This window comes from Pistacia vera, unplaced genomic scaffold (genome assembly GCF_008641045.1).
Source record: "Pistacia vera cultivar Batoury unplaced genomic scaffold, PisVer_v2 Contig69, whole genome shotgun sequence".
Lineage (NCBI taxonomy): Eukaryota > Viridiplantae > Streptophyta > Magnoliopsida > Sapindales > Anacardiaceae > Pistacia > Pistacia vera.
In genome coordinates this window covers 510959-583047 of record NW_022196545.1, presented here as the reverse complement: position 1 = coordinate 583047, position 72089 = coordinate 510959, and the positions used below count along the sequence as shown (strand labels likewise).

Sequence of the window (72089 nt, the reverse complement as noted above, 5' to 3'; positions counted from 1 at the left end):
AAAACAGTAGTGTTAAACTCTTTTAACAGATCATATTATAAAGAAAAGGGAGTACTACAAATTGTCATCATTTTCTCCATTAAACTGATAAACAATATTTAGTCTGATTCATCTATTATGCTCAGCTGTCAAACATATAAAGAAGGAAAACCTAATGATAGTTTTAAGTTAATTAAATTAAATTGGTGGGGTTTCTGCAATTATGCAAACAGTCTACTAACAGTTATGAACTACACAAGGCTAATGCCAATGCAGGATAATAAAAAACAAAGTGTCTGCAAAACTCAACTAAACCTCGACGGTACGATGAAAATTTATTATTCGATTCGAGCCGTATAATGCAGAGTTGAATAAATGAGAATAAGTTACCTGTATTTGATCTCCAGCAGTGATGAGAATGGCATCTTTATCAGGGCAAAACGAGACCCAACCTTTCTTGGAGTAAACATGAAACTCTGAAGCTCCATCACAAATATGCAGACACAAGGCATGTGAATAATCAACTCCTCTTATCAGCATTCTGATCACATCATATCTCAGGGAGCTAAAATCAGCCAGAATGTTATGGCTATGTTTGTGAATATGACAAACTGACCCAACATTTTCATGTTCCTCCAGTATTTCATCCCCATGCATTGATTTTCTCACACAATTTTCCCTCAAACTCACCAGAATTTTCTCACCCAACTTCTCTATATCCCCCAAAAGGGTCTCCATTTTCTCACTGCACATTTCAAGAAAATTCATTTTTATAGAATTATCTGTTTGTTAATCCAGAAATCCTCGAACTTGTATTATGAAGCACAAGAAAATATTAAACTACAAGAAAACATATATGTTCAAGAATGGTTGTTAATTACCTGAATTTTGAATATCCAAGAGGCCAAATTCCCTCCATTTCAAGCTTCAAATTTTCATCTCTACACCATACAAATTCTTCACTCATTTCACTCTCTTCTTCCCCATGAACTTCCTCAAACCCATATGGCTTCTCCGGGGACCTCGTGACTGTTGCTCGCTTTTCCGGCGACACCCGGAAGACTCCGGCGGCAATGGCCAAAGCAGATTTGATTAATTCACTTGGAATTCCATAATTCACAAGCTGAAAACAACCAATTGTGGTTATAGAATCCACAATCTTGGAAACAGAATCACAACTCTCTTCAGAATTCAATGTCTGAAAATCAATTCTTGGAGGGTTTTCAATAAACTTTTGCCTAGGAAACACTTTATCAGGCAAAATCAAATCCGGGACACGCAGTGAATGCTCAAGATATTCAGTGAGGACATCATCATTGGTGACCGATGACCGGCGGCTGCTGGCGATGGGCGACGGCGGTGGAGCACGGAAATCGAGGGGCTTTTCGGGCACGGATTGGGGTGAAACTGCAGCCATTGAAAAGATCAGAGAATTAAGCTCAGTAGAATTAAGTATAACTTGTTATTAATATGATAAAGACTGTTGAGTGTCTTGTAGCATATGAATTCTCCATTTCCTTTTCTTATTTAACTTTCTTTTTTGATGAGTGATAAAGAAAAAGTGATTGGAGAAACAATGATGCACTACCATTAACAATGTCTACATTTACAGAATCATCACAACATTTTTTTGCTTTTTTCGTCATCATCTCTTTTAAAGCAATTGAATTGGCCTGCTGGCTGACACAAAGGCTCATTTCAACATCAGGGGTCACATTGCTCACTCGAACCAATTGTTGCGAACATATAATCTCCTTATTTTCAACTTTTCACAATCTCAAAATTTGAGTTGCCACCTATTATATATATATATATATTGGGTTTAAATGAGAATAACTTTTTTTTCTTTTTGGATGATCAAGGCTGTTCGAGCCAGCTTACTCGCATCTTAACTAATCTCTTAAGATCTTGAAACTATCAACTGGATAAAAGTTTTAATGACCATCCCTATTAGCAATTAAGGAGGAATTCGAACTCAGGATCTCTTGAATAATATACCCAAGAATCCTATCGAAAATATGTTATAGTTTGAACTTTAAAGTTTAAAGCTTTTATGCTGTAAAATTGAAAAGAAAGCATGGACGAGAGAGAGAGAGAGATCTCATGATAATACAATATGCAGGCTTACTTCAGACTTGCAGGGCCCATGTTGTCTCAATTTCATAAAGTTAAGCTACTAAAGATTATTCTTTACCCCACCACCAAACATAAACTATCCCAACCTTTTGGTGAAGTAATTATACCACCGATGCTCAAAATGAACAAAATTTGGGTCTAGAATATATTTAAAAAAAAAAAAAATGAATGGGCTGGGCCACAGTCCAATCGTTTGGGCTTGGCCCAAAGATTAATAGGCAGAAAACTAAACTCGGCCTAGTTTTGAATTAACCCGTTTCTCTAATTCATAAGAGCCCTTAGAGTATGGGCCGATTGAAAATTTTTAGGCCCAATCAATGAAACATGAATTGGGCCGTAGATATGTTGAAGGGCCCAAACTGAAGCTAATCTGGCTGCTAGGACCTAGAATTTAATTGAGTCAACTCCATTTTGGTTAATTCATTTTAAAATCTATATTTTTTTTTCATATTTTATAGTGATCGCTTTTATGTTTGTAGATATAAAAACGGCTTTCAAGAAAACACAAATTCAACACATTTTCTTGTTTTGTTTTATTCAATTTTTCAATACTTTTGAAAACAAAAAAGTATACATGAGAAAATTAAAAAAATAAAGAAAAGTCTAAATTTGGTGATTAAGTGCCGGTCTTCACTAATCAAATAATAAAACAAAGTTTGAACTTTGGTTTTTATGGTATGGTCAAGTATAAATCTATTTGAATATCAATGTATGAACACATGGGTACCAATGTTGCATATTTTCTATAATTGAACAAGTAAACTTAGAAAATTTTATAGTAGAAACAGAATATTTGTGCCATAAAATGGTCTAGGACCTAATTGTTTAAGAATATACATTTGACTATTGTAAATTCATTTTATTGTAAGTTGAATGACGAATATGTGACTTAAAACCAACTCCCTTGTGACGAAATAAAGTGTTTTGAGTTAACTTTTCAAAAATTAAATATATCTTTGTATTTAAATATTTCAAATTTAATATGAGTACGTTTTCATACTGTAACATTTATTCATTTAATTCCTTTCGATTCATGCATTTAATGTAAGAGTTTTGTTATTTATCTAATGTATATAAAATAAAATCCTAAATTAACTTCCATCACCTCAATTGTTTTATTTTATCACCTTAAATTGATCATATTTTCTCAATTTATTGTCTTCCCTGATTTAATAGAAAAGTTATGCACTAACAATACCATGGTGGATCTGATCAAAAAAAGTCATATCGGTGCACGACTAGTCAGATCTAATTAGTCGTGCGTCATTCCTACGATTGCTGATTGTAGTCCGACGATGGTGGTCAGCGATCGACTATCCTCTTGGATGGTTGGGGTGTTTTAATTAATTTTTAAACTTTTATTGTGGGTATATTTAGCTAAATTAACAAATATAGGGAGTTAAAAAATAATTTAAACAGTTTAAAAAAAATGTACCAAACACATTTTCAAAATCTAACCCAATTGGATTTAATCCAACTCAAATCAAGTTAAATCACTTTTTAAGAACTTGTCTATGACTTTTATTGAGATGAACAAAACTTTCCACAACCTGAACATATATACATAAAACCTTGGCTTAATAGATAAGAAAATGCTGGACAATATAAGGACTACATGTTATATAAAAAATTTCTCATTTTTCACGAGTTTCGGGCCTTAAAGTGAAGAAGTATTTAAAAATGTAATACCTCGTATTTTATGGGATTTTATTTAAGTTTATTTTGTTGATTTTCGAGGGGATGGATTTTTAAATTTTTATTGGTGGTGAAAACGAAAGAAATGAGAGCTACTAGGGATGGGCATGTTCCCGCCCCGGCCCAAATGGGGCGAAGATTCTCCAAAATTTTCGGGGACGGCCCAGGCCAAGGCACAAAATCAATCCCCGAATTCAGGGACAAGGTTAATCTCACCCCGACCCGTATATATATATACCACTTTCATAATTAATTGTTTCACATTTTTAATTGATCAAATTTAAATGTAATTATAATAATATAATTGTAGGAACATTGAGTGAAACCATATACATATAGTAATAAATAATAGATAAATTATTTATATTAAATATAATAAACTATGCGCATATATAAATTAAATATAGTAAATTATTATGAATATTTTTAATACATAATAAATATGTTATATATGTATATGTATCATTTGATATACATAATATATATGTTATATATGTATAATGTATCATATGTATTATACATAATATGCTATGAAACAAAAATTATACATTATATATTATACATTATATACTATATATAATATGTTATTATCTGTAATCATATGTTAATACAAAATATATATGTTATATATGTATAATGCATCATTTGATATTTTGATTAATTATAATAAATCAATAAATCATTATAAATATTTTTTTTCCCTTCATTGAATCATTGTTTCAATTTTATTACCAAATTGCCCTTGTTATATTATGGTAGTTATTTATTTATAATTTATTATAATATATATGGTGGTTATTTATTTATAATTTATTATAATGTATCATTTGATATTTTGATTCATTATAATAAATTAATAAATCATTATAAATGTTTTTAATACATAATAAACATATGTATAATGTACCATTTGATATACATAATATATATGTTATATATTAATAATTTATAATGTATCATATGTATTATACATTATACATAATATGCTATTATCCATAATCATATGTTAATACATAATATATATATTATATATGTATAAAGTATCATTTGATATTTTGATTTATTATAAAAAATCAATAAATTGCTATAAATATTTTTTGTTATTCATTGAATTATTATTTCAATTCCATTACCTAATTGTCCTTGTTATATTTTTATAATAAAATATATATAATTGTTTCACATTATTAATTGATCAAATTCAAATGTGATTATAATAATATAATTGTGGGAACATTGAGTGAAACCATATACAAATGAATAATACTAGAGAAATTGTCTATATTAAATATAATAAGCTAAATATGCATATATAAATTACTTGATATATATCTAAATGACTAAATTTTAATACTATAATGTTATATTATTGATAGTAATAACATAATTTTTATTCAAATAACTTGTAAATGTTAATAACATAAATATATAATATATATAGTACAGTCATTTAAATTAATAATAATAAATTATGGTAATAACATTCGAATAAAATGTAGTTATTTATTTAAAATTTATCTTAAATATATTAAAAATTGATAAGAGACTTAAAAAAAAAATGGATAAAAGTCTCTAACAATATAATAAAGTACAAATATAATATTATAATAGTGTTAATATGTATCATTTGATTCATTATAATTTATTCTTTTTTTTTTTTTTTTTTTTTTGGGTTGGGGAGGGGGGGGATTCCGAAATTCCGTGGACTGGATTTGGGGATTCCTTGAAATTTGGATTCAGGATAGGTTGGATCGAGGAATCCCCTTGGGCTTTCAAGTTGGGCCGCAGGCAAAGATCCCCAGCTTCGACCTGGCCCATGCCCATCCTTAAGAGATGTTTGTTTGCATGTAACAAAGGGAAGAAAATGGGGCTCTTTTGTAAGAAAAGTTGATGTGGCGAGGTCTGGTAAGAAAATAGAATTTTAGGGTAGCTTCGTAATTTCAAAAATTGCTTCATATAAAAATGGATTGTTCACCAAATGTAAAGATGGTTGTTTGAGCCGCTCACGCGAGGACAGGCAGGGAGGACGAGTTTGGTTGCACCTGCCCCGCCTCGACCCGTCTAATAATATTATATCATAGAAAAAAACATAATATCTTTTCATTTTTAAAATTAATATAAAATCTTTTCTATGTAATTTTATCAATATTCTAAATCTTATTAATCTTATAAAAATTAATCAATTAAGTAAACTAAACAAATTAATTACAAGAAGGAAGATGAACTTTACAAAGAACAAATTAAAAATAATTGTAAATTAAATTTACCAATTAATTAGAAGAAGGAAGGGAAATTTATGTGTATATAATGATGGAGTCTTGGGGAGACCCGATAATTTGTATCACATAAGTCTAATATCTAATTTAAGTTGGGCCCGCAGGCAAAGATCCCCAGCTTCGACTGGCCCATGCCCACCTTAAGAGATGTTGGGTTTGCATGTAACAAAGGGAAGAAAATGGGGCTCTTTTGTAAGAAAAGCTGATGTGGCGAGGTCATGGTAAGAAATGATTTTAGGGTAGCTTCGTAATTTCAAAAATTGTTCATATAAAAATGGATTGTTCACCCAAAGTGTAAAATGGTTGTTTGAGCCGCTCACGCGAGGACAGGCCAGGGACAGAGGTTGGTTGCACCCTGCCCGCCTCGACCCGTCTAATATAATATATATAGAAAAAAACATAATATCTTTTCATTTAAAAATTTAATATAAATCTTTTCTATGTAATTTTATCAATATTCTCTAACTATTAATCTTATAAAAATTAATCAATTAAGAAAATAAACAAATTAATTACAAGAAGGAAGATGAACTTTACACAAGACAAATTAAAAATAATTGTAAATTAAATTTACCAATTAATTAGAAGAAGGAAGAGGAACTTTATGTGTATTATAATGATGGAGTCTTGGGGAGACACGATAATTTGTATACATAAATCTAATATCTAATTTTTAGTTGGGCCCGCAGGCAAAGATCCCCAGCTTCGACCTGGCCCATGCCCATCCTTAAGAGATGTTGGGTTTGCATGTAACAAAGGGAAGAAAATGGGGCTCTTTTGTAAGAAAAGCTGATGTGGCGAGGTCATGGTAAGAAAATAGAATTTTAGGGTTGCTTCGTAATTTCAAAAAATTGCTTCATATAAATGGATTGTTCACCAAATGTAAAGAGGTTGTTTGAGCCGCTCACGCGAGGACAGGCCAGGGACAGAGTTTGGTTGAACCCTGCCCCATATATATCATAGAAAAAAACATAAATCTTTTCATTTAAAAATTTAATATAAATCTTTTCTATGTAATTTTATCAATATTCTCTAAATCTTATAATTTATAAAAATTAATCAATTAAGCAAACAAACAAATTAATTACAAGAAGGAAGATGAACTTTACACAGAACAAATTAAAAATAATTGTAAATTAAATTTACCAATTAATATAGAGAAGGAAGAGGAACTTTATGTGTATTATAATGATGGAGTCTTGGGGAGACACGATAATTTGTATCACAAAGTCTAATATCAATTTAAGTTGGGCCCGCAGGCAAAGATCCCCAGCTTCGACCTGGCCCATGCCATCCTTAAGAGATGTTGGGTTTGCATGTAACAAAGGGAAGAAATGGGGCTCTTTTTGTAAGAAAAGCTGATGTGGCGAGGTCATGGTAAGAAAATAGAATTTTAGGGTAGCTTCGTAATTTCAAAAATTGCTTCAATAAAAATGGATTGTTCACCCAAATGTAAAGATAGTTGTTTGAGCTGCTCACGCGGGGACAGCCAGGGATAGAGTTGGTTGCACCCTGCCCCGCCTCGACCCGTCTAATATAATATATATATATCATAGAAAAAAACATAATATCTTTTCATTTAAAAATTTAATATAAATCTTTTCTATGTAATTTTATCAATATTCTCTAAATCTTATTAATCTTATAAAAATTAATCAATTAAGCAAACTAAACAAATTAATTACAAGAAGGAAGATGAACTTTACACAAGAACAAATTAAAAATAATTGTAAATTAAATTTACCAATTAATTAGAAGAAGGAAGAAGAACTTTATGTGTATTATAATGATGGAGTCTTGGGGAGACACCATAATTTGTATCATCTAAGTCTAATATATAATTTAAGATAATAATATCTTCTAAATTGTAATATCTAATTTTATAAACATAAGTCCTACTACATATCTAACAAGTTACAATGTTATATTATAATTGATCATAGATTATATCTAACTAGTCTTACTATATACTATAATCAATTTGTGACATTTCATTTAAATAATAATTTTTAATTAATTTGTCCAGTTATAACAAGTTTTCTTTTGCTACTAAAATTGACTTCTCGATCTTTATCAATATAACAGATTCTCTTCTAATTAGATCGTATTAGAGGATATTAATTACCTTTTGTAATGAATTTCTAATAAAGAAATTACAAGTATATTTGAAAAGGTATTTCAATGATAGGTAAGTGAAAAAGATAATCATTCATCTTTAAATGATTAGAGTAATTGATTATTTTTAATATTTGGTTAATGTGGAGATAATTATTATGTCACTAGAGTAATTGATTTGAATTTAACATTCTTGAGAATGTTAATTATTATTACTCATGAAACCCCATTAAAGATGATAATCATGGAAATTAATGATACTTTATGGGAAATCTAGAAGAACCGTGTTAAATAAGGGAAAAAAAAAAAAAAAATTCCAAAAAATTCTTCCTAAAATTATTATGTAGAAACAAGTTTAATATATATATAATGTAATAGTTTGAACTTTAAAGCTTTAACGTTGTAAAATTGAAAAGAAATAAAGCATGGACCAGGGAGAGAGAGACTCAGGATAATACCACCAATGCTCAAAATGAACAAAATATGGGTCTAGAATATATCAAAATTTGAATGGGCTGGGCCACAGTCCAATGGTTCGGCTTGGCCCAAAGTTTAGAAGCAGAAAACTAAACTAGGCCTAGTTTTGAATTAACCCCTTTCCCTAATTCATAAGGGCTCTTGAGCATGGGCCGATTGAAAAAATTTAGGCTCAATCAATGAAACATGAATTGGGCCATAAATATGTTGAATGGCCCAAACTGAAGATCACAGAAAGATGAGGGACCTAGAATTTAATTGAGTCAATGTAAGTCAACTCCATTTTATAGTGATCGCTTAAATGTGTATATATACAAACGGTCTTCAAGAAAACACTAATTCAAGACATTTTCTTGTTTTGTTTTATTTAATTTTTCAATACTTTTGAAAACAGATAGTATACATGAGAAAATTAAAAAAATAAAGCAAAGTCTAAATTTGGCGATTAAGTGCCGGTCTTCACTAATCAAATATTAAAACTTTGGTATGGTAAAGTATAAATCTATTTGAATACGAAGATCTTGGTAGGTCTTGAATTGAAAATTAAATAGTAATTATAATTTACATAAAATATTTAATGTTTATAGAAAATTTTCAATGTTTCCACATGTAAAAATGAGAAGATATTAATGTATGAACACATGGGTACCAATGTTGCATATTTTCTATAACTGAACAACTAAACTTAGAAAATTTTATAGTAGAAACATAATATTTGTGCCATAAAATGGTCTTGGACCTAATTGTTTAAGAATTTGTAAATAGTTTCGGGGAAAAGTAGGTGAATGTACATTTGACTATTGTAAATTCATTTTATTGTAAGTGGAATGACGAATATGTGACTTAAAACCAACTCCCTATGGTAGACCATTGGGTTTGGCTTGTCAGGAGACTTAGAGATCTCATGTTCGATTCACTTAGGGAATGACCACCTATCATAATTGTGACTTATCCAATCTATTCGGTTTGTAGGGTATTCAATGGGTCCTAAAGACTAGGTGGAATTGGCGTGTCCAGGGTTCGGTTTGAAGTAGACTTTGAGGAAAGTCGGGGCGCCTAGAAACCTCGGTAATTAAAAAAAAAAAAAAAATGTGACTTGAAGAACATTTCTTAGTTTTTCTTAATTACCTAATTAGTATTTTGTTCTAAAACATCTTGTAAACGTGCTTTCTTATAGTACTAGATGGAAAGACTTTTGACACTGTTGAATTAAGAAAATATAACATTAAATATGTAAAATTGGCAATGTAAAATAATTTTTCATAATAATTTTATTAAAATCAATATCAATACAATAATTAGAGAAATTCTTTCATTCAAATTAATGATGTGAAACAACAAAATTCCATGTCATTTTCTTAGGAGAGAAAAAGGAAGGAAAAATTATCTTCTCTTTTGAATATATGCAACCTAAAAATCACTTTTTTTGTGGAAAAGAAAAGAGGAAGAAGTAGAAAACACTTCAATTCTGATCATACTACCTATAAATATAATCTAATTAATAAAATAATATAGTTTAAAATATAATTTTATTATATATTACCCTCGACTAATCTTTAAGGCTATGACCGTTCAAATAAATCATGGACAAATGTACTACTTTTGTGATTAGTAGAGAATCGAATCTGGGACTGTGAGTTCTACCAATTTGCAACCCCCTTGGTTTGCACGGACCATTGGGCTACCTATGGGTGGGTAAATAATGCTTTTTGATAATGATATAATAACCAGAAAATTTTCGAATGTATTTATTAATTCATTTGGAAACTCATATGGGCATGCAACGAAAGTGAAGGTAGTCAAAAGGGTAAGTAACTTTAAGGTTTGTTAGGTGGTTTAAGTCTATAGGTATGAATAATTAATCTGAAATTCAATGACATAATTATCTAATTTCTTTGACCACCTACCTTTTGCCGCCGACGGTGGCTGGACAGGACTCTCACCAACCGTGGCTATTTCTTTTTCATATTTTATGCTTTTTATTCTTTAAATTATACCTTCAAAAGTATAATTATTTAATTATTATTTTTATATATAAAAAATCCCAACTTATCAACATAACCCTTCATTCTAAAATGTTTTACTTAAAGCAAGTGAAAGTCATTTTTGAAGGTTAAAGAAGCATTAAAATGTTAATTGTAACGTAGAATGAAAATTTTTAAACATAACTGCCACTGGATGGTCAAGTGAGACGATAGAGACTCTTGGGCATATTATTCAAGAGGTCTTGAATTTGATTCATCTCGGTTGGTAATAGGGATGACTACTGGAGGTTATACTCGGTCGTTGACTTCAAAACCTCAGGGATCAGTCAAAATGCGCGTAAGTTGGCCCGAACACTCCCTTTTATCCAAAAAAAAAAAAAAATTAAACATTTTTATGAGTTTATTATTTATAACCAATGTTTCTTAAAAATAAAAATTAATTCATCATAGATAAACAAGGAGCCCAAAAAGCTCACTTGACTTTGATCTATATTTAAAATGATTAAATAATAATTATGTTGAATTCATCACATGGGTAAAAACTGGTGTACATAAATTAAAATTTAATTTTATATTAAAAATTCTAAAACTTTTTCCTCTTTTTCTACAAAAATATCCCTTTAAAGGCACTCAAAATTATAAAGTGAATCTGATGTATGTGAATGTGACAAAGTGGGTTCAATTATTTGGGCCCAAAAATTTGACCACAATAACCCAAATTTCAATTACAAAAGACTTGCATCTCCAAGATACATGTTTAATATGTCTACTTGTTAATGTGAACATTTGAACAAGTCCAAGATGCAATATTTTAATCATGTCACAAATACGAGGATTGATCCCTTAATATTTTGGGTAAAAAAAGTCAAGAAATCCCAACAACTTGATTTTACAAGACAATTTTTTAAAATAAAAAATATCGCAACCTTCATATGGATTATCAGTGATTACTTTTTGTAATAAGATCGTTCAAAATCTAATCCAATTCAAGTTTACTAATTATGGTTGGTTTTTGAGGATTAATTTTTTAATTAAATCAATATATAAGGACTATATTGTTTGATCTTTTCATAAAAGACAAAACGGAAAACATCATATGTGAGATGTTTATTTTATTAATTGAAAAATTTAAACCTAATAATTAGAGTTTTAAATTAGTAAACTTTACCAAACAATTAATATTGTATAAAAGAAATAAATTAATTAAATCTGTCAATCTTTAGTCCATGCCAACAAGAAAAAATCAGTAGGAGGCCGATAAGACACCGATAATCTCTTAAAACTTAATTAAACTTGTAATTAGCAAGGGAAAATGACACTGAATTTATAATAATTGTCTTATTTATTATCTACATTTATCCATGAAATAATTAACTAGCCGGACCGTCCGGTGATTATAATCTTATTAATTATGTCTCTAATACAAGATTAATTAGGGTTTAAAATATTGTAACTTCTCTTTCTCTGTGGCATATTAAAGAGCATAATAATGTTGTTTTCACATTAATTATTATTATGTAATTGTTTTGACTCTTTTCTATAAACTGATGGACACAATAATTACTAATAAGTTCCCAATATTCTCAGTTAGTCAGTCGCTTATCTGGGAATCTTATGGCCGTGATTCAAACGAGGCAGGAGAACTTTCAAACCTGCATTTATAAATATTGAATATTTGTATTATTCATTAATTAGTTTATGATGAATCTTGAATTGTTACGAAGAATTGGATAGTGACTTAAGAATTGTGGATCACCAGACAAATTCTAAGGACAAAGAGATAAAAAGAAGATAAACAAGTGAATTGAAAGTTCTCTATGTTACCATAGAATCCCTTGGATCATCTGTCGACCGCTCAATCAATTACTTCTTTGGCATTACGAGAAAAATGTCTTTTTTCGATGACATTTTTACTGACTTAGAAAAAATGTCGGAATATGAAGCTTATTTCGATACAAATAGTGTCGCAATCTCTATGGCTCTTTTATGATTTTATATGATGTGGGTATACAATAAACCAGCAACATCACTAGTAGAGTTGCAGTACTCATCAGAACGTCCATCTTGTTGAATCCGAAAGACAAACACGTTATAAGTAAAGTATAAAATAAAATATAGAACACACGATTTATCGTAGTTCTTTCAATTAAAGAACTACGTCCATCATTCAAATAGAGAATTTTATTGAGTATCAGAATTCTGCAACAATTACAATGACAACTCATTCTTACTCTCTATTCTTTCAAACATTAGGTTTCGCACTATTATAGAAGACATATAATAGAAAACCTGACTATTTTTAGACTTATTCGAATCTAACCCCATTTGGGACCTCTAAATAAATCGTTATAGACAGATAATCCATTAAAGCTAAGAGTAGTATACACCATATCCAGCACAACTCATCGTTACCATATCCAGCACAACTCACCACTGACGCAACACAGATCTGTTTTTTAGAGCATATACGTAATCAATATTTTATGTGGACATCTTGAATTCCTATTATTTTAAATTCAAACATTAACTTTGATTAACAAGAGTTAACTCATACTTGTAAGATTATAGGTGTCATAGTTCCTGACCACGTCAGAATATGACACCTATAAATAATGTCAAAGTAGGGTTTAAGTCATGATAAAATTTATGTGAACATATTTCAGATGAAGTTGGCAATTAGTAAACAATGTCCAGATGATCTGATGCTTTGAAATTTTTCTTGACTTATTGCTCTGCCTGTCGGCTGGTATTAATATATGATACAGTTTTTATCACCAGATAGACATGAAAACACTGTAACATCTAAACTAATATTGTTTAATAAGAAAAGTTTATCGTTTAGTTACAAACCATTTCTTTTTCTATCTTTTTTGTTACTCATTTCTTTTTTTTTTTTTCTTTTTTATTCTCTTTTTTTAATTATATATATATACACACACACGTCAATCTCTTGTGAAGATGTAACAAAGTTTTTAAAAATCAATTAAATTTATATATTGTTTGTGTTTTAGTACATAGATAGTCGATTTCGGATGCTGATGTCATAATTTTTGTTTAAATTGAAATATTTAAGCTAATTGACGTACAACTCGACTAATCTTCAAGAGGAGTTATCTCACAACAATTTACCGTTATGATCCTCTAGGTAAATTATGAGCAAATACACTACCTTTGTGTCTAACGGAGAATCAAACTTGAAATAGTAGGTTCTACCCATTTGTAATCCTCTTGGTTCTCTTTTACCATTGGACTACCTATGGTTATAGGTTGACATCATAAAATTTTTAATGTCACAACAAAAGATTAGTTTTATTTACATATGATTTTTTTTTTAGTGATTTAAGTAAGTTTTCGTATTAAAAGTTTGGAAGTTTTATATAATAAGTCTTTATAATTTCAGAAACAAATCTTCCAATAATACTATTCAAACTATTTTTTCTTTCTTCTTTCTCTAGAACTTTAGTTCTTTCAATCATCATAATTAGTTTCTTCTACGCATCTCAATCAGCCTGTGATATAACGGTTTGATTTTTTTGTTATATTGATGACGGAATTAAATCTTTTCATGACGAAAAGCTGATGAAAGAATGAAACAAACATATAGTCTAGAAGTCTTGAACTAGATCTATTTTAAAAGGGACTTGAAAACACCACATCAATTGGGCAATAATCAAATGTGTGGGGACTTAAAATTAACTAAACTATACTATATTTAATAATAAAAATACTCTACCCGACCATCTAGGTCTTCCAGTCGTGACCAAGTATAATTTATGTATTAAAAGTTTACACTAGATTTCAACGAAGAAGACCCCGTGTAGCCTAACCAAATTTTTAATTTAAATGAAATTGTTCTGTTCCAGTATATACATATATCCATTCACCTACCACGAAGAAAAAGTCTTGCAAGATGAAAGGGATATTAATTTAATTTTCATCCATTCAAAACCAATCCAATAGAGTTAATTGATTTTATTATCCCATTTGGTTTAATAAAAACAGAAAGAAACTAGCAAAGATGAAATAGTGTTATAATTAATTTGGCAATGTAAAAAATTATTATAATTATCTTATTTTAATAAGAATCTTTCAACTTTAGAAGGATAATTGCCAAGAAAATTTGATTTAAGAGCTATAATCTTCAACATTAACATTGATTTTTGACATAAAATTACCTTATTTTTAGTAGTAGATTGAGACTTTTTGCCAAATTAGAAAAATACTTCTAGAAAATATGTACTCATATTTTCTAGAAGTATTTTAACTTTCTGTTTCTTTCATATAATTTTTAATGTTCTTAAGGTGAGAATTTTGATATCAAACATAGACATAGACATCCTTAATCTTGAATAATATATTCTTCTTAATTCATTGAAAAATAATATTATTCAATAATCAGTTCTCATCATAATCCCCCCATGGACCTCTCACCCATTAATAAGAAGAAGTTCCCACGTTTATACATAGCTTTTACATGGTTAAAAGTGCTTCTTTTTCAGGAAAAATTGAAATAAAATTGTGTTCACATAATAATATTGGCAAATGAAACCATCCCATCTCAAAAGTCATATTTTAAAGTGAATAAATATATTTTCAGGAAAATTGAGAAAGAATTAACATAATTTTTCTATACCAACAATAATAATAATGATAAGACTAATAACACGCATTGACTAATTCCTTAGAGCTTTAAAATTAACGATCGAATAAATCCTTTAGTGTCCACCCTTATTAGCAATTGAGAAGAATCGAACTCAAGACCTTTTGAATAATACACTCAAGAGTCTCTATTGTCTCACCTGGTCACCTATGGGTGGTTCATGAAAAAAAATTACGGTGTGAATGAAACACATTTTATGAATGTTACATATATATTTTTCCCATCGTTTTCTTCAACCCCTTTTGACTTTACTGATTGATGAGTTTTGAAGTAAGTTAAGAAAGATTGACAAAAAATGTCATTAATTAACAATTACAAATGTCAATCTTAATTTAGATTTCAAACCTTCGAAAACCACTTCTTGTTTAACTAATTAATTATATCTAATTATGTGGCCAAGTGCCCTTGATCACCTATTCAATCACATGAATTAATTGAATTGAACCAATTTTTTTACTCATCTAACTTTGAAATTAACCTACGAAAGAAATTTCCATGTTCGGTGATGCCAGCCATTTATTTTGGATGCACAAATTCTTGGTTCATATTAATTTAGAATCCAATCTTGTTGCTAATTAAATTAATTGAACAAATGTCAAGAGTAGTAAATTATATACAAATTTAAATAATATTTGGGGGGTTTAATAAACTATATATTTTTATTAATTTATTAGGATTATTAAAGTACTTAAACTGTTTAAAAATACTTGATTATTCATTTAATAACATTTGAAAAATAAATTAACATGCTTTTTTAAAATTAGATATCATTCTCTCTTATCCAGATATTTGCTTTTTCATAAAATAAAGATTCAAGTTCAATACCTTTATTTAAAAAATAATAATAAATAAATAAACTAATTCAATGAACAAAATATAAACTCTATACATAAAGAGTTAGGTAAACTTTCAGTCTATTAATAAATTATTTACATGTGTATATAGAATTTTGGTTTGAATTTTACGGAAAAATTCTTGATGTGTGAACCTAAAATACACATTTATGACTTAATTCTTGTTAGTGAAAATTAAGTTTCAGATTTTAAACAATCTTGATGTTTACAAGAGAAACTAACTGATGCAGGGACCCCACAGGATGAATAGTATCGATAGTGTTAGAATACTATGATTTTTGGTGGGGTACTCCGAAATGGCCAAACAAGTTAGGATCGTGATAACACGAGTTTTATCATTTTTTAGCCTTTTGGATGTTTTTATTATTTTTAGGGTGTTTTTGCAAGTTTATGGACTTTTTCAAATTTCTCCCATAATTGTTTAATTTTTCTTTTTTCTTTGATTTTTTTGGATTAGGTGTTTTTTAGGAGAAGTATTTAAAGGTTGGTTCAAGTAACAGGAGGTGGTTTTTTATTATTATATTGAATGAAATATTTAGAACCTTGTGTGGTTTTTTTTTTATCCAATCCAATATCTGAATCTTGTTACAATTCAGTGATGTTTTTTCGTATCACTTGTTGATTTTCGGGTTTTAGTCACCTCTGTTATTGTTTTGGCATCACTAACTAAAATTTTACTTAGATATATACATATTGAAAGAGACAACTAGTAAGTAATTTTTAGAAAACGTTTTTAGGTATTTTTGCAAAAAGAAAATGGTATGAACAAATTCATATTGTATGAAAATACTTTCGACGTACATATATATTTAACTATATTACTTTTCATCATATCCTATAACATTTATATTCTTAATTTAGTTCTTACAATCACGATATAATAGCTTAAAATTTTGATCTAAATTATTAATATCTATCCAAGCATATTGGTTCGTTGCAATAACAAGGTAGTGACGCAATCAAATCCCCATATAATCTCTAAAAATACCAAGACACAGAAAGCGTGGCGAGGCCAAAAAGCACTTTTGAATAATTGAGGTGATGGAGAGTCAAACTTTCTTAACAAAAAAACAAAGATGATCTCTCAAAGGTTCAAAAAGAGAGAGAAACGTGAAGAATATAGAAATGACTTAATGCTATATTAGTTCTACATAATGGCACTAATTATATATGTCTAAGGTTGAAGATAAGTCTTCAAGATTATTATTAAAAAAATTATTGGAAAGGTGGACCAAAATCAACAACCCTTTTTCCCTCATTTCAACTACCAATTCACAAGTGTTCCATTCAACAACTCCCACTTAATCAAGTTTACTTTCTGATTTGGGTGGGTTGGGTAACCAATGAATTCACAATGCACCAATCCCATTTTATTATTTTATTTTATTTTTTGTGTATAATTTTATAAATTGTTTTAGGTGGGTGACACATCAAGTAACACTTCTATCTATTGGAGAAGTTCATGAATTAATTTTAAAATAATTCGAGGCACCCCTTGTCGATAGTTGTATATTTAATATTAAAACAAAAAATTATGCAAGAAATTTGGTTGAAATTGTCTTTCAGTACATAACTATTGCTAGGAATACAGTGGTTAGAGAATTTTTGTTTGAGAGGTAATACCGACATGTCAATAAAGTAGGTTAAAGGTTGTTTAATTAACACAGAATTTCCCAAAGTAAATTTTAGTTTATGTTGTGAGAAGTATGGCACGATAAAATAGTAGTAGGTATGGTATTATTTTAGTTCTAGCAATTCAATTTTAAGTATTGTATAGGTTTGGATGGGGTTGAGGTTGAGAGTTCTTTGACCATGCCGAAAACGCATATTGTTTTAAATATTGAAAAAAATAATTAAATCCTTTAGTAGCAATCGAAGTATTAATTGGATTAAATGCAACATCTTTGTCTTTTGTTGTCACATAAATTATCATTATTTCTTCTGAATTTAGCAAAAAAAACTACATATATAACAATTCCCATGAATTTTCAAAATAAAAAAATAATTATAAAACTTCTAAAATATTAATATATGAAAAAATATATATAAATTATAAATTAATAAACTAATATTCCTTACGAATTAGAATTATTTTTTATCTGAAATATTGAAAAAAATTAACAATTTAAGCCTAAAATAGAATTTGATTGGAATAAAAGTATATTACAATATGATAGTAAATTCAATTTGAGCATTCTTAGACTATTTCTTTGCTCTTCGGGGGTGTTTGGTTTGGGGTTATCCTCCGTTACTGAGGTGATATCATCTTATATTACTTAGATTACCACGTTTGATTATCAAGTAATATAAAATTTCGGTAATCTTCCAAAACCAATATTAATTACTGATGGTTATATCGGTGGTAATCTAATTACCCCAATTTTCTTAGGTATTTTAAGATTATTTGGTAATGTTAATTTTGTTACAATTTTACCCTTTATTAATAATTTTTTTAGAAAAAAAAGGCCCTTATTTTGAAATTAATTTACATGAATCTGTCATTGCAATTTTACCCTAATTAATTAAGTTTTTAGACAATAATGCCATTTTATTTAAAACAAATTGTAGGCCAACGAAGACCACCATTGCTCGCCAGCAACCACCGCTAGCAGCCATTGCCGGCTGACGTGGTTGGAACGACGCACTGTTGGTAGGATCTGGTCGGTCGTGTGTCGATCTAGTGGAAACAACCAAAGATCTAGCCATTGACGGTCACATTTAGGCCAAGATCTAGCTGTTAACAACAACCAGAATTTGGCAGTCAACTGCCAGATCTCTGGCTGTAGATCTGGCCATTTTCGGCTAGATCCATGATAGATCTAGTCGGAAACAGCCATCTTTGCCCAGTCGTGCGCCATTTTGGCGACTGTCATTTGGTGGTGGTGGCGGACGGCCGGTATCCTCTTGGGTGGTTGGAGTGTTTTAGTTAAATTTTAAACTTTTACTGTGGGAGTGTTTAGCTGAATTAACAAATATAGGGATTAAAAAAAAATCTAAAATAATAATAATATTAAAATAGAAGGGCAATTTAGTAATCTATATAACATATCTACTAATTTATTCCAACTTAACTAAACACATTTCCCTAAACATTCCCAGTAATCTTCAAAGTAATCTATATTTCCATTAATATAACATTCTTAATAATACAACATTCCCTAAACCAAACGCACACTTTCATAAATATTAATATCTTTTAAACCGTCCCTTCAACATAATTAATCTTATATTCTGTAATTAAAATTGAAATCACAAAGAAATTCCCTGTTAATTTCCTCTTGGATTTATCAACAACGCCAGCAGATTCCTTCCACAATTAGAGCCAATTAATTCCAATGTAAGCTTCAATTAATGGATGCTTCCTGCTTGATGACAGCTTTCCTTAGTTTGATTGACTTATTCAGTTCTTACAACAATTTATCTGTTAATTTAAACAAACAGTGCAGCAAGATTTTGTTTTTTATTTTTCAAAATGTTTTTAATGTCATGTTCTATATACACCAAAGAATGAGAATTTTCTATAATTAATCTAGGGTTCTGTATCTGAGAATACACTTTTATAGATTCAACAAGCCGTTAAATCTTTATGGAATTGACAAATTCAAAATTATTAAAGTATATGGTGTGGTCAATTAATATTTCTTCAACCGGCTTGCTTGTTCTTGCTATTAGAAACATATTCTTTTGGGATTATTGTGAATTCTTTGCAGTTGGCAACTTCGGATACATCCCTTTTGCTAGCTATTTTTTGTCCCCATTTTGATGTCATTTTTCTACTACATAATTGTAGAGAAAAATATTTTAAAATTGGTTAACCTAGATTATAACACTTGTTGGCAATTGTTAATCTTGTATGCAATATTTTTATCATTTAATAGTGAGAAAAAAAATTCTTGTATGCGAGACAGACTCATGTACATATGTTAACTTTTGCTAGCGAGAATTTAAGTTCAGATTTTAAGTACAGAGTTTAGATTTCACACCTGATAATTTTTTGTAATTTCACGTACTCATTTTTTAAATTATTTTATGTAACTTCATAATTTTTAACATCAGTTTGATAGATTAATACATTTTGAGAAATTCTAATACAATGTGAACTAAGAATTTTATTCGAATTTAATGAGAAAAAAAAGTGTGTGTCTATATATATATAAAGCAAACTAGATACTTGTTAATTCTCCATTATGTTGGTCAGTTGGTGCAATCATTCTGCCTAAATAATAATTGAACAGCCAGCTAGCTTGCTCTTATATTATACACAGACATTTGTCGCATATCTAGAATTGGATTTAACTTATTTCTATCTACATCTTGCACATTTTAATTAAATTATCCTAATTTTACTAGTAAACCACCATGATCCATATGCTACGTACTTACTAAATCAATTCATTTTTTTTATTTTATCTTCAATTGCTACCAACTTTGAAAATTTTAGATTATGTTTTGTGAATGCTATACATAGTTGATCAACCTCAATCCATCATACTAACACAATTGTATAAACTCATGTACTTGAAAAATATATTATTTAACAGTTTACTTACATATATAATTCACATCAAGGAAGACGAAGGAAGGAAGTATATAAACTACCTCTAAGTGGTTGAGTGGGTTGATAGGGACTCTTAAGTGTATTACTTAAGAGGTTATGAATTTGAGTCCCTCTTCAATTGTTAATAGGGGTATCTACCGAAGCTCTTATCCGGACGGTAGTTTTGGGGTCCTAAAAGATTAGTTAAGATGTCCATAAGCTGGCCTAGACAACCCCAATCATAAAAATAAAAAAAAACTAAAAAAAAATAAAGTAAATGACAACAATATATATATATATGTGGACACTAAAAAATTCATACTCTTTCAAATCTTATCCCATGTTTGGCTAGTTGACTTAACAGTGACCTATATGGCCACCATTTTAAGGATTTGGTATTATAAGAAAACATATCAAGCTTCTCAGAAAGAGGAAAATAGAAAATGAAAAAAATAAAAAGGACCAAAATATATTGGAGCCACTTGCACATGGTCTACTGGTCTTCAAAGGTGTTCTAATTAAAGAATATATATATATATAGTAGAACTCTCTATAGTTATAATGTTGGATCAATTAAATTTATTACTATAAGGAGGAGGTTATAATTTAATAGAGGTGTAGTTACAAGAATTATTGATTTGATTTCTTATTTTATAATTCATGTTTTAATAGTATTAGGATTTCAATTCATTGTTTTAGTAGCATTAGGATAATACAGAAATGAATATAAAAAAGTCACTGTAAAATTGAGTGATCAGAATCGACAACTTCACTACACTAATAAAATAGATATTAATGTTTTCTTCAATCATCAAAATGAGCACTAAGTTGTGTATGTTTTAACTGAAGAAGATATCATTACTAGAATTAGACAAGAAGAGGAAATAGATAATAATGAGGATGATAGTATAGAAATACAAAAAATTTCATGCCAAGAAGCTCTAAACATGCTTGAGAGCTAGAAATATTTTGGCTTCAACAAGAAGGTGTCCATGCTGGTGGCTTATTATATACCTGCAAGATAAAAGATGTGATAACAATTCTAAAGCGTAAATTATTGTCTTAAACAACTTTAGATAAATATTTTATTTCATCTTAAATCTTTAATGTAACATAACATATATTTTTTGCAATATACATATAAGTATTACTATGTAAAGACAAGTTCCTTAAGACGGGACCTAGAAAAATTATAACTTATTACAATGTGAAAATTATTCTTATTTATAATTGGTCAAAGTTGGGACCAAAATTTTTTATGACTACATAGAAGTTATTCCTATATAGAATATCACTATATAAATGTTTTACTATATTAATATATACATGCCTCAGCTCCATGCTCGTAATATTCTAATATTGCATAGTGTCCCAATGAAAAAATAAAATAATTGAGAAAAGAACTAGTGATAATATGTAAAAGAAATTTGTTGTAATAACACACTCACAAACCACAGATTATAACCAAATAAGACACATCCACAAAAGATTAAGAACACCACAATTTTTACCATGGTTCACCTTTCCAAGATTGGGAAGGCTACGTCCACGTTGAGCTCCGGAAACGTCGAAGCCCACTGCACTATTAGGAAAGCTATTTACAGATTACAGACACAAGATCGAAAGATTCAAACAAACCCGAAATCACCCTATCTGGTAACTAATAGCCCTGGAAACTATACAGTGAAAATCTCAGCCAACTGAGAGACAAACCCCCTCAAACAGAATGACAAATCAATCACTCAACCCATTATACAGAATCAAGATTTCAAAACAAAGGATGAACCCTAGCAGAGCAAAAACCTAACCCTGTTTCAATCGAAAAACCAAACTTCTTCAAACTAAAGAGAAAAAGTTCACTTATATATCGTTGACCAGGATAGACTAAGCACAGCCGTTGGATCTTCTCAAAACTGATGGTCCAGATTCATGCTTGAAACGAGAGCGTGTTGGTTAAGTGACACGACACCGTTTTGGTCTTCACACTTACAAAATTGTTTTGGTTACTACGTAGAGACAATTTAGTCCACCTACTTTGTTTTTGTAATTTAATTAAACAACCTAACAATTAAATCCTTCAATGAAACCCAACAAAATATCTATTTTTTGCTTTGTTGGGATTTCGTTGAAATCATACTTATTATGGAAACTTCTTTTTTTTTTTTAGTGACAGAGGGTGTTTGGGCTAGCTTGTGTGCACCTTAACTAATTTTTCGAGGCCCTAAAGTTAACGACCAAGTAAACTCTCCAATGGTCACCCCTATTAGCAAACAATTAATTTCCTGAGACCCTGAAGTTAATGATTAGATAAACCCTCCAATGGCCACTCCTATTAGCAAATGACTAATCTCTTGTGGCCCTCAAGTTAACAATTAGGTACTCACTCCAATGGCTATCCCTATTGGCAAACGACTACTCTCTTGGAGCTTTGAAGTTAATGACTGGGTAAACCCTCTAGGGGCTACCCTTATAAGCAAACGAGGGTAATCGAACTCAAAACCTCTTGATTAATATACCCAAGAGTCAGTATCGCCTCACTCAACCACCCAGGGGTGGTTTATTTATTTATTTATAATATTATAACATGCTAGTCGCCATGCATGACTTACTATTGGATGCCATGAAATTAATCTATTTCAATTGTAAGTTGTAAGTTGAATGATATAGTGAAATGATTTGGAGTTTTGATTGACTATAGGAAAGTTTATATATCAATTAAGCTTTAATTAATTGTATTTTATATGAAAATTTTCTCTTGAATTACACAAACGTGGTGGATTTCGTTTGCTTTTCACTAAACTATAACATAAAATTTGGTGTTTTGTGAGATGCGAATTGGATTCTCAGTGATGATAAGTTGACTTCAACTAAACCCTTTAATATTTTAAAAAATAGATTAAATATAAATAAAACACAAACCCGTTTATCTCATGTTTTAATTCTCATGATTCCTATATATCAGAAGAAGAACTGAATTTTATAGCTAAAAAGCCTAGTTAATATATAATTTTATTGGGATTGAAAATTATTGTATGACATAATTAAGAGTAGAAGAATTTAATGATATAAATTTTGCAAAAATTAAGATAATCTAATGCTAAACCGCAATTATAGATATCTGCATCTTTTTTAAACTTGAAGTTTTACGGTTTTTAATACAAAAATCTATATGTGATATTACAATTTTAGTATTAGTATGCAATAATAAAGTGTATGTTAGTTAATGAGATCCGTACTTTAAAACCGTCTAAACCCAATAAAAAAAATAAAGATATTCAGATAGCAAACCTTTTAGTCATTGAGGTTAGTTATACTCAAAGAGTCTTATGCTCGAGTCGTAAGAGAAGTATCTACTATATTTGTGCAATTATCTTAGTCCATTGAGTTTATAGGATATTCTGTGATCCTGAGGATTAGACAGACTCCAATGTAGGTTTGGATATCTCAGATACCTAAAAAAATAAAAAGAAAGAATAAATAAAGATATAAATTTTCTAAAAATTAAAATAACCTAACATTATAAATTATTTATTACTATTAGTTAACCAGATCTGTATTTTAAAACCATCTGAACGCAATAAAAAGAGATGTAAATATCGAGTAATAGATTTAGGCAAACAAGACTTTCTTTATCTCATGATTTTCAACAACTCCCAAAATACGCTTAATGTAGCAAATAGTGATATAATTTCACCAAATACCACATGTGACTTTATTAAGACACCACAAAATAAAGAATGACTAAAAGTCAGAAAAGAAATTCCAAAAAAAGTGTTCAGGAAATAGCAGGCTCTCCGAACCTGCCCATCATATTTGAACACCCTTTTTCCAATGTTAAAAAATATAATATTCTTTCTAATTACAATTCCAATTTAGATTATTCTCTCTCTCTCTCACCTTGCATGTAAACTCATATATATATATAGAGCTAAAGCTTGAGGAATGAAACTTGCATTTCTCTCTTCTCACTCACTTTCTTTCTTCAAGGAAAAAAGGAGAAGCCAGAGAGAGGCTTTTCTCAGAGATTGTTGGAGAGAATTACAAAGAGAGAAAAATTACAGAGGAAAGTTATAATCAGAAGACTTTCTCTCCATCTCTCATAAAGAGAGAGTTGAGCGCTTCAACTTTTCTGGTGTATTTTGATCTAATCATAATTTAAGAGATTAAGTAAGTGCTTAATTTTCTTGTAGTCATCTCTTCAGTTTTGTCTTTTTTCATACACACAAAGTTAAAAAACCCCACAATAATGTGATAAACATGAAACGTTTTAAGTTTTTTTTTTTTGGTTTTCTTTATGGTTTTTAATCATCTTTGGTTTTTTCCGAAACCTGAAAACAGGGCGAGCAAAAATGGATCAAAACATGAGAAATTCGCGGCGAACGAGCATAGGCAGGAGTTTAAGCAGGAGTAGTTGGAACATGGAGGAGGTATTTGCAGGAGGTAGAGACTCNACCGAAATTTTGGTTTTTTTAATTTTCTGAACCGTAACCGAACCGTTTTATCAGTTAACCGGTTTTTCGGTTCGGTTTTTGCATTTTTTTGAACACCCCTAGATGATATAGTGGTTACAGGAATGGCTACTATCAGAGCAATTCATATTGCACACTATTCCTAAAAAAATAGCAAAGAAAGATCACTGCACTTATTGTATGTGTGGATGATATGGTGGTTACAAGAAATGATCCAGAAGAAATGAAGGCCCTAGAAAAATACTTGTCAAAGGAATTTGAGATGAAAGACCTAGGTTCTTTGAAATATTTTCTTGGAATTGAAGTGTCTCGATCTAACAAAAGTATATTTCTATCACAAAGAAAGTATGCCTTGGATGTGTTGTAGGAAACTGGTATGTTAGCATGTCAACCAGCTGATACACCAATCGAAGAAGGTTTAAAATTAGGAGTCGAGACTAATCAAGTACTAGTTGATGAAGATTGATGTACTTATCACACACTAAGCTAGATCTTGCTTATGCATTGAGTATAGTCAGACAGTTCATGCATAATCCTAGAGAGCAACATATGAACGTAGTTATGCGTATTTTGAGATATTTAAAACATGCTCCTGGAAAGGGAATCCTATTTACTAAAAATGAGGACTACCAAAATGGGAATGCATATACTAATGCTAATTGGGCTGGAGTAGTGGATGATAGACAATCTACTTCTACTTATTTCACTTTTGTAAGTGGTAATCTAGTCACTTAGAGAAGTGAAAAACAAAATGTTGTGGCACGCTCAAGCGTTGAAGTAGAATTTAAGGGAATGGCACTTGGGATTTGTGAAGCTTTGTGGCTAAGATTTCTCTTGCAAGGCTTGGGCTATCAATCTAATCAACCAATCCAGTTATATTGTGACAATAAAGCAACATGTGACATTGCTCACAATCCAGTTCAACATGATCCTATGAAGCATGTTGAAATAGATAGATTTTTCATCAAAGAAAAGTTGGATGAAAAGATCATTGAATTGCCTAAGATTCGTTCAGAAGATCAATTGGCCGATATTCTTACCAAGGTTGTCTCCAAACGTATTTTCTCACAAGTTTTAGACAAGTTGGGCATATATGACATCTACACACCAACTTGAAGGGGAGTGTTGAGATTTTAGCAATATTTCTTGAATTTTTCAGGATCTTCTAATTTTGTTAGTTTAGGATACTCATAATGTCATTGATATCCTGTAATTAGGGGTATTTGGTTCCGGGTATCCTGCACTTTTTGAAGAAACCAGAACCGACGGTTCCTTGAAATTTGGAACCAGAATCGGAACCGACGGTTCCAGTTCCTAGGTACCCAGAACCAGAACCTGTAACAATGGTTCCGATTCCGATTCTGGGTACCCTATAAAATTACATGACCCCCCAAAAGTTTTTAAAATGGGAAAAAAACCCTTAAAAACTAACAAATACCCCCCCACCTGGCACTTGTTAACAAAAATAAAATTACAAGTTATAAATTCAAAATTACAAACTCCATTACTTTGTAAAGCTAGATTCTCAAAAGTCAAACCAACTTACTTTAAATGTTATGAAATATAAATATAAATGTATTCACATTACTTTTTCTACAAAAGTTTTTATTAACCCCCCTAATCTTTAATTTTATTTTATATTAGTCTTGGTTCCTAATTCCTGGTTCCGGTTTTGGTTCCTAACTATAGGAACTGGAACCGGAACCGCACAGTAACTGTTCCAAATAGGAACCGGAACCAAACTCAGGGTACCTGCCGGTTCCAGTTCCAACCAGTTCTTTTGAACACCCCTACCTGTAATCTCCTAATTATGTATGTATATTGTAATTGACATAATTAAGAGATTCCATAGATTGTATCCTCCCTACATAAAGTTTGTAACTCTTACTGAATTAATCAATAAATTGAAAATACGATTCTTCAAATTTATAGAAGACCCCATGTAGCCTAACCAATTTTAATTTAAATGAAATTATTCTGTTCAAGTAAATATATCTAGTTACCTACCACGAAGAAAAAGTCTTGCAAGATGAAAGGGATATTAATTTAATTTTCATCCATTCAAACCAATCCAATAATTTTATTATCCCATTTGGTTTAATAAAAACAGAAAGAAGCTATCAAAGATGAAATAGTGTTATAATTAATTTGGCAAATGTAAAAAATTAATATAATTATCTTGTTTTAATAAGACTCTTTCAACTTTAGAAGGATAATTGCCAAGAAAACTTGATTTAGAGCCATAATCTTCAACATCAACATTGATTTTTGACATAAAATTACCTTATTTTTATTAGTAGATTGAGACTTTTCGGCAAGTAGAAAATACTTCTAGAAAATATGTATTCATATTTCTAGAAGAAGTATTTTATCTTTCTGTTTCTTTCGTATAATTTTTAATGTTCTCAAGGTGAGAATTTTGATATCAAAGACATAGACATAGATAGCCTTAATCTTCAACATCAACATTGATTTTTGATATAAAATTACCTTATTTTTATTAGTAGATAGAGACTTTTTTGCCAAGTAGAAAATATGAACATATTTTCTAGAAGTATTTTATCTTTCTGTTTCTTTCGTATAATTTTCAATGTTCTTAAGGTGAGAATTTTGATATCAAACATACACATAGATAGCCTTAATCTTGAATAATATATTTTTCTTAATTCATTGAAAAATAATATTGTTCAATTTTCAATTCTTATCATAACCCCCCCATGGACCGCTCACCAATTAATAAGCAGAAGTTCCCTCGTTTATACATAGCTTTTACATGGTTAAAATTGCTTCTTTTTCAGGAAAACTTTAAATAAAATTGTGTTCACATAATAATATGGGCAAATGAAATCATCCCATCTCAAAAGTCATATTTTAAAACGAACAAATATATGTTTAAGAAAATTGAGAAAGAATATAACATAATTTTTCTATACAAAAAAATAAATAAATAAAGAGAGAGAGAGAGAGAGAGAAGAAAATAATAATAATAATAATAAAAGACTAATAACTCATGAACAATTTTTTTTTCGGTGACCACGGGTGTCTCGGCCGCCTCGACTAATTCCTCACGGCTTTGAAGTTAACAATCGAGTAAACCCTCTAGTGGCCACCTCTATTAGTAACCAAGAGGAATCGAACTCAAGACCACTTGAGTAATACACTCAAGAGTCTATATCGTCCAACCCGACCACCCAAGGGTGGTTTATGAAGAAAAATAATGAAATATGCCCTCCTTCTAGTGTCAAACTGTTAATGCTTGATTTTGACACCAACGACTTCACTCGTGTAAAGTGCTAAGAAGTCACACGTGAGTTGATTATAGTAAATAGGCAAGGTACTGTGAGCACAGTAGTATGCAAAGACGTAAATACAAAGTTGACAAGATAATTTTTATAGTGGTTCAAATGCTTAAAGTTAATCCTACATCCATTGTGTTTATTTGTATAAAGATTACTTTCTGATCGCTAGACAAGCTTACAAGAGGTCACGAGCTATGATCTGGGATTACAAGGGTTTGGTGTTCTAAGTGTTCTTAGAGAACGTCAAGCCAATCTCTTTTTAATAATGTATCTTGGCTATTTTATTTGTTGAATGCATGAATGTCCAACCTCTATTTTGTGAGAGGGAGCTACCTAGTTATACTCGTTTAGCTCAAGGTAATGATCACACTTTTGCAAGTGGCATGGTGTCGTGTAGATCTCTCATGCCTTCCTAGTCGTTGAGAACTCAAAAAATATCTTTAAATTAAATGGGGCTTGGACAGATATGCGAACCAAAATCACTTGAGCACAAATTCTTGAGTCTGTTTGGGTCTGTGACAGCTATATTCATCTTGCCTTTAAAGACGTGTCCTGTTCTGGACGGTGGAATAACTTCTTAGATTCTGATTGGTGCTCAATAACATCAGCATAAGTCAATCCTTATTTTAGGCATAACATAGTAATAGAGTTGGGCAAACAAGACTTTCTTATTTCATGATATTCAACAACTCTCAAAAATCAAAATACACTTAATATAGCATATAGTGATACAATTTCACCAAATACCACATGTGACTTTATTAAGACCCCACAAAATAAATAATGATCAAAGTCAGAAAACAAATTGCAAGAAAGTGTTCAGGAAATAGCAGGCTTTATTCCCTGCCCTTCATATTTGAACAACCTTTTCCAAATGTTCAAAATATAATATTTATTCTTTCTAATCGATTAATTTTATATTTATTCTTTCTAATCAATTAATTTTACTAATCCAATTTAGATTATGCTCTGTCTCTCTCTCACACCTTGCATGTAAACTCCTATATATATATAAATAGAGCTAAAGCTTGAAGAATGAAACTTGCAATTCTCTCTTGTCTCTCACTTTCTCTTCTCAAGGAAAAAAGGAGAAACTAGAGAGAGGCTATTTCAGAGATTGTTGGAGAGATTACAAAGTGAGAAAAATTATAGAGGAAAGTTTTTAATCAGAAGATTATTTTAGGACTCCACCAAACCATCTAAACCTCTCTCTCTATCTCTCATAAAGAGAGAGTACTTGAGAGCTTCAAGTTTTCTGTATTTTGATCTAATCATAATTTAAGGAATTAAGCAAGTGCTTAATTTTCTTGCAGTCATCTCTTCACTTTTGTCTTTCTTCATACACACAAAGGTTAAAAAATCCCAGAATAATGTGACAAACATGAAACGTTTCAGGTTTTTTTTTTTTTTTTTTTTTTTTTTTCTCTTAGGTTTTTAATCATCTTTGGTTTTTCCTGAAAACTGAAAACCAGGGCGAGCAAAAATGGATCAAAACATGAGAAATTCGCGGCGAACGAGCATAAGCAGGAGTTTAAGCAGGAGTAGTTGGAACATGGAGGAGGTATTTGCAGGAGGTAGANAATAGAGACGATGGAGCATTATACATTGGCGCATTGTTATTTTCCCTGATCAATAATATGTTCAATGGCTTTGCTGAGCTCTCACTCATGATTTCAAGACTTCCAGTGTTTTACAAGCAGAGAGACCTTAAGTTTCATCCTGCTTGGACATTCACACTCCCAACTTTCCTGCTCGGAATCCCGATATCTGTTTTTGAGTCCATTGTCTGGGTTGCCTTGACATATTACTCAATAGGATTTGCACCAGAAGCTAGCAGGTAACTTTATTATTTGAATGTTATTACAAAGATAAGATGAGAAAATGAGTACTAATATAGCAACTTATTGCATACAAATTTTCAGGTTTTTCAAGCATCTGCTAGCGGTGTTTCTGATTCAACAAATGGCTGCTGGGATCTTCAGGCTCATTGCTGGAGTGTGCAGGACTATGATCATTGCCCATACCGGCGGTGCTCTCACTCTACTCCTTGTGTTTTTGCTGGGAGGTTTCATTCTTCCTAAAGGTCGATGCAACAACCTGACCTTACAATAAAATAACACATAAAATGGAGTAGATAGCAATTATAATTATGATTAATGAATTAACATGAGAGTTGCTTCATTGGTGACAGGTCAAATTCCAAAATGGTGGAGTTGGGGCTACTGGGTTTCACCTTTGACATATGGTTTCAATGCCTTTGCTGTGAATGAAATGTATGCTCCTAGATGGATGGACAAAATGGTATGTTATTTCATTATGTTATGGTGTCATATCACACATCTCAAGTGATTGCAATATTAACAATGTGTTTGTCGGACTTCAGGCCGCAGACAATGTCACCAGATTAGGAGTGGCAGTGCTCAGATCCTTCGATGTTCCCACTGACAGAAACTGGTTTTGGATTGGCGTGGCAGCCCTTTTCGGGTTCACAGTTCTGTTCAATGTTCTCTTTACATTTGCGCTCATGTACCTAAATCGTAAGTCTTTACATTGTGTTCAAGGCGTTTCTTCTGGTGAAAAATTTAATTCTCTTCATTGTGGTGGCTAATTGTTGTACTCCATATTAGCTCTTGGAAAGCCGCAAGCAATACTGTCTGAAGAAACAGCAGCAGAGATTGAGGCTGACCAGAAGGAATCAAAGGAGGAGCCAAGATTAGTAAGGCCAAAATCAAAAAAAGATTCATTCCCTCGATCAATATCTTCCGCTGATGCGAACAATTCAAGTAAGAAATGGCATGATATTGTCTTTACAAATTCTGTCCACACTAAGTTAGAAGTTCCTAAATGGACTTAAAATTTTTTAGGGGAAGTGATAATCCAGAGAATGAGCAGCAGGTCCAATCCCAATGGACTAAGTAGAAATGGTGATGCCTCTCTTGGGACAGCCAATGGTGTTGCTGCTAAAAGAGGAATGGTTCTGCCTTTCACTCCTCTTGCAATGTCATTCAACACTGTGAATTACTCTGTGGACATGCCTCCGGTAAGAATCTCCTTTCCTCTGTCACTTTACAATAAGAAATAGTAATTGTATCAAGAGTCCTTACGAATTCCAAATGTCAAAGTTATTCATAAATTTGGTCGTTGTATCAGGAAATGAGAGAGCAAGGTGTAGCAGAGGACAAGCTCCAGCTACNGGCAGAGATTCGAGAAGAAGTAGCAGAATTGATGAAGATGAAGAAGCTCTCAAATGGGCTGCCATTGAAAAGCTTCCAACTTATGACAGACTAAGAACAAGTATTATTCAGTCTTATCTCGAGAATGAAACTCCGGGACAAAAAATGGCTCACAAAGAAGTTGATGTCACGAAACTTGACGTCAATGATCGCCAAAAATTCATCGATAAACTTTTTAGAGTTGCCGAAGAAGACAATGAAAAATTCTTGACCAAGTTCAGAAATAGAATTGAAAAGTAAGTTTTTATTCAATATGTTCTTCACGAATTCCTGCAAGAGAAAACCACATATTTTAATCATTTAAATAAACTATAATATACTTACATTCAGTTATTAGACTGGTCGCTAAGGTTTTACTATTATATATTTGAAGTTAGTTATTAGGTTGGTGACTAAAGGTTTTACTATTATATATTTGTTGAAAATAGCAGGAGTAAAAAAACATAAAATTAAAGAATAGCAAATAACAATATCCATAGTCACACAATATTTTATATAGTTCAACATAATTTGTCTACATTCATAGATGAGAGGGTTTTTACTATAATAATATGAATACAATACAAGTGTTTCATGACACCATCAACCTTCATTCTGAGAATCATTGGATCTCCTAAAACTTAAATTCTTTTTTCTTCTTGTTTGCTTTTTCTTCTTCAATTATCGAAAAGTGTTCACATTCCAACACTCCTCCTTGAACTTTTTTGGTAATTCATCTTCTAAGCTTGTTCGTCATTCTCTTACTCCTCCTTTCTTCTACAACTTAAGCCTACCACCCTTAGTGTTGGCTTCTTCTCTCCAATCTTCTGCTAGAGGCATCTCTTCTTCCTCCACTCTTTGTTGGAGTCTCGATGGCTTTCTCTCATCGATCTTCTCGCAGACATTCTTGCAGACCATCACCCTGCAATTTTTGCTTCATCTTCCATAGGCTCCTTCTTCGTAGGTCCCTTAAGAAAATAAGCTTTGATACCATGATGGAAATCGGACGAGTAAAAAAAAAAAATAATAAAGAACAGCACAAATATCACATACAAAGGCACACGATATTTTACGTGGTTCGGCATAATTTGCTTATATCCACGGATGAGAAGATTTTCACTATAATAATATGAATACAATACAAGTGTTTCATCACACCATCAATCTTCATTCTAAGCGATCGTCGGATCCTTTAATTTTTCAGCCAAACATCTTGTTCCTATGGTGTTTAATACCCCTTGGTATTTACCTGATACCTAAAGCCCTCTACCCTATGGTACCCTTACATTAAAACCCCTTGTATCCTCACAATCTCTCTTTCTTTACTTCCCTCTCTCGTAACTTTGAATTAATTCTAACCCCTCTATTTATAGGTAAAATATGACATTCTTTTTCTACTAGATTCATATTTTTTTACTCTAATTTAATTCATTGTCATATTTTAACTCTAAATAAAATTTTAAACCAATTCTTTTTTCCTAATAAAACTCAAAGTGAACAGAAAACAAATATTCTCAATTATAAATTCCTAAATTAAAAATTTGCCTAAAACTTAAATTCTTTTATCTTCTTGTTTGTCTTTTCTTCTTGCTTGCCTTTTCTTCATCAATTACCAAAAAGTGTTCACATTCTAATAATATTAATTGTTTGATATCTTGAACTGTTCATAGTTTTGTGGTTGCTAGCAAGTCTCTATGAATTTTAGATTAGAGCCAAACAAAATAAACCAAACGAAGAGTTTTGGCAAGGGCAAATTTGCTTCAAAAGGAATCAAAATTGACATGTTTTTGTCTTGTTCTCGTCCATTAATTTCTTTACTGTAATTAATGCGATCTCACTATCGAACTTAAATGTTAAAACATCTTTTTATTGATTAAATCTTCATTAATTCATTATGTGACAATTTCTGCAGGGTGGGGATTAAACTTCCAACAGTTGAAGTTAGATTTGAACACTTAACAATTGAAGCCAATTGCCATGTTGGTAACAGAGCTCTTCCCACTCTCCCAAATACTGCAAGAAACATTGCAGATTCGGTTCTTAGCATGGTTGGAATCAATTTGGCCAAGAGAACTAAACTCACAATCCTTAAAGATGCCTCTGGAATCATAAAACCATCAAGGTATAATAATATAACATAAATCTTAATCATTGGAACCTAAAATACAAACAGTTATATATCCGAATGACAGATAAAGAAATCCATATTAACCCTCAAGGTTTTAATTTTCTACAGAATGACCCTCTTACTGGGTCCACCATCATCAGGGAAAACAACCCTTTTGCTTGCATTAGCTGGAAAGTTGGACCCAAGCTTGAAGGTTGGTGACAATACTTGGTCTAAAAAATTGTAGCAAGAAGAATTAAATTACTTTAATTTATGGCAACTTTTTTAGTTTTTTTTTTTTTAATTCTTTACATGAAACTGCAGGTTAGAGGAGAAGTTACATATAATGGGTACAGGATGAATGAGTTTGAGCCACAAAAGACCTCAGCATATATCAGCCAAAATGATGTTCACGTTGGAGTAATGACTGTGAAAGAAACTCTTGATTTCTCAGCTAGATGCCAAGGAGTTGGATCAAGATATGGTAATTTGGAAAAAATAATAAAATAAAATAAAATAAATCGCATCTTTGTAGAACTTTTAATTTGATAATTTATGTTTGTAGAACTCCTCACTGAACTGGCAAGAAGAGAAAAAGATGCTGGCATTTTGCCAGAAGCTGAAGTGGATCTCTTCATGAAGGCAACTGCAATGAAAGGAGTTGAGAGCAGTCTCATTACAGACTACACTCTCAAGGTAATTAAACTGGGATTAATTCTTTAATTTTTTAGTCATATTTTCTTGTTAACATAATGGTTAAGATAAGAAAGATGTGACGACTTTTGAGCAAATTAGATTTCAACAACTCAAAGTTAAAGATCATATAGGTCCACCAACTTTAAGACTTTAGTTTGTGTCAACATTTTCTCTTGTATATAGCTTGACTATCCAATGTGGGACTTAAGGAGGAAAATCCCACCCCTTTTATAGGAAACCAAGACTTGGCAGTTGGCTCCTTAGTTTCCTAACCAATGTGGGATATAAGCAAAATACAATATTTCAACTGTTTGAGCTACATTTTCAACAAGCTTTACATATTTGTTCTTGGTGGATAATGAGGGCCCAATTTTTTTTTTTTTTTTTTTTTTTAATTTTCGGTACCAACTTTTCATATCATGAACTTGTTAACTCAGAGCCCTCCAAGTTAATTAAATTTTTATTATAATTTCCATGGAAAATAATCTATTCATGTTTTGGATTGAACAGATTTTGGGACTTGATATTTGCAAGGACACCATTGTTGGAGATGAGATGCAAAGAGGCATTTCTGGTGGACAGAATAAGAGAGTAACAACAGGTTATTTTTATATTTTCTTTAATATTTTTTGTCTACACAGAATGAGCAATACCAAGTTGGCAATTTCAATCTTTGAAGCCAATTTCTTGAATTGAATTAGTTGAACTCTCACCAACTCTAAATCTTTCAATTCAACATATTTGGAATCAGAAGGTGGAGGAGGGCTTATTGTTGAATGGTGATACCATGCTGGAAATGATGAAGTCAACGCATGGTGGGAGTTGCAAGATTTTGGCGCCACGGTTTGAAATGCTGCTGTGCATGCAGAAGTTGGTTTTTGGTCACTGTTTAAGAAATATTTCAGTGATGTGTTTAGGTGAATTAGGTTGATAAAATGATGTATTTTGATATGTTTGTACGTGCATTAGTTGGTGTGTTTAGTTTAAATTTTAAATTTGCAGCTTTAGGTGGAACAGTGGCGTGTGTTTTGTATAAATCTATCCCTGTTTTTTGAATGTAAAACAGAGCAAATTTCAGTTCAGATTTTCTCTCTCTACAGCTCTCTCTCACGTCAGTTTTTGGTCCTCTTTTCTTTGTATACTCCAGCTCCAAAAACCAACACTTATGTTTCTCTACAGCTGAAATGTCAGTTTCATTTCACATTTGAGAATTGCAGCCAAAAGAATAACCTTGTTAATATAGATTCTGAAAATGACATAAATTAGCATGCAATTGAAACTACTACCGGAAGTAGTTCTAAATGAAAATATATTTGACACTTAAAAAACATTTCCAATACTTCAAAAACACTTTCTGCACATTCACATTATACTACATGATTTTATCGGATTTGACACTTAAAAAATATTTCCAATACTTCAAAAACACTTTCTGCACATTCACATTATACTATATGATGTTATCGGATCAGTATCATACTTGTCATTTTAAAAATGTTTTCAATACTGTTAAAAAAACACTTTTTTCACACATATACTGAAATGGGTTCACATTCGTTAGACATTGTAATGTTATCGGAACAATACTGTAGTCATGTTGACCGAAAGATTGTTAAATTGTGATTATTGATACAGGGGAGATGATTGTTGGACCCACCAAAACACTGTACATGGATGAGATATCAACCGGTCTAGATAGCTCCACAACATATCAAATAGTGAAGTGTTTGCAGCAGATTGTGCACCTCACTGACGCCACAATCTTGATGTCCCTTCTGCAGCCTGCTCCTGAGACGTTTGATCTTTTTGATGATGTGGTTCTCTTATCAGAAGGCCAGATTGTTTACCAGGGCCCACGAGATAACATTCTTGAATTCTTTCAGAGTTGTGGGTTCAGATGCCCTGAGAGAAAGGGAACTGCTGATTTCTTGCAAGAGGTACTAAAATCATGTGATATCACTTTAATACATAACAAGACTAGTAACGTTACTGGACTAGTAACATTATTTTGATCGACTGTTTTACACTAATTCGATAATGTTACTGGTTCAGTAATGCAACAATTTCATTTAAGTAAATCGTATTGTTTGGACACGTAGCTGAATTGGTGGAATTGCTACAGGTTACTTCCAGGAAGGACCAGGAGCAATATTGGGCAGACAGGAGCAAACCATACAGATACATTTCAGTGACTGAGTTTGCAAATAGGTTCAAGAGATTCCATATAGGAATGCATCTTGAGAATGAGCTATCAGTGCCTTTTGACAAGTCCAGGGGCCACAAGGCAGCTCTAGTTTTCGATAAATACTCTGTACCGAAAATGGAACTACTCAAGACTTGTTGGGACAAAGAGTGGCTATTGATCAAGAGGAATGCATTTTTCTATGTGTTCAAGACAGTGCAGATTGTCATCGTTGCGGTCATTGCATCGACAGTGTTTATAAGATCTAAATTGCATACCAGAAATGAAGAAGATGGAGCATTATACATTGGCGCATTGTTATTTTCACTGATCATTAATATGTTCAATGGCTTTGCTGAGCTCTCACTCATGATTTCAAGACTTCCAGTGTTTTACAAGCAGAGAGACCTTAAGTTTCATCCTGCTTGGACATTCACACTCCCAACTTTCCTGCTCGGGATCCCGATATCTGTTTTTGAGTCCATTGTCTGGATTGCCTTGACATATTACTCGATAGGATTTGCACCAGAAGCTAGCAGGTAACTTTATTATTTGAATGTTATTACTAAGCTAAGCTGAGAAAATGAGTACTAATATAGCAACTTATTGCATACACATTTTCAGGTTTTTCAAGCATTTGCTAGCGGTGTTTCTGATTCAACAAATGGCTGCTGGGATCTTCAGGCTTATTGCTGGAGTGTGCAGGACTATGATCATTTCCAATACGGGCGGTGCTCTCACTCTCCTCCTTGTGTTTTTGCTGGGAGGTTTCATTCTTCCTAAAGGTTAATGTGACAACCTGACCTTAAAATAAAATAACACATAAAATAAAGTAGATAGCAAGTATAATTATGAGTAATGAATTAACATGAGAGTTGCTTCATTGGTGACAGGTCAAATTCCAAAATGGTGGAGTTGGGGCTACTGGGTTTCACCTTTGACATATGGTTTCAATGCCTTTGCTGTGAACGAAATGTATGCTCCTAGGTGGATGGACAAGAGGGTATGTTATTTCATTATGTTATGGTGTCATATCACACATCTCAAGTGATTGCAATATTAACAATGTGTTTGTCGGACTTCAGGCCGCAGACAATGTCACCAGATTGGGAGTGGCAGTGCTCAGATCCTTCGATGTTCCCACTGACAGAAACTGGTTTTGGATTGGTGTGGCAGCCCTTTTCGGGTTCACAGTTCTGTTCAATGTTCTCTTTACATTTGCGCTCATGTACCTAAGTCGTAAGTCTTTACATTGTGTTCAAGGTGTTTCTTCTGGTGAAAAATTTATTCTCTTCATTGTGGTGACTAATTGTTGTACTCTATATTAGCTCTTGGAAAGCCACAAGCAACACTGTCTGAAGAAACAGCAGCAGAGATTGAGGCTGGCCAGGAGGAAACAAAAGAGGAACCAAGATTAGTAAGGCCAAAATCAAAGAAAGATTCATTCCCTCGATCACTATCTTCTGCTGGCACAAACAATTCAAGTAAGAAATGGCATAATATTGTCTTTATGAATTCTGTCCACACTTAGTTACAAGTTCCTAAATAGACTTAAAATTTTGTAGGGGAAATGATAATCCAGAGAATGAGCAGCAGGTCCAATCCCAATGGACTAAGTAGAAATGGCGATGCTTCTCTAGAGACAGCCAATGGTGTTGCTGCTAAAAGAGGAATGGTTCTGCCTTTCACTCCTCTTGCAATGTCGTTCGACACTATGAATTACTATGTGGACATGCCTCCTGTAAGAATCTCCTTTCCTCATCACTGCACAATAAGAAATAGCAATTGTATCAGGAGTCCTTGTGAATTCCAAATGTCAATGTTTTTAATAAATTTGGTTGTTGTATCAGGAAATGAAAGAGCAAGGTGTAGCAGAAGACAAGCTCCAGCTACTTAGGGGTGTAACAGGTGCATTCAGGCCTGGAGTCTTGACAGCTCTAATGGGAGTCAGTGGAGCTGGAAAGACAACTTTGATGGATGTTTTGGCTGGAAGAAAGACTGGCGGTTACATTGAAGGTGATATTAGAATCTCAGGATTCCCTAAGAAACAAGAAACCTTTGCAAGAATTTCAGGGTACTGTGAACAAACCGATATCCACTCGCCCCAAGTCACAGTTAGAGAATCCTTGATCTACTCAGCTTTCCTTCGGCTCCCTAAAGAAGTCAGCAAGGAGGAAAAGATGGTAAGAGCAATGACCAGTGCAACCACATAAACACATACTGTTCGGCAAAAATTGAAGTATTACAACAGTTTGTTGGTTTTTTCCTGTCAGGTTTTTGTGGATGAAGTGATGGAATTGGTAGAGCTAGTTGGTCTCAAGGATGCTATAGTGGGATTACCAGGAGTTACAGGGCTGTCAACCGAGCAGAGAAAGAGGTTGACAATAGCAGTGGAGCTTGTTGCTAATCCCTCAATCATTTTCATGGATGAACCAACATCTGGCCTCGATGCAAGGGCAGCTGCCATTGTTATGAGGACCGTGAGAAACACAGTGGATACCGGTAGGACTGTCGTCTGCACCATTCATCAACCTAGCATCGATATCTTCGAAGCCTTTGATGAGTTGCTACTGATGAAGAGAGGAGGACAAGTGATCTATGCAGGACCACTGGGAAAAAATTCTCACAAGATCATTGAATATTTTGAGGTACCTTCCCTTCTTGAAACGTTCTTCATCTAATAGCTTTAAAAGAAGGTCACATTATCTAATTCATCTCATGTAAACTCATAGGCTATTCCTGGAGTCCCTATAATTAAAGAAAAATACAATCCAGCAACATGGATGCTAGAAGTGAGCTCAGTAGCAGCCGAAGTTCGTCTAAACATGGACTTTGCTGAATATTACAAATCATCAGCTTTGTTCCAGTGAGTGATTTCAGAAAAAGTAATTTTTCGTGAGATACCAAATATGTTCTTTGTTTCTGAACTAACACATTTGTGTATGAATAGGCGAAACAAGGCATTGGTTAAGGAATTAAGCACACCACCACCAGGAGCAAAAGACCTCTACTTTCCCACTCAATATTCTCAATCTTCATGGGGACAATTCAAGTCTTGTATTTGGAAGCAGTGGTGGACTTATTGGAGAAGTCCTGACTATAATCTTGTCAGATACTTTTTCACCTTGGCTGCTGCTCTCATGGTTGGAACAATATTCTGGAAAGTTGGCACTAAAAGGTCCGCAGATTTCTTGTTCACAAAATTCAAGTCCTCATTCACTAATAGTAAGTGCGATATCCTGCAAAAAGTACTCAAATTTTCAATGTTCTGCATCTTTCAGGGAGGACACAAATGATCTTACCATGATCATTGGTGCCATGTATGCTGCTGTCTTGTTTGTCGGTATCAATAACTGCTCCACGGTACAGCCAATAGTAGCAATTGAAAGAACAGTGTTTTATCGCGAAAGAGCTGCCGGAATGTACTCTGCATTACCTTATGCCCTTGCACAGGTAAGTCTAAGGAACTGAAATTAGGTGTCAATACTTAGAAACTTTTTCTGTGTCCATATTCAACAACTTAACTCAATTGCACTTATATTTTATGCAGGTGGTTTCTGAGATACCATACGTCTTCATTCAAACCATATATTATACCCTCATTGTGTATTCCATGGTGAGCTTTGAATGGAAAGTAGCCAAATTCTTTTGGTTCTTCTATGTCACATTCTTCTCCTTCTTATACTGGACATACTACGGAATGATGACTGTTTCCATCACACCAAACCACCAAGTAGCAGCTATTTTCGCAGCAGCATTCTATGCACTCTTCAATCTCTTCTCCGGCTTCTTCATCCCAAGACCGGTATGTTAATCAACTTTCTTGACTCTCAAGCAACTATAAAAACGCAACTTAACCGTATGCATTCTAACATAAAGTACTTGTTGAAATTTCAGAGAATTCCCAAGTGGTGGGTATGGTACTACTGGATTTGCCCGGTAGCTTGGACAGTTTACGGATTGATCGTGTCACAATACGGAGATGTCGAAGACCTGATTCGAGTGCCCGGAATGGAAACTAGGCCTAGCATAAAGTGGTACATTGAGGACCATTTTGGGTTTGATCCAGACTTCATGGGACCAGTGGCTGCAGTTTTGGTTGGGTTCACAGTCTTCTTTGCCTTCACGTTTGCCTACAGCATAAAGACTTTGAACTTCCAAACCAGATAGAAGAGAATTCACCATGGCCAAATCTTGTTGAAGCATGTGTCACAGATCAAATTAATCAGCGTAAATATAAATATTATTTATTAAAATCAATTAGATTATGGTTTCAATTCTGTTAAGTGTATGAACTTTGGAATCTGTAAAGTTGATTTCAATTTGCAGATGGTCATCGCAACCGTTTAGATAATGACGAATATGGGTTTAGTTTACAAAGTTTTGGAGTTTGGATATGTAAATGTAAAAGGTTACTATATATTTAATGAGAAATGCATTCATATTGGCATCAAATTCTTCCATTTCTTTTTATGTATCCGCTCACATTCTTACTTTCCATTTATGTGTTAAGAGTTATCGTAGCATAAAACAAGTTAGCATAAAACAAGAGTTAACGACTATTTTTCCTATCTAAATAATGGTTTAATGACACTTTCTCATCCACCGACTTTAAAATACCATCTAAGTTTATATTTTGGTAGCAAACTGAGGGTAAATTTGTTTCAAATTGTTAGGATTTTTTAAAAGGGGATGCTGATGAGTCTTTTGCTACAAGAAAAATGGTTTTCGGCATCTAGCAAAATTAGACGCAGATCGTTCAATTTAGACTTGATTATCTTGTGCGTCTAAATTTACGTAGTCACCATGTAGTTGCAGAATCATTGTCGCAGAGAGAATGGACAACTAAATATTAGGTTAGACACGGAAATTTTTTTTAGCGACTAAAAGTTTAATTACTATTTGCTGTTTGAAATAGTCCTCTGCTTTCGACACCAAATGTGTAAGGGTAATTTAGTATAATTATATCGCGACTAATCAATTAGTTGAAGAATGTATCTTTTAGTGAGAAAAAAATTAGTTGTGAATTCCAAAAAATTTAGACCATGAATGTATAAAAATACTTTGGTAAAAGTGTTTCACAACTATTCTATTAGTTGAAGAATGTATCTTTTAATGAGCAAAAAATTAGTGGTAAATTCCAATAATTGTAAACGTTGAATGTTGAACCCAAATCTGAGAAATTACTTTCCTCTACTATGAAATTAGTTGCAAAATGTGTTTTTATGAGAAAAAAAAAAAAATTAGTGGCAAAAGCATTTCTTTTTTAGTTAGAAAATGTGTATGCCCAATTTGGTTTCTTACGTTTTGTAACTAATAATTTAGTTATTAAAATTAATTTTTTGCATTTAAATAATATAGTAACCAAGGGTGGATCCAACCTAGTTTTGGGTGGGCCATGAATTTTTTTTTTTTTAAATACTAATATATACAATTTCTGGATTTTGGCCCACCCTATCAAAAATATTAATGTGCAAATAATTTTATTTTGGCCTACCCTAATATAAATTTCTAGATCTGCTACTGATAGTAACCGATGGTATATGAGTTTTGTAATTGACCTGCTTTATACATTCAACATTAACAAAATAAGAGTGATACGATATAAAAATCTGGATCAATAACATCAAATATCTTCGTTACATATAAAATTAGAAAAATGCTACAGACACCGACGTTTTGCACCGAATTTTTACACCAAACGATGTGTCTATTGAATCAGACGAGCCACATAGCACGTTAACAAATATTCCGCAAATGAACGGCCATCCATCAAATATGGACGACCATCCATTGTTATTGGACGGCCGATCATTTTAAATGGACTCTCGTCCATATTATATGGACATCTGTCTACCTATAATGGACACTCATCAATAATTTAAACTAAAAAAAAAATTGAAAACAAAAATCATGGAAACCCGTCCATATATTATAGACGGGCGTCTCTATTGAATGGATGGGCGTCCATATTAGATGAACGCCCGTCCATTGTTTAAATTAAAAAAAAAAAGTATTGGAAGGGCGTCCTCTTAGATGGACGCCCATCCATTTCTCTTTTTAATAGCACTTGTTTCTTTACTTTATTTTCATGGCACCTGGTTCTTCACTTTTTTTTTTCCATGGAAGTATTCCCAAACCTGTAAAGAGTCATTCTTGAAGAAGACTCTTTCAACAACTAAAGTTGCTCTGACATTTTCAACAAACAGCACTCAAATTCAGGCCTGCTTTTTCAGCTTACACAACTTTGATTGGCGCTCTTTCTGCAGTTCATGAATCTAATCTCATGCTTGCAGACGTTTTGCAAAGAAAAATGCTATTATTTAGTATGGACGAGCGTCCGTTCCCATTATTTTTCTTTTAAAATTTTTTAGATGGACGCCCGTCCATAGTAAATGGACACCCGTCCATACAATATGAACGGGAGTCCATTAAATATGGGCGGGCGTCCACAAATGTTGGACGGCCGTTCATTCACGAAAGACTTCAGCGTGGTCGTGTTTGACTGGTTGTTATGTCCTTCTGTACAAAAATTCGGTGTAAAATTTCGGTGTCTGTAGCATTACTCATAAAATTAATAGTCCATACATGGATTCTTGTTTAGCTAAACTCAGAGAAATCCCTAATTAACCTTGCAAATGAATGTCAGCAACATTTAAGAAGTAATGAGATTCTCCGCCTTCTCAACTAATAACTCCGACATTAATCCGTGATCTCATCCCTGAAAAACATTGCTTAGAATATTACAACTGAAAAGGCATATGATCCAGTGAGCCATTTGAATTCTTCTACAGGTAAAAGCTTTTCCACTCTTTTTTTTTTTACTTTGAAATGGCATGGAGTTAAAAAGGGGCAAGTGATACCTTTGACTATGCGATCAATGGCTTCGTGGGGATCATTTTTCCTACCAAAACAGATAACCACAGAAAACTCAGATCTAAAGGGTATTATTTATCCAAAAAGCCCACCAAATCAAAACGAAATTAGAGGTGGACAAACGTACCAACCAAATGTTCTTGCAAAATCAGACCCAGTGCCTAAGGGGATGAGTTGTAGAAAGGTACAACATCATTATAAATACCCTCAAGAAATTCATTGCAAGGAGCCAATGAATCCACATGCATCACTTGGCAAAATAGAGAGCATAAGGAGCAGTGACTAAACCTATTGAATGCCATGGAAATAACTTACACCGATAGCAGTTGAATGAGCAGACTCTCTATTGTGACTGCTTATAGTTTTTCCAGCCCAAAAGAATCCATTAACAACATGCCAATCATAAAGCAAGATGCAAGTTACATTCTATCTACCAGACATACAGACATTAGTAAAAAGAAATGTTGAAGTCCTAACACCATTTTACTGCTTTTTCAAATATTTTTCTCAGTCCAAAACTTACAATAAACATATTTCAGTTCAAACCTAGTTTAACCAGGGCCTATGATAACAGAACACAAGGCCATTTATTTGAATAATTGCTGAACATATTCCTTCCTTGCTATCTATCTATTTAAGCTCACATAGAAAGTTCACTAGTTACCACTACAAAAAAATCAGTGATCTCTAACTGAGCTGCAGCAAAAAAAAAAAAAAAAAAAAAAAAAAAAAAAAAAAAAAAAACCTCTAATGCATAAAATAGTGAAATTAACATACTATTTGAAAGAGAAACAAACTGCACCTCATGAAGAGTTCCATCTTCGCCAACTACAATTACAGCGTCAACACCCTCCCTTATAGCCTGCACACCATGGGACTTGTAAATATACACTACAGACATTTAAACCAACATCTTAATGAAGAACCTGAACTAACTTCAAGGGCAATCTAAAATGACTTCAATACCTACCTCCCTCATTATGTCGATCGCATGAGAAGGAAGAAGTAAAGGATTCACGTATCTATCAGGTACACAATACACTAACTAAGCAAACATATTCAAACCCCTAAAGGAAATATCAAAATTTTCATAAATATAACATTTCTTAAAATCATTCATATTTGCAGCCTGAACTTAAATAATATCAATCAGAACAGAAATAGGCAAACTCTAAGGCAGAAAGAAACAGAAAACATTTACAACCAAACCATACTACAAAACAACTCCAAAATTATTTTGAAATTTATGGTTGTACACTTGATTGAAAAAAAAAAATTTGAAAAAATCAAAGCCAAATTAATTAGACAATTCAAACCATTGGGAAGTATTTGGGAACACTGTATATCCAATCTTTTCTTTTTCTTCATTCTTTTCACATAATAAAAAAACCCTTCATCAAAAGATTTGGTCCCAAAACACAAAAATCTAAACAGTAGATTCAAATTCATAACTTGAGGTTGTTGCATTAGTTACTGGGCCAAGCAAATACATGAATAAATGCAAAAAATACTAATTATTAATCAGTCAAATAGGAAAAGAATGCATGATGCAAGATAGAGGAGTGTGCAGGGGGATCTTATATTCCAAAGTAGCTTCAGGACAACATTGATCATAACTCTCATACATCATTTGTGAGTTGAATTCTTTCACTTATTCATGCATATAATCATCTGCAGAAAACTGTATGATCTTTCATTACTAAAACACTGACATAGCATAGTGATCCAGAATTCAGATAACCAAAAAAAAATTATTAAAAGCAAAGCAGTATATGCTACTTCATTTAGTTTTCCTCCCAATTTCTCCTTGGGAAAATAATTTGGATTTTGTAGTGCATCAAATGAAGAAGCTAACATCACAAGCAGAACAAAAGAAATTTACATCAATGCTTAATATTTTGTTTGAACTAATATAAACATTGCAGGGAAATCATTTCAAGACAAACCTGTAGGGACAAATGCATAGCCCATGCCATTTCTTGCTTCAAAGTAATTTCAGAATCCATCCGAAAGGTCTCATCTTCTGAATCCAAGTCAATCCACGAACTAATTTTTCCTGAATAGATTCAAGAATATACTGGGGGAGTTCCACAAGATTGTAATGCAAACAGAACCTTTTATCACTTTTTACCAAACCAATTTTTTTACAAAACATCCGCACTAGAGAAGAACTTTAAGCATAAATCATACTATGAAGTTGAATTTTTACAGGCCCAAACAAGTCTTTCGACCCGATTTTCTAAAAAGTAAACTCCTACGGGAAAGACTTTGCTAAAGACAAAATCTTTCAAACAAGACTACAAAATCAAATGAATATATCAATTTCTTCTCCCAAAATCCTAATTTTCTTTTAAAAACTGAACTCTTTGTGCAAGATGTGTGCTAAAAATCAAAAAGTTTTTGAAGCAAATTAAAAATGTCATATGCTCGAGAGATTAACTATCCGCATAAAATAATTCTCCTGAGTAGAAACTATCACATGCTCCAGCATCAAGATAAACAAAAAACTAAAACACATGTGGTTAGAGGGTGTACTAAGGCATAATAGACTCTCTTTTAAGTAAGGTGGACATAAATTGTTACTTTTGTGAGTTTAATTAATTAGAAAAAACCCATCAAATTTGACAAGCAGCTTGTACTTAAAACTATTTCTGAGAATGCTTATAGCAGTATAGAACTTGTCAAGCGAGAATTGTATTTGGAGGAAAACTTGACGAGCAGAAAAGTTGGATTATCTTCACATTGAATGTTATGTCCTATAGAGCTGGGATAGAATCAAAGGCAGACCAAGGGAAAATAAGTTCTAGACATTTTGGAATAAGCAATGGAAGTACAAATCCCAACAACATTGCACCCATGCAAGGAAGATTAACAAGGTGATCCACTAATAATCATCACTATAGCAGAAAAATTAAAAAAATAATAATAATAACTAAAACACCATAAATTTCACTAATATATGTATATATATATGTGTGTGTGTGTGTGTGTCTCAACCAACTTCCAAATACAACAATAAACTAAGGCAAAGCAACTAGTAAGCACTAATTTTGAATTGGGTAATGTAAGTGAATGCCAGAGGTTGGGTGTGGAAACGGCCCTTGGGTACAACCAAAAGTTCAACGATTCAAATTTCCTTGGAGCTGTCTACTTGGGATACTATATCACACAGCTCTCATAGCTACCAACCTTGTATACTCTAGAAAGACCCTCATTCTTTGACTCGGTGAACACACATAAAAGATCAAGGGATTTTTTGGGTGAATATATGTATTATAAGAGCTAGCACATTGAAAGGTGTCAAGATGATAGCACCACTACAAAAGGGTTCTAATATAGTTGTTTTAACACCCTTGAGAGCCATTCCCCAAAAAGACATGACCACCTCCCCTCAAAATACATAAAATGTTGTGTATAGTTAAGCTCTGTTAAACTGTGCGATACTATTTTTAATGGAAAAAAAAATATATCAAAACTTTGCACAAAAAAATTATTATATTCACACAGTTTCTCGTTGAAAAACCAAGTAACATAAATGATGTTTTTCCAAACCAAACACATAACACCTTTAATTAGCTACTTTAAATATTAGACCAAAAACATCCACAAACCATGTAATATAAAAATGAAGTTTTGCCAAATCTAACACATAACACCTTTGCTAAGCTACTTTAAATATTAGACTAAAAACATCTACACAACAAAATGATCAATCCATTTTTAAACAGAACAAACATATACCACACCAATTTCTACAATAGAAGTCATAAGTTAATTATCGGTTCTTTTATAACTACACAGCCAGTAACACGTGCTACCCACATGGTCCTGGTAATCACCAAAATATTGTTACTTGTTGCTAGGGGCAAATACCCACAATTATAATTTATGTATTAAAAGTTTACATTAGATTTCAACAAGTCGAGTTAGAGGATGGTAACAGTGATACTCCTTTTGATGAACACCATACCCAACGAAAACACATTTCAACGCCCAAGGAGACAATTTGTTGCGTTGATGTTTATGAAGGTGTACAAATGCAACACAACCGAAAACATGAGGTAGTAAGTTCATGACCGCTGGAGCATTCACTACTTTACCAAGAGCCTTAAATGGTGTCTGGAACTTAATTGAGCTAGAGGGTATTCGGTTGATTAGGTATGCTGCAAAAGTAAGTGCTTCTCCCCAAAAGGATAATGGCATGTGAGCTTCTATTAAGGATGCACGAACAACCTCCAATAAATGCCGATTTTTTTTGCTCAGCAGCATTATATTGTTGGGGTGTGTTGGGACAAGTAGTTTGATGAATAATACCATGTGTGGCCAAGTATTGCTAAAGATCATAACTTTGATATTCTCCACCATTGTCACTCCGGAGAACTTGAACATTTGCACTATACTGAGTGCAAATCATTTTGTGAAATCTTTGAAATATCGAATTAAGCTCCCCATTAGATTTCATTAGACATACCCAAGTCATCCTTGTACAGTCATCAATAAAAGCAATAAATCAATGAGAGCTACCTAAAGTAGTAACTTGTGATGGTCCTTGGACATTAGAGTGTATAAGCATAAAAGGACTTGGACTTTTATTTAATTTTATTAGGAAGGAAACCCGATGGCTTTTTGATAGTTCACGAACATCACAGCGTAAGTTACTAATATCATTTTTTTCAAACAAACTTGGAAAACGTTTCTTCAAGTAACCAAACAAAGCATGACCTAAATGTCGATGCTATAACCAAATGTTAGATTTATGTTTATCCTTTTTTGAGTAATCTACTATCATAGTCTATTGTAACATGGTAGAATGTTTTGACTCTAAATCCAAGTAATATAATTGTCCATGTCTAATTCTATAACAAATCGTTCGTTTTGTTTGAATACTTTTAAACTCACAAAATTCAGGCCAAAAAATCACCACACAAGATAACACTTTGGTTATTTTGGAGACAAACAAGAAGTTATAATTTAGCAGTGGAACAACTAAAACAGACTCTAAGTGGAAAGTGTTGTCAAGGGTTAATGATCCTTCCCTAAAGACCCGGGTGGACTCACCATTGGCAGTAGAAACAAATTTTTGTGAGGGTGTTTTTAAGGTTAGAAATATACCTAGAATCAAATGCCATATGATCAGTAGCACTAGAATCAATTATCCATGCACTATTAAAAACAGATGTATACATATTTAAAGACTTACCATCATTTCCAGTAGTGGCTACAAGTGATGAAGACTGTATGACATCTTCTTCCTTTTTCACAATAGCAGCAATAAAACTTCTCTTCTTCTTGTTGTTGGGCTTGTTGGGTTACGTCTGTGCATGCTGACTCTCATTCTGAGCTACCATTGTTAAAGTTTCAACGAAATTTGGAACCGGGTTTCTGCATAGAATTTCCCTACACATCCTTTTTTTTTTTTTTTTTTTTTTCTTAACTTTTTTTTTACTTTAACCATTTTTTTTTTTTTTTAACTCTTTGACTCTTGACCTCTTTTTTAAACCACAAAGTCACCTTTTTCTTAATCACAAACTTCACTCACTTGTGTCTCCCTTTTTTTTCTTCTTTTTTTTTTTTTTCTCTGAAACACAAACTTCATTGGCTTCTCTTCTTAGCAGTGGACAGCCAGCATTGATCGGAGGATGGTAGCAGATTGGTGCAGTAATCGGCGACAGGATTAGATTGGTTTGGGATACCCGCGGTGACATCTGTTCTTGGAAATGGCCAATCGGCGTCATCTATGGCAGGTTAGTGACAGCGAGTTTTGCTCAGTTGGGTTGGTGATGGCAACGGTTGAGACAACAGCAAATCAATGGTTCTTTCATGACTGGGTTGGCGATGACAACGGTTGAGACAACAGCTAATTAGCGGTTCTTTCGCAGCTAGGTTGGCAATGGTTCGGCTGCTAGGCTTGGTTGTGTATTGATGATGGTTTATTTTCTTCTCTAGCACTAATCTAGACTTGATTGATGGTAGGATTTTTTTGGTTTTTTCTTTGATTGACCATGGTGTTTGTAGTGGCTTAAGTTGGTGGTTGGGTGATTGGTTTTGATTGGAGATGTTTGATATGGGAGATTTGTGTATGGTGGGTTTGACTGATTATCGTCAATATGGTGGTTTGATTTGGGCTGATTTCTGGCTTTGGATGTGATATGGTGATTGATTTGTTGGGTGATTTGGTTTTGAGATGGAAATGGCAATGGTGGTTTGATTGGTGGTCGGCAAGTTGGTTGGCTAGATAGGATGGTTGGGGTTTGGGTTAATTGATGGTAGTCGTTTTCTCTTTCTTGGATTGACGATGACCGGATGAATGGTTACTCACCGATGAATTTTCCAGCGAGTACTCTACAATGAGCAATTTTTTTTTTTTTAATCAGAGAGTGGCTCTTAGTAAAGCAGTGAATGCTCCAGCGGTCATGAACTTACCACCTCATGTTTTCGGCTGTGTTGCATTTGTACATTTTCATAAACATCAACGCAACAAGTTGTCTCCTCGGGCATTGAAATGTGTTTTCGTTGGGTATGGTGTTCATCAGAAGGGGTATCGTTATTACCATCCTTCAACTCGACAAATGTTTGTGACAATGGATGTTGTTTTTCATGAAGAATTCATGTATTTTTCTTTTGAGTCTGGACTTCAAAAGGAGTATTTTCAGGAAGAAATTCAGACTCTTGACTATGTTGTTCAAGATATGGAAGACCATGACTCACAAAATAGGCCTGTTGATCAACAAGAAGATGAAATGGATAATGAAAATATGGAGGTAGATCTGAATCCGCTCAAAGAGTCTCTCAATCCGAGTCCCTCATACCTGATAGACCACAACCATCTCCTGTTGAGAATGTCCCTGGTTTGGAGTCTGAACCAATTGAGTCTAAACCAATTGAGCCTGAACCAATTAGGAAACAGTTACCATCATGTAGTACTAAAGGGATTCCTAAACCAACATATCAACCTGAACTATCTAGTAAGGTTAGATACCCTATGAGTCATTATATGTCTAACCATCATTTGTCAGAATCAAATTTGTCATTTGTAAATCAAGTATCTGTTGTATCTATTCATAACAGTGTGGAAGAAGCCTTATCTGATCCAAAATGGAAAGATACTATGAATGAAGAGATGAGATCATTACAGAAGAATAAAACATGGGAACTTGTTGATCGTCCACCATGAAAGAAGACTGTTAGATGTTGATGGGTTTACACTGTGAAGTATAAAGCTGATGGTACAATTGAAAGATTCAAAGCAAGACTAGTAGCAAAAGGGTACACCAAACCTATGGGATAGACTATACAAAAACATTTTCACCCGTAGCTAAAATCAATACAATATGTGTCTTATTATCTTTAGCTGCAAACCTAGATTGGCCCTTACAACAATTCGATGTAAAAAATGCTTTTCTACATGGAGAATTGTCAAAAGAGATCTATATGGATCCTCCACCAGGGTGTATTTTACCAGAGAAGCACAGCCAAAATGTATGTAAGTTAAAGAAATCTCTACATGGGTTGAGGCAATCTCCGAGGGCATGGTTTAGGAGGTTCACAAAAGCTATGACATCTTTTGGCTACTATCAAAGCAATTCATATCATACATTGTTCCTTAAAAAATAGTAAGGAAAGATCACTACACTTATTGTATATGTGGATGATATGGTGGTTACAAGAATAGCTACTATCAGAGCAATTCATATCACACACTGTTCCTTAAAAAATAGCAAAGAAAGATCATTGCACTTATTGTATATGTGGATGATATGATGGTTACAGGAAATGATCCAAAAGAAAGGAAGGCCCTAGAAAAATACTTGTCAAAGGAATTTGAGATGAAAGACCTAGGTTCTTTGAAATATTTTCTTGGAATCAAAATGTCTCGATCTAACAAAAGTATCTTTCTATCACAAAGAAAGTATGTCTTGGATGTGTTGTAGGAAACTGGTATATCAGCATGTCAACCAGCTGATACACCAATCGAAGAAGGTTTGAAATTAGGAGTCGAGACTAATCAAATACTAGTTGGCAAAAGGAGATACCAGAGACTTGTGGGAAGATTGATGTACTTATCACACACTAGGTCAAATCTTGCTTATGCATTGAGTATAGTCAGTCAATTCATGCATAATCTTGGAGAGCAACATATGAACGCAGTTACACGTATTTTGAGATATTTAAAACATGCTCCTGGAAAAGGAATCCTATTTACTAAAAATGAGGACTACCAAAATGGGAATGCATATACTGATGTTGATTGGGCTGGAGTAGTGGATGATAGACAATCTACTTCTAATTATTTCACTTTTGTAGGTGGTAATCTAGTCACTTGGAGAAGCAAAAAACAGAATGTTGTGGCACGCTCAAGCGCTGAAGCAGAATTTAAGGGAATGGCACTTGGGATTTGTGAAGCTTGGTGGCTAAGATTTCTCTCGCAAGGTTTGGGCTATCAATCTAATCAACCAATCCAGTTATATTATGACAATAAAGCAGCATGTGACATTGCTCACAATCCAGTTCAACATGATCATATGAAGCATGTTGAAGTAGATAGATTTTTTATCAAAGAAAAGCAGGATGAAAAGATCTTTGAATTGCCTAAGATTCGTTTAGAAGATCAGTTGGCCGATATTCTTACCAAAGTTGTCTTCAAATGTATTTTCTCACAAGTTTTAGACAAGTTGGGCATGTGTGACATCTACGCACCAACTTGAAGAGGAGTGTTGAGATTTTAGCAATATTTCTTGAATATTTCAGGATCTTCTTATTTTGTTAGTTTAGGATACTCATAATGTCTTTGATATCCTGTAATCTCTTAATTATGTCTGTATATTGTAATTGGCATAATTAAGAGATTCCATAGATTTTATCCTCCCTATATAAAGCTTGTAACTCTTACTGAATTAATCAATAAATGGAAAATACGATTCTTCAAATTTAGAGAAGACCCCATGTAGCCTAACCAATTTTAATTTAAATGAAATTATTCTGTTCAAGTAAACATATCTATTCACCTACCACGAAGAAAAAGTCTTACAAGATGAAAGGGATATTAATTTAATTTTCATCCATTCAAAACCAATCCAATAATTTTATTATCCCATTTGGTTTAATAAAAACAGAAAGAAGCTGTCAAAGATGAAATAGTTTTATAATTAATTTGGCAAATGTAAAAAAATTATATAATTACCTTGTTTTAATAAGACTCTTTCAACTTTAGAAGGATAATTGCCAAGAAAACTTGATTTAGAGCCATAATCTTCAACATCAACATTGACTTTTGACATAAAATTACCTTTTTTTTATAAGTAGATTGAGACTTTTCGCCAGGTAGAAAATACTTCTAGAAAATATGTACTCATATTTCTAGAAGAAGTATTTTATCTTTCTGTTTCTTTTGTATAATTTTTAATGTTCTTAAGGTGAGAATTTTGATATCAAACATAGACATAGATAGCCTTAATCTTCAACATCAACATTGATTTTTGACATAAAATTACCTTATTTTTATTAGTAGATAGAGACTTTTTTGCCAAGTAGAAAATACTTCTAGAAAACATGAACATAGAAGTATTTTATCCTTTTTGTTTCTTTCGTATAATTTTCAATGTTCTTAAGGTGAGAATTTTGATATCAAACGTAGACATAGATAGCCTTAATCTTGAATAATATATTTTTCTTATTTCATTGAAAAATAATATTGTTCAATTTTCAATTCTTATCATAACCCCCCCATGGACCTCTCACCAATTAATAAGCAGAAGTTCCCTCGTTTATACATAGCTTTTACATGGTTAAAATTGCTTCTTTTTCAGGAAAACTTGAAATAAAATTGTGTTCACATAATAATATTGGCAAACGAAATCATCCCATCTCAAAAGTCATATTTTAAAACGAACAAATATATGTTTAAGAAAATTGAGAAAGAATATAACATAATTTTTCTATACAAAATAATAATAAGAGAGAGAAAGAAAATAATAATAATAAAAGACTAATAACTCATGAACAATTTTTTTTTTCGGTGACCACGGGTGTCTCAGCCACCTCGACCAATTCCTTACAACTTTGAAGTTAACAATTGAGTAAACCCTCCAGTGGCCACCTCTATTAGCAAACAAGGGGAATCGAACTCAAAACCACTCGAGTAATACACTCAAGAGTCTCTATCGTCCAACCCGATTACCCAAGGGTGGTTCACGAAGAAAAATTATGAAATCTGCCCTCTTTCTAGTGCCAAACTATTAATGTTTGATTTTGACACCAACGACTTCACACGTGTAAAATGCTAAGAAGTCACACGTGAGTTGATTACCCAAGGGTAGGGGAATCGAACTCAAAACCACTCGAGTAATACACTCAAGAGTCTCTATCGTCCAACCCGATTACCCAAGGGTGGTTCACGAAGAAAAATTATGAAATCTGCCCTCTTTCTAGTGCCAAACTATTAATGTTTGATTTTGACACCAACGACTTCACACGTGTAAAATGCTAAGAAGTCACACGTGAGTTGATTATAGTGAATAGGTAAGGTACTGAGAGCACAGTAGTATGCAAAGACGTAAATAAAAAGTTGGCAAGATGATTTTTATAATGATTCAAATACTTAAAGCTAATCCTACATCCACTGTGTTTGTTTATATAAATATTACATTCTGATCGCTAGACAAGCTTACAAGAGCTCGCGAGCTACGATCTGGGATTACAAGGGTTTGGTGTGCTAAGTGTTCTTAGAGAACGTCAAGCCAATCTCTTTTTAATAGCCTGTCTTGGCTATTTTATTTGTTGAATGCATGAATGTCTAACCTATATTTTGTGAGAGGGAGCTACCTATTTATACTCGTTTAGCTCAAGGTAATGATCACACTTTTGCAAGTGGCATGGTGTCGTGTAGATCTCTCATGTCTTCCTAGTCGTTGAGAACTCAAATAATATCTTTAAATTAAATAGGGTTTGGACAGGTGTGCAAACCAAAATCACTCGAGCACAAATTCTTGAGTCTGTTTGGGTCTGTAACAGCTATATTCATCTTGCCTTTAAAGACGTGTCATGTTTTGGACGGTGGAATGACTTCTTAGATTCTGATTGGTGCTCAATAACGTCAGCATAAGTCAACTCTTATTTTAGCCATAAAATTAGTAATAGAGTTGGGCAAGCAAGACTTTCTTATCAATGATATTCAACAACTCTCAAAAATCAAAATACACTTAATATAGCCTATATATAGTGATACAATTTCACCAAATACCACATGTGACTTTATTAAGACCCCACAAACTAAATAATGATCAAAGTCAGAAAACAAATTGCAAGAAAGTGTTCAGGAAATAGCACGCTTTATCCCCTGCCCATCATATTTGAACACCCTTTTCCAAATGTTCAAATTATAATATTTATTCTTTCTAATCAATTAATTTTACTATTCCAATTTAGATTATTCTCTGTCTCTCTCTCACACCTTGCATGTAAACTCCTCTATATATAAATAGAGCTAAAGCTTGAAGATTGAAACTTGCAATTCTCTCTTGTCTCTCACTTTCTCTTCTCAAGGAAAAAAGGAGAAGCTAGAGAGAGACTATTTCAGAGATTGTTGGAGAGATTACAAAGTGAGAAAAATTATAGAGGAAAGTTTTTAACAGAAGATTATTTCAGGACTCCACCAAACGATCTAAAACTCTCTCTCTATCTCTCATAAAGAGAGAGTACTTGAGCGCTTCAAGTTTTCTGTATTTTGATCTAATCATAATTTAAGGAATTAAGCAAGTGCTTAATTTTCTTGCAGTCATCTCTTCACTTTTGTCTTTCTTCATACACACAAAGGTTAAAAAATCCCAGAATAATGTGACAAACATGAAACGTTTTAGGTTTTTTTTTTTTTTTTTTTTTTTTTTTCTCTTAGGTTTTTAATCATCTTTGGTTTTTCCTGAAAACTGAAAACCAGGGCGAGCAAAAATGGATCAAAACATGAGAAATTCGCGGCGAACGAGCATAAGCAGGAGTTTAAGCAGGAGTAGTTGGAACATGGAGGAGGTATTTGCAGGAGGTAGAGATTCGAGAAGAAGTAGCCGAATTGATGAAGATGAGGAAGCTCTCAGATGGGCTGCCATTGAAAAGCTTCCAACTTATGACAGATTGAGAACAAGTATTATGCAGTCTTATCTCGAGAATGAAACTCCAGGACAAAAAATGCCTCACAAAGAAGTTGATGTCACGAAACTTGACGTCAATGATCGCCAAAAATTCATCGATAAACTTTTTAGAGTTGCCGAAGAAGACAATGAAAAATTCTTGACCAAGTTCAGAAATAGAATTGAAAAGTAAGTTTTTATTCAATATGTTCTTAACGAATTCCTGCAAGAGAAAGCCACATATTTTAATCATTTAAATAAACTATAATATACTTACGTTCAGTTATTAGACTAGTCGCTGAAGGTTTTGCTATTATATATTTGAAGTTAGTTACTAGGCTGATGGCTAAAGGTTTTACTATTATATATTTGTTGAAAATCGCAAGAGTAAAAAAACATAAAATTAAAGAATAGCAAATAACAATATACATAGTCACGCGATATTTTACATGGTTTAGCATAATTTATCTATATCCACGAATGGGAGGGTTTTTACTATAATAATATGAATACGATACAAGTGTTTCATAACACCATCAACCTTCATTCTAGGAATCGCTGGATCTCCTAAAACTTAATTTTTTTTTTTTTTTCTTCTTGTTTATCTTTTCTTTCTTCAATTACCCAAAAGTGTTCACATTCCAACACTCCTCCTTGAACATTTTTGGTAATTCATCTTCTAAGCTTGTTCTTCATTCTCTTACTCCTCCTTTCTTCTACAACTTCAGCCTACCACCCTTAGTGTTAGCTTCTTCTCTCCAACACCCTTAGTGTTGGCTTCTTCTCTCCAATCTTCTGCTGGAGTCATCTCTTCTTCCTCCACTCTTTGTTGGAGTCTCGATGGCTTTCTCTCATCGATCTTGGGGCCGACATTCTTGTAGACTATCACCCTGCAATTTTCGCTTCATCTTCCATATGCCCCTTCTCCATAGGTCCCTAAAGAAAATAAGCTCTGATACTATGTTGGAAATCGGAGAAGTAAAAAAAATAATAATAAAGAACAACACAAAATTACATACAAAGACACACGATATTTTAGGTGGTTCGGCATAACTTGCCTACATCCACAGATGAGAGGATTTTCATTATAATAATATGAATACGATACAAGTGTTTCATCACACTATCAATCTTCATTCTGAGCGATCGTCGGATCCTTTAATTTTTCAGCCAAACATCTTGTTTCTATGGTGTTTAATACCCCTTGGTATTTACCCGATACCTAGAGCCCTCTACCCTATGGTACCCTTATATTAAAACCTCTTGTATCCTCACAATCTCTCTTTCTTTACTATCCTCTCTCATAACTTTGAATTAGTTCTAACCCTTCTATTTATAGGTAAAATAGGACATTTTTTTCTACTATATTCATATTTTTTACTCTAATTTAATTCATTGTCCTATTTTAACTCTAAATAAAATCCTAAACCAATTATTATTTCCTAATAAAACTCAAAGTAAACAGAAAACAAATATTCTCAATTACAAATTCCTAAACTAAAAATTTGCCTAAAACTTAAATTTCTTTGTCTTCTTGTTTGTCTTTTCTTCATCAATTACCAAAAAGTATTCACATTCTAATAATATTAATTGTTTGATATCTTGAACTGTTCTATATGTGTTATAGACATAGTTTTGTGGTTGCTAGCAAGTCTCTACGAATTTCAGATTAGAGCCAAACAAAATAAACCAAAGGAAGAATTTTGGCAAGGGCAAATTTGCTTCAAAAGGAATCAAAATTGACATGTTTTTGTCTTGTTCTCGTCCATTAATTTCTTTACCGTAATTAATGCGATCTCACTATCGAACTTAAATGTTAAAAACATCTTTATTTATTGATTAAATCTTCATTAATTCATTATGTGACAATTTCTGCAGGGTGGGGATTAAACTTCCAACAGTTGAAGTTAGATTTGAACACTTAACAATTGAAGCCAATTGCCATGTTGGTAACAGAGCTCTTCCCACTCTCCCAAATGCTGCAAGAAACATTGCAGATTCGGTTCTTAGCATGGTTGGAATCAATTTGGCCAAGACAACTAAACTCACAATCCTTAAAGATGCCTCAGGAATCATAAAACCATCAAGGTATAATAATATAACATAAATCTTAATCATTGGAACCTAAAATACAAACAGTTATATATCCGAATGACAGATAAAGAAATCCGTATTAACCCTCAAGGTTTTAATTTTCTACAGAATGACCCTCTTACTGGGTCCACCATCATCAGGGAAAACAACCCTTTTGCTTGCATTAGCTGGAAAGTTGGACCCAAGCTTGAAGGTCGGTGACAATACTTGGTCAAAATATTGTAGCATGAAGAATTAAATTACTTTAATTTATGGCAACTTTTTTATTCTTTACATGAAACTGCAGGTTAGAGGAGAAGTTACATATAATGGGTACAGGATGAATGAGTTTGAGCCACAAAAGACCTCAGCATATATCAGCCAAAATGATGTTCACGTTGGAGTAATGACTGTGAAAGAAACTCTTGATTTCTCAGCTAGATGCCAAGGAGTTGGATCTAGATATGGTAATTAGAAAAATAAATAAATAAAATAAAATAAATCACATCTTTGTACAACTTTTAATTTGATAATTTATGTTTGTAGAACTCCTCGCTGAACTTGCAAGAAGAGAAAAACATGCTAGCATTTTGCCAGAAGCCGAAGTGGATCTCTTCATGAAGGCAACTGCAATGAAAGGAGTTGAGAGCAGTCTCATTACAGACTACACTCTCAAGGTAATTAAACTGGGATTTAATTCTTTAATTTTTTAGTCATATTTCTTGTTAACATAATGGTTAAGATAAGAAAGATGTGAAGACTGTCGAGCAAATTAGATTTCAACAACTCAAAGTTAAAGATCATATAGGTCCACCAACTTTAAGACTTTAGTTTGTGTCCACATTTTCTCCTGTTGTCTAGCTCTGTTATGCAACGAAAACAAGAAACTCTAACGTTAACTAGAAATAAATAGCCAAAATAAATGCAAAAATAAATAACACTAGAAATGAACTTCAGAAATAAATAGCAAAAATAAATGCAAAAATAAATAACACTAGAAATTAATGAGGTTCAGTGATATTACTTACATAGCACTACAAAAGAAACTCTACTATCTACCAAAAAAAAAAAAACATTACAAACTTTCCAAAAATAGATTTGGATACTCAAATCAAAGCCTAATATCCCTGTGTATAGCTTGACTATCCAATGTGGGACTTAAGGAAAATCCCACCCCTTTTATATAAGAAACTAAGACTTGACTCCTTAGTTTCCTAACCTATGTAGGATTTAAGCAAAATACAATATTTCAACTGTTTGAACCACATTTTTAACAAGCTTTACATATTTGTTCTTGGTGGATAATGAGGGCCCAATTTTTTTTTTTTTTTTTTTTTAATTTTCGGTACCAACTTTTCATATCATGAACTTGTTAACTCAGAGCCCTCCAAGTTAATTAAATTTTTATTATAATTTCCATGGAAAATAATCTATTCATGTTTTGGATTGAACAGATTTTGGGACTTGATATTTGCAAGGACACCATTGTTGGAGATGAGATGCAAAGAGGCATTTCTGGTGGACAGAAAAAGAGAGTAACAACAGGTTATTTTTATATTTTCTTTAATATTTTTTGTCTAGACAGAATGAGCAATACCAAGTTGGCAATTTCAATCTTTGAAGCCAATTTCTTGAATTGAATTAGTTGAACTCTCACCAACTCTAAATCTTTCAATTCAACATATTTGGAATCAGAAGGTGGAGGAGGCCTTATGTTTCTCTACAGCTGAAATGTCAGTTTCATTTCACATTTGAGAATTGCAGCCAAAAGAATAACCTTGTTAATATTGTTTTTCATATGGGTTCTGAAAATGACATAAATTAGCATGCAATTGAAACTACGACCGGAACTAGTTCTAAATGAAAATATATTTGACACTTAAAAAACATTGCCAATACTAGCAAAAACACTTTCTGCACATTCGTATTATACTACATGATGTTATCGGATAAGTATCACACTTGTCACTCTGAAAATGTTTTCAGTACTGTTAAAAAACATTTTTTTCACACATATACTGAAATGGGTTCACATTCGTTAGACATTGTAATGTTATCGGATCAATATTGTAGTCATGTTGATCGAAAGATTGTTAAATTGTGATTATTGATACAGGGGAGATGATTGTTGGACCCACCAAAACACTGTACATGGATGAGATATCAACTGGTCTAGATAGCTCCACAACATATCAAATAGTGAAGTGTTTGCAGCAGATTGTGCACCTCACTGACGCCACGATCTTGATGTCCCTTCTTCAGCCTGCTCCTGAGACGTTTGATCTTTTTGATGATGTGGTTCTCTTATCAGAAAGCAAGATTGTTTACCAGGGCCCACGAGATAACATTCTTGAATTCTTTCAGAGTTGTGGGTTCAGATGCCCTGAGAGAAAGGGAACTGCTGATTTCTTGCAAGAGGTACTAAAATCATGTGATATCACTTTTATACATAACACGAGTAGTAACATAATTTCGATCGACTATTTTAAACTAATTCGATAATGGTACTGGTTCAGTAGTGTAACAGTTTCATTTAAGTAAATCATATTGTTTGGACACGTAGCTGAATTGGTAGAATTGCTACAGGTTACTTCCAGGAAGGACCAGGAGCAATATTGGGCAGACAGGAGCAGACCATACAGATACATTTCAGTGACTGAGTTTGCAAATAGGTTCAAGAGATTCCATATAGGAATGCATCTTGAGAATGAGCTATCTGCGCCTTTTGACAAGTCCAGGGGCCACAAGGCAGCTCTAGTTTTCGATAAATACTCTGTCCCGAAAATGGAACTACTCAAGACTTGTTGGGACAAAGAGTGGCTATTGATCAAGAGGAATGCATTTTTCTATGTGTTCAAGACAACGCAGATTATTATCTTCGCGGTCATTGCATCGACAGTGTTTATAAGGTCTAAATTGCATACCAGAAATGAAGACGATGGAGCATTATACATTGGTGCATTGTTATTTTCACTGATCAATAATATGTTCAATGGCTTTGCTGAGCTTTCACTCATGATTTCAAGACTTCCAGTGTTTTACAAGCAGAGAGACCTTAAGTTTCATCCTGCTTGGACATTCACACTCCCAACTTTCCTGCTCGGAATCCCGATATCTGCTTTTGAGTCCATTGTCTGGGTTTCCTTGACATATTACTCAATAGGATTTGCACCAGAAGCTAGCAGGTAACTTTATTATTTGAATGTTAATACTAAGATAAGATGAGAAAATGAGTACTAATATAGCAACTTATTACATACACATTTTCAGGTTTTTCAAGCATCTGCTAGCGGTGTTTCTGATTCAACAAATGGCTGCTGGGATCTTCAGGCTTATTGCTGGAGTGTGCAGGACTATGATCATTTCCAATACGGGCGGTGCTCTCACTCTCCTCCTTGTGTTTTTGCTGGGAGGTTTCATTCTTCCTAAAGGTTAATGTGACAACCTGACCTTAAAATAAAATAACACATAAAATAGAGTAGATAGCAATTATAATTATGATTAATGAATTAACATGAGAGTTGCTTCATTGGTAACAGGTCAAATTCCAAAATGGTGGAGTTGGGGCTACTGGGTTTCACCTTTGACATATGGTTTCAATGCCTTTGCTGTGAATGAAATGTATGCTCCTAGATGGATGGACAAAATGGTATGTTATTTCATTATGTTATGGTGTCATATCACATATCTCAAGTGATTGCAATATTGACAATGTGCTTGTCGGACTTCAGGCCGCAGACAATGTCACCACATTGGGAGTGGCAGTGCTCAGATCCTTCGATGTTCCCACTGACAGAAACTGGTTTTGGATTGGTGTGGCAGCCCTTTTCGGGTTCACAGTTCTGTTCAATGTTCTCTTTACATTTGCGCTCATGTACCTAAATCGTAAGTCTTTACATTGTGTTCAAGGTGTTTCTTTTGGTGAAAAATTTATTCTCTTCATTGTGGTGACTAATTGTTGTACTCTATATTAGCTCTTGGAAAGCCACAAGCAACACTTTCTGAAGAAACAGCCGCAGAGATTGAGGCTGGCCAGGAGGAAACAAAGGAGGAACCAAGATTAGTAAGGCCAAAATCAAAGAAAGATTCATTCCCTCGATCACTATCTTCTGCCGGCACGAACAATTCAAGTAAGAAATGGCATGATATTGTTCTTAAGAATTCTATCCACACTTAGTTACAAGTTTCTAAATGGACTTAAAATTTTGTAGGGGAAATGATAATCCAGAGAATAAGCAGCAGGTCCAATCGCAATGGACTAAGTAGAAATGGTGATGCTTCTCTTGGGACAGCCAATGGTGTTGCTGCTAAAAGAGGAATGGTTCTGCCTTTCACTCCTCTTGCAATGTCATTCGACACTGTGAATTACTCTGTGGACATGCCTCCTGTAAGAATCTCCTTTCCTCATCACTGCACAATAAGAAATAGCAATTGTATCAAGAGTCCTTGTGAATTCCAAATGTCAATGTTATTCATAAATTTGGTCGTTGTATCAGGAAATGAAAGAGCAAGGTGTAGCAGAGGACAAGCTCCAGCTACTTAGGGGTGTAACAGGTGCATTCAGGCCTGGACTATTGACAGCTCTAATGGGAGTCAGTGGAGCAGGAAAGACAACTTTGATGGATGTTTTGGCTGGAAGAAAGACTGGCGGTTACATTGAAGGTGATGTTAGAATCTCAGGATTCCCTAAGAAACAAGAAACCTTTGCAAGAATTTCAGGGTACTGTGAACAAACCGATATCCACTCGCCCCAAGTCACAGTTAGAGAATCCTTGATTTACTCAGCTTTCCTTCGGCTCCCTAAAGAAGTCAGCAAAGAGGAAAAGATGGTAACAACAATGACCAGTACAACTACATCAACACATAGTGTTCGGAAAAAATTGAAGTACTAAAACAGTTTGTTGGTTTTTTCCTTTCAGCTTTTTGTGGATGAAGTGATGGAATTGGTAGAGCTAGTTGGTCTCAAGGATGCTATAGTGGGATTGCCAGGAGTTACAGGGCTGTCAACCGAGCAGAGAAAGAGATTGACAATAGCAGTGGAGCTTGTTGCTAATCCCTCAATCATTTTCATGGATGAACCAACATCTGGCCTCGATGCAAGGGCAGCTGCCATTGTTATGAGGACTGTGAGAAACACTGTGGATACTGGTAGGACTGTTGTTTGCACCATTCATCAACCTAGTATCGATATCTTCGAAGCCTTTGATGAGTTGCTACTGATGAAGAGAGGAGGACAAGTGATCTACGCAGGACCACTGGGAAAAAATTCTCACAAGATCATTGAATATTTTGAGGTACCTTACTCTTCTTGAAATGCTCTTCCTCTAGTAGTTTGAAAAGAAGGTTGCATTATCTAATTCATCTAATGTAAACTCATAGGCTATTCCTGGAGTCCCTAAAATTAAAGAAAAATACAATCCAGCAACATGGATGCTAGAAGTGAGCTCAGTAGCAGCCGAAGTTCGTCTAAACATGGACTTTGCCGAATATTACAAATCATCAGCTTTGTTCCAGTGAGTGATTTCAGAAAAAGTAACTTTTCATGAGATACCAAATATGTTCTATGTTTCTGAACTAACACATTTGTGTATGAATAGGCGAAACAAGGCATTGGTTAAGGAGTTAAGCACACCACCACCAGGAGCAAGAGACCTTTACTTTCCCACTCAATATTCTCAATCTTCATGGGGACAATTCAAGTCTTGTTTTTGGAAGCAGTGGTGGACTTATTGGAGAAGTCCTGACTATAATCTTGTTAGATACTTTTTCACCTTGGCTTCTGCTCTGATGGTTGGAACAATTTTCTGGAAAGTTGGCACTAAAAGGTCAGTAGATTTCTCATTCACAAAATTCAAGTCCTCATTCACTAATAGTAACTGCGATATCCTGCAAAAAGTACTCACATTCTCAATGTTCTGCTTCTTTCAGGGAGGACACAAGTGATCTTACCATGATCATTGGTGCCATGTATTCTGCTATATTGTTTGTCGGTGTCAATAACTGCTCCACGGTACAACCAATAGTAGCAATTGAAAGAACGGTGTTTTATCGCGAAAGAGCTGCCGGAATGTACTCTGCATTACCTTATGCCCTTGCACAGGTGAGTCTAAGGAACTGAAATTAGGTGTCAATACTTAGAAACTTTTTCTGTGTCCATATTCAACAAACTTTACTCAATTGCAATTTTATGTTTTGCAGGTGGTTTCCGAGATACCATACGTCTTCGTTCAAACCATATATTATACCCTCATTGTGTATTCCATGGTGAGCTTTGAATGGAGAGTAGCCAAATTCTTTTGGTTCTTCTTTGTCACATTCTTCTCCTTCTTATACTGGACATACTACGGAATGATGACTGTTTCCATCACACCAAACCACCAAGTAGCAGCTATATTCGCAGCAGCATTCTACGCGCTCTTCATTCTCTTCTCCGGCTTCTACATCCCAAGACCGGTATGTTAATCAACTTACTTGACTCTCGAGCAACTAAAAACGCAACTTAACCGTATGCATTCTAACACAAACTACTTGTTGAAATTTCAGAGAATTCCCAAGTGGTGGGTATGGTACTACTGGATTTGCCCGTTAGCGTGGACAGTGTACGGATTGATCGTGTCACAATACGGAGATGTCGAAGACCCGATTCGAGTGCCCGGAATGGAAACTAGGCCTAGTATAAAGTGGTACATTGAGGACCATTTTGGGTTTGATCCAAACTTCATGGGACCAGTGGCCGCAGTTTTGGTTGGGTTCACAGTCTTCTTTGCCTTCACGTTTGCCTACAGCATAAAGACTTTGAACTTCCAAACCAGATAGAAGAGAATTCACCATAGCCGAATCTTGTTGAAGCATGTGTCACAGATCAAATTAATCAGCAGAAAATAAGGAATATGAGTTTAGTTTACAAGTTTTGGAGTTTGGGCATGTAAATGTAAATGTAAAAGGTTACCACCCAAAATGAGAAATGCATTCATATTACCATCAAAATGTTATATTTTGATTTCTTCCAATTCTTTTTATGTTTACCACCCAAATAATAGTTTAATGACACTTTTTGACTTCAAACTTTTAAAATACTACTTTACTATCCAAATTTATATTCTAACAACGAATAAAGGGCAAACTCGTTACAAGCTGTTAGGACTTTTGAAGAGGGAATGTCAATGAGTCTTTTAATAGTGGAAGGTTAGATTTTGGTAATTGGAATTGATCGGAATTTGACTTGAATGGAGGGCTGCGCAAACCCTATACGCTCGATTGCCGACAATTAATATGGTCGACATCAGTAAGGTGTAAGGTGTTTTAGTGAGTGATGATCGGGGAAAAAAATGGTGATGGTGTTAGGTCGCATCGATATCTGAATCAGAAGAATATAAATTTGAGTAATAAAATGGTATTTTAAAAGTCTCTAAATGGAAAAGTGTCATTAAACCATTATTTAGATGGCTTACACCTTACTCCATAAAACAATTACAAACATCCAGATTTAATATGTATAAAATATAAATTATACATATCATGTGAAAAGACACAACAATTTACATGATTTGGTATAATTTGACAACATTTTATCAATGAATTTTTTTTTTTTTTTTTTTTTTTTTGGTACCATTAGAAATAAACTTCAAATATTTGGATTAATTAATTAATTATTTGGCTTAAAAAATAAATCAACTTTCAACAACCTTTGTTATTACCCACATGGATGGTCCTTCTAATCACCAAAATATTGTTACTTGTTAGTTACCACAATATTTTACCAGCAATGTACCGTAAAAAAAAAAAAAAAAAATCAACTGTGGAGACCAAACTTGTTGGGCTGGAGCCTTTTGTTATTGGGCCGGATTTGATCCATAACGGATGTCAGCAAGCTTCACCAACTGCAAGTCTACAACCCAAAGGCTTCACGTGATAACGCAGGAACGAACTTTATTTAACAAACGTGCAAAGCATCGAAGCACGAGTCAGCAGTGGGTCCCGGTGGCAGCATCTCAAGGTACAACAAGACAAAGCATCGTGAGTATTAACGACGACAGTAAAGTTAACCACTGTTAAAAAAAACAAAGGTGACTGAAGCCATCACTGTCGGATCAGGTGCGTGCATTTATAATTTATTCATCCGCGTCGTGTCCTCGCGTCCTCTTTAGCGTGGAGACACGTGTCAGATAATCATCCCAACTACTACTCTATAGATGGAGAAAAAAGAGTTATAATGTGAGTGGCTCCACGGAAGTTATCCTACATCCTATCTTTCATCACCCTATCATTTTAATTTCTTTCTTCAAAAAATAAATTCAACAATTTTGTTTTGATTATTCTTCCAGATTTTACATAAATTCTATTCATCAGTCTGGCAAAAAGATTTTTATTAATTTTATAAAAGATTTGGTGATAATTTTATGTTGGATGAAATAAAATATTAAAATTTAAATTATATTATTAAAATACTTCATATTTATCCTATCGAAATAAATATTATTTTCATTTTTGTATTCGTTTTTTAAAGTAAAAACATTTAAATAAAATCCCTTTTGTCAAATATTTTGAGTCCAATTTGATCGGTATTTGTTTAATTTGGGACAAAACCCGCATAAGTTTATTTTTAGATTTCACACAAATGCTCTTTACCAAAAACACGTCTACTTAGTTATAAAAATTCAAACCTCGTAAACTTTATTTTCGTTGGATAATTTTGCAAACAATAAGATACGATATTTTTAGGTGTCAAACGTGGATGAATAGTAAAACTTTTAATGGACGGACCTCATACAAGGACTTTATAACAAGGGGGGTGAAAATGACAACTCTCATACTTCACTCAAAACCACTAAAGAAAATAAAAGCCTTTAATAGCCCGACTTGAAAGATGCTAGCACACTTTATTATACCGACCTTGGCGTCTTCATAATTTAGAATTGAATTAATGTCAACAATAGTTTATAATAATACGCAAAGCGTGTGGCTGCCACTTGTGACTAGACGTAGCCCAAACCCTAACCTCAACCCCACCACCTTGACCACTTGGCCTCGACCGGCCCCCGGTAACACAAGACCCGCCACCCACCGCTCTACGCGTCCATTCTCACTGCCATACAAATTTGTAATTGACGTGTCCCTACAGTTTAGGCTAAGTACGTTTGGTTCATAACATTCAGAAAGTAACATTTAGCTCCCTACACAAGAGACTTAAGTTTTTTTTTTTTTTTAGCCCCTAAGAATTAAAATGTTACTTTTTGATTTTACTCGACCAAATGTTACTAAACTAAACAAAGTATTATCGCTACCTGATATTAATAATTATAGAGAAACTTAAGGGTGGATTAATGTCACGAACAATTTTTTTTTTTTTTAGGAGATATCCAAAAAGGATACGATAAGTAAAATTAGGCATTTAGAATATCTTGCAATTACAATTTCTTTTAAAATGGGAATTACAATTACGCTATTATATAATTAGAATAGGAATTAGAGTCTTTTTAAGAATTATTTAAAGTCAAACGTAAGACTATATAATAACCTAAATCTATATTATACTTATAATTTTGTCAGTTAATCTTTCTGTCTTTTGTTCTTTAAGGTTTTTGTTCCTCGTATAAACATATCATATCTCAAATTCTATCATAATTCTAAACTAATTAAATAAAAATTTGCAGGAATTAGTTACAAGCTAGAAGATTTTAGATATAAGTATGGTTGAGTTGGATACATGTGTACTTTGATTTATTATAAGTCAAATTATTTGATCAAAATAAATAAATAAATCCAGTACCTTTCCATGCCACATAATTTAAGCTTTTATTCACATAAATACGGTCGCATTCTTTATTGTATAAAATTATAACATAAGTTATAGACTCTGTATATTTCAATCAAAACATTTTTTTAATATAATCACCTTATTACGTGCACACATTCATATTTATCTTTTTTAATGTACATTATTGTATATATTAAGCGCAATTTCAACCGTTGATGTCACAAAAGATTTAAATTTGATATACACCTCAGTGTTCGCTATGTTTTTTTGGCCCCCTAATTCACTGAACTTATTTTAGCCCCCCTATAATGCAATTCCCTAATGCAGTTTTCATTCTAACCCTTTTATTTGTTAAAAATTACACTTGACCCCTAAAAGAAATTGTCTGAATATTAATCTTAGTTTGGTAAACTAATCATTGAATTTCCACATATTTAATAGTAGAAAAATTTGTTAGTGATCGTTAAGACTAATAAAAACAAGCAACTTAGATAACCCTCCACCATATATGCAAGTTTCTTTTTAACCATTAAGAGAAATTAATTATCTTTAATTATGTGGGGTGAAAATTTTATCATTAATCTTCTCTTTATCTATCTATTCGCCATTATAATTTATGTTGTTTTTTTCTTTTCCAAATGAAAATAAAAACATCGAGATTTTATTAGACAGATATATCAATAATTCTAGTCACATGTTTTCATATTTAGATTAAGATGTTTAAATCAATTTCCACCCATTACAAGTTTGCAAGTTTAATTAGCCTTAGAATTAGGTGCACATTCAATAAATGTTAAGTCACCAAACTTTTTATAGCCAACCTTTTTAGCTCCAATCACAAGATTACTAAAAATATATGGCCCTTTGGTACACAATTTTTCTATCCAAAATAAGCATTTATTTTCTTATTCTTAAAATTATTATATTTTATTTAATTCTTTTAAACCCCGTAGGTTTCTTAATTTAACTAAACACCCCCCAAATTTTTTTTAAGAAATTTACAAAAACACCACAGCAACCCACATTTGCTAGATTCCGGCCACCACTACCAGAAGTTAGCCTGAATTTGGTATAATGGCACACTACCGGCTAGATCTTGCCGATAGTGCGCTAATCTAGCCTTTTCCGGCCAAATCCACTATGAATTTGGTTGGAAAAGACCATATTTATGACCAGATCTTTGGCCGTAGCTAGTCGTCAATGACAGCCAAAGATATGGCCATCATTGATAATCAACGACGGCCAGACTTAGCCGTCAATGGCCAGATCTAGCTGTAGATCAGACATTTTCTGACTAGATCCACCATGGATCTAGCCGAAAAATGACATATCGGTGCATGACTGGCTAGATCTAACCAGTCGTGCCCCAATACGATGACTCCGGCCACCCTCCGGCGGTGGTGGCTAGCTGTCGGTATTTAATGGAAGGGTGGGGGTGTTTTTGTTAATTTTTAAAATTTTATTATAGAGGTGTTTAGTAAATAAACAAACCTATGGGGTATTTTTGTTAATTTTCAAATAATGAACCAAATACTTTTTTTCAAAATATTATTCTAAAAAGTATTAAAATAATGAAACAAGTTTGGTAAACTAATTATTGAATTTCCACATATTTAATAGTAGAAAAATTTGTTAGTGATGTTAAGACTAGTAAAAACAAGCAACTTAGATAACCCTCCACCATATATGCAAGTTTCTTTTTAACCATTAAGAGAAATTAATTATCTTTAATTATCTGGGGTGAAAATTTTATCATTAATCTTCTATTTATCTCTCTATTCGTCATTATAATTTATGTTGTTGTTTTCTTTTCTAACTGAAAATAAAAACGTCGAGATTTTATTAGACAGATATATCGAAAATTCTTACCACATGTTTTCATATTTAGATTAAGACGTTTAAATCAATTTCCACCAATTACAAGTTTGCAACTTTAATTGGCCTTAGAATTAGGTGCACATTCAATAAAATGTTAAGTAAACAAACTTTTTCCACTCTACCTTTTAGCTCCAATCACAAGATTACTAAAAAATATAAATATTTGAAATACTTGGAATGGAACCAGAAATAAATTTTTGGTTAATGTTTAATTAATCAATAAAGTAAAAAAAACAAAATTAAGAATTTAGATTAATTAATTTAAGAATTTTTTTTTAATAAATTTTTGGTTAATGTTTAATTAATCAATAAAGTAAAAAAAACAAAATTAAGAATTTAGATTAATTAATTTAAGAATTTTTTTTTAATAAATTTTTGGTTAATGTATAAAGAATAAATAAAGTGAAAATTGGGTGGGAACAAAAGAGCATATGTTCCAGTTTACTCATTGATTTCTTCTATGCAAATTCAATAATCTTTTGAGTGTCGCAACAATCAAGAGATAATTTGCTTTCTAAATTAATGTGGAAAAAACATATACTTAATGATCAAGAAACTATAAATTATTAAATAAAAAACTAATGGCAACTTACCAAATGTTTCATTTTGTCACATATTAAAATTATATTTAGTATATAATATGATTTTTTTTTTTTTTTTTAGCTCTCACATGCATATATGCTACACTTCATCAAAGATATTTTAAATATGAGTAAACAATTTTTTCCCATCCAAGGTTTGCCTTAATGACACTTTTCCACCCAAAAACTTTCAAAATACCAATCTACTATGCAAAGTTTATATTTTGTTTACTACCCAGAATACACTTTCTGATTCGGCGGCTAATAGAGAGTAAACTCAGTCTAGGATATTGGAACTTTTGAAGAAGCAACGTTAGTGAGTCTTTTGGTGGTAGATGGATTTTGATGGTCGAGATTGGTCAAAATCTTACTTGAGAGGGGCAGCTACGCATTTTACAAATAGATCAATTGTTGGCATTTGGCATGGTCGACAAACGCAAGGTTTAAGGGGTTTTGGTGGAATCGGCTGTCAATTGTCATAATATAAACTCTAAGTACTAATTGGTATTTTGAAACCTTTCGAGTTGGAAAAGTCATAAAGGCAAGCCTTTGGTGAGAAAAAGTATTTACTCTTTAAATATTCCTAAAATATTAATAAATAATAGCTACCAATAACTTAGGAATAACACATGGCTCAATTTTATATGTTTATATTATTACACTTTGATGAAGAAAAGACAGGACATTGAAGTGACACATAAGATAAATGTTGCTAAACAACTAGTAAATAGCTAGATTTAGAGACTTAATTAATTGGGCTAACGATTAAATCTATTTTGAACAACCTTTGTTATTTCCCACACGGTTTCGGCATGCCACCTACCCCAGGCAACTTCTTTGATACTTCCAATAATAATTTAATTATAAGAAAATTGTTGTTTTCATCATCATTTGTTTGATATGCCTAAATTCCAACAAACATCACCTCTTTAGAATGCCCTTTGAAAATATAAAACGTGACTAAAATCACTTAATAAAATAACGGTATACAGAAATTAAAGATTAATAACATCGTAATATTGATTCAATAAAACGTTTAATATCATCAATCTATATATCTTTTATATTTTTTATTACTGTAAAAATTATAAACTTAACTGATATAAATATCCTATATCTAATATACATTATGAGATTTGTTTTTCTTGTTTTAATAAAGATAAGTCGATAAATCATTCTTATTAATTTTTTCTCACATATGTGAAGTGATAATTTGTAATTGATTAAATGAGAACTACTGTAAATTATCATGTCATATTTATAAGAGAAAATTAATAAAAAGTATTTGTAAGCATGATATTATTCTTGTTATTTATATTTTGATAACGTGTACATATGTTTGCGAGGTTGGAAACAATGAGTCGAAGGAATTTGTCCTTATTTTAATATTTTAAATAAAAAAATGTGAACAAGGAGAAAACCATGGAAATTAGTGAAATGTGAATCACAAACTTAGAAAAGTGAGAGAGGCATGTCAGGGCTGTAGTGTTCGAGGTTGAGGCGGTTGGCTGGTTGAGTCATGAGTGTGAGGTTGGATTTATTACTAAATGCAATGTGCAACTTCTCAACCATTAGGTACAACCATCATATGCACTATTAATCACCACCGTAATAGAATAAACCTGCCCCCTTTTTTTTTTTTTTTCTCTGTTTTGCCCTTTTGAAGGTATCAAGACACGTCAGAGTATGTCTACCTTTTACCGTCATAAAACATCTTATAAGTCAAATAAATCAAGATAATTTATTAAAACTCAAACCTAAGAGAAAGCTTAATCTAAATATCAGCCTGATAAATGGGAGAGTCTTTAAGCTTAAGTATCACATTTGATGTATATGTGATCCCAATATAAGATCCTAACATTACCTTCTCCCCCAAAGAGTCGACATCCAAGGTGGTTTTCACTCTATCAACTGTAACCCTTTTCCATCTGGGCGACTTCACTCACCTATCAGTTATTTGATGTAGCACCCCTTCCCAAAGAGAGCACACTACACCTTAATCTAGCATATAAGAAACCATTTCCACAACCCAACTCTCAAGGAAAGCACCGATGTTAGAACTCAAGCCCAAGGGAGAGCATACCCTAAAAGACCGGCCTAATAGGTGGGAGAGTTTGTAAGCTTAA

General features: G+C 32.9%; 3 protein-coding genes across 3 annotated transcripts; 2 read left to right on the top strand and 1 right to left on the bottom strand.

The window, feature by feature from the left end:
- Positions 1 to 288: 288 nt before the first annotated feature.
- LOC116113724 (1-aminocyclopropane-1-carboxylate oxidase-like) lies at positions 289 to 1459 on the bottom strand. The gene is made up of 2 exons (XM_031399882.1): positions 861 to 1459; positions 289 to 724 (listed from the first exon to the last, which is right to left on the bottom strand). Exons 1-2 carry the CDS (start codon positions 1394 to 1396, stop codon positions 289 to 291), a joined length of 972 nt encoding a protein of 323 aa, XP_031255742.1. The 5' UTR covers positions 1397 to 1459.
- A 23658-nt stretch (positions 1460 to 25117) lies between these two features.
- LOC116113733 (ABC transporter G family member 29-like) lies at positions 25118 to 41134 on the top strand. Its single transcript, XM_031399894.1, has 21 exons — positions 25118 to 25154; positions 31672 to 31951; positions 33607 to 33816; positions 33931 to 34015; positions 34126 to 34285; positions 34367 to 34497; positions 35008 to 35098; positions 36133 to 36434; positions 36620 to 37218; positions 37304 to 37464; positions 37573 to 37682; positions 37765 to 37918; positions 38008 to 38163; positions 38245 to 38420; positions 38530 to 38862; positions 38953 to 39327; positions 39412 to 39545; positions 39630 to 39857; positions 39961 to 40132; positions 40230 to 40484; positions 40577 to 41134. The coding sequence occupies exons 1-21, from the start codon at positions 25133 to 25135 to the stop codon at positions 40847 to 40849; spliced, it is 4407 nt and encodes a 1468-aa protein (XP_031255754.1). The 5' UTR covers positions 25118 to 25132; the 3' UTR covers positions 40850 to 41134.
- Positions 41135 to 55076: 13942 nt separating this feature from the next.
- LOC116113732 (ABC transporter G family member 29-like) lies at positions 55077 to 64756 on the top strand. The gene is made up of 21 exons (XM_031399893.1): positions 55077 to 55366; positions 55488 to 55863; positions 57553 to 57762; positions 57877 to 57961; positions 58055 to 58214; positions 58294 to 58424; positions 59202 to 59292; positions 59864 to 60165; positions 60334 to 60932; positions 61018 to 61178; positions 61287 to 61396; positions 61479 to 61632; positions 61722 to 61877; positions 61959 to 62134; positions 62244 to 62576; positions 62667 to 63041; positions 63127 to 63260; positions 63345 to 63572; positions 63676 to 63847; positions 63946 to 64200; positions 64291 to 64756. Exons 2-21 carry the CDS (start codon positions 55499 to 55501, stop codon positions 64561 to 64563), a joined length of 4470 nt encoding a protein of 1489 aa, XP_031255753.1. The 5' UTR covers positions 55077 to 55366; positions 55488 to 55498; the 3' UTR covers positions 64564 to 64756.
- Positions 64757 to 72089: the final 7333 nt, after the last annotated feature.

Bases quoted from the DNA above. Each gene is read 5' to 3' on its own strand.
- LOC116113732 (XM_031399893.1), top strand. From the start codon at position 55,499: ATGGATCAAAACATGAGAAATTCGCGGCGAACGAGCATAAGCAGGAGT. The intron at 61,397-61,478 runs GTATGTTATTTC...GTCGGACTTCAG, and splicing joins CTAGATGGATGGACAAAATG to GCCGCAGACAATGTCACCAC. The intron at 61,633-61,721 runs GTAAGTCTTTAC...ACTCTATATTAG, and splicing joins TGCGCTCATGTACCTAAATC to CTCTTGGAAAGCCACAAGCA.
- LOC116113724 (XM_031399882.1), bottom strand. From the start codon at position 1,396: ATGGCTGCAGTTTCACCCCAATCCGTGCCCGAAAAGCCCCTCGATTTC. The intron at 725-860 runs GTAATTAACAAC...TGAAATGTGCAG, and splicing joins CTTGGATATTCAAAATTCAG to TGAGAAAATGGAGACCCTTT.